General features: G+C 44.0%; 3 protein-coding genes across 3 annotated transcripts; 1 reads left to right on the forward strand and 2 right to left on the reverse strand.

The window, feature by feature from the left end:
• Positions 1-10,834: 10,834 nt before the first annotated feature.
• CSAD (cysteine sulfinic acid decarboxylase) lies at positions 10,835-22,810 on the forward strand. Its single transcript, XM_007949532.2, has 14 exons — positions 10,835-10,960; positions 11,256-11,382; positions 11,469-11,559; positions 12,292-12,398; positions 12,857-12,972; positions 13,481-13,560; positions 13,864-13,918; positions 19,836-19,952; positions 20,032-20,096; positions 20,391-20,472; positions 20,922-21,121; positions 21,350-21,401; positions 21,532-21,621; positions 22,637-22,810. The coding sequence occupies exons 1-14, from the start codon at positions 10,835-10,837 to the stop codon at positions 22,808-22,810; spliced, it is 1,482 nt and encodes a 493-aa protein (XP_007947723.1).
• Positions 22,811-43,117: 20,307 nt separating this feature from the next.
• On the reverse strand, positions 43,118-53,644 carry SOAT2 (sterol O-acyltransferase 2). The gene is made up of 15 exons (XM_007949533.1): positions 53,536-53,644; positions 52,901-52,956; positions 52,265-52,401; positions 51,884-51,943; positions 51,465-51,572; positions 48,143-48,419; positions 47,680-47,754; positions 47,092-47,171; positions 46,523-46,568; positions 46,181-46,310; positions 45,175-45,272; positions 44,668-44,766; positions 44,039-44,174; positions 43,387-43,532; positions 43,118-43,168 (listed from the first exon to the last, which is right to left on the reverse strand). Exons 1-15 carry the CDS (start codon positions 53,642-53,644, stop codon positions 43,118-43,120), a joined length of 1,608 nt encoding a protein of 535 aa, XP_007947724.1.
• A 1,467-nt stretch (positions 53,645-55,111) lies between these two features.
• IGFBP6 (insulin like growth factor binding protein 6) lies at positions 55,112-59,739 on the reverse strand. Its single transcript, XM_042782147.1, has 5 exons — positions 59,412-59,739; positions 57,578-57,583; positions 56,132-56,271; positions 55,784-55,903; positions 55,112-55,234 (listed from the first exon to the last, which is right to left on the reverse strand). The coding sequence occupies exons 1-5, from the start codon at positions 59,737-59,739 to the stop codon at positions 55,112-55,114; spliced, it is 717 nt and encodes a 238-aa protein (XP_042638081.1).
• Positions 59,740-70,791: the final 11,052 nt, after the last annotated feature.

Genomic DNA, 70,791 nt, shown 5'->3' on the forward strand with positions numbered 1-70,791 from the left:
CTTCCATTGATTCGATTCTACTCCTTTGCCTGTTCATTCATTATGTTATTTATTTCTGAAACTTTAGTATTAACCTTCTGGATTTCTATTTGTTGTTTTTGTGTGGTTTCTAATTTTTCATTTATTCTGTCAGTTTGTTCTTTATTGTTTTCCTAAATTGTCCTAGAGTTTTGTTTGTATTTTCCTTAATTTTGTCAGTATTTTCCTTGATCTCTCTCTCAATCTGTTGAGGATACCTAAATATATTCTTTTTAATTCCTTTTCAAGGAGTTCTAATGCTGCTTCTTCCTCAGGAAGTTTTTCTTGTTCTGTATCCTGGTTCCTTGTTTGTAGTATTTTATCTTGCTTCTTTGTATACTGGGATGGTCAGTTGTCTCAGAGCCATTGTGATGTAATTGTATTTATATTTAATTGGTAATTGTATATTGGTGTGATTCACCCAAGAGGTGTTTTTTTTTATTTTTCCCTCTTTATTTTGTTTTGATATGTCTGTGTGAGCAGGATACTGTGCTCCTCTGTTCACTAATTGACAGCACTTAGACACTCACCACCTATCTCCTGGTGAATGTGATAGAGAATGAGAGTATGTGAAGAGCATTTGAGGGTGAGTTGGGCTAGTATTGGCCGCTGTCTGTCATTGGTCAGTTGGTGCAGAAGCAAGTGGTGTCCCTCACTTGGTGGGGGTGCAGGAGGTACGGGAATGGTTTCATTGTATGGGCACAGTTGCTGTCTCCCACTCGGTTAGACAAAATAATAATAAAATAAAAAACTCCCCCCCCCCCAAAAAAAAAAAAAAAAAAAAAAAAAAAAAACCCCCCCCCCCCCAAAAAAAAAAAAAGGAAACAAGAGAATGAAAACCACAAAGTGCACAAACAGGATCAATGGCAAAACAAAAGGCGATCAATGAGAAGAAAAAAATTTAAAAAAAATATTTTAAAAAAGAGGAAAGATTAAGAGAAAAAAAAAAAAAATACCCACAATATCTGGGGGAGGCTGATAAGAGAAAAGAGGAAGAGTAAAAGAATAATAAGGAAAAAAATGAGAAAACTGCATAAAGGAAAACAAGGGATGGGAAGAACCAAAAGAAGAAAAGAAAAGACAAGGGAACCAGGAAGAGGGAAGAGAAAAATAAAACCAAAACAAGAACCAGTTTAGGGAAAGAGAAAAAAATAAAAAGGGAAAAAGGAAGAAAAAAATAATTTAAAAACAAAAACAAAACTGGGAGGGGCAGGGCAGGGCACTCAGGCTCTGTCGGGATACATAGACCGGGATGGCATTCCTGCTGGTCCAGAAGGAGGATGAAGGTGGGGGATGGTCACACCTTTGTTCACTACGAGGATGTGGGGTATAAGAGTAACAAGGGGAATAGTCATCAGCCTGCAGTGTGGTTACCCGTGCTTCCTCAGCAAGCAAAGGCTATTCTTAGGTTGCTGCTTAGATAACAAAGTTGCTTGCAAATATTCAAAATGGCCTCACTGCTTGCAAATATTCAAAATGACTGCACCCTCAGGACAGCTGACAGTCCACAGTTCAGTTTATTTCCTTGTTCACTGTTTTCATTCAGGTTCTTCTACTAGTTGGCATTTAATCCACTTCTTTATCCTTCCCTTCAAAGCTCAGGGTTCCAAGATTATCTTCTGTATCTCTTTGAATTGGTTTCTTGTTTTTTTGTTGAAGAGGGTCTGTGTAGTTTGTCTGCCTATTCTGCCATCTTTCTGGAAACCCCTTCCATCTTCTTTTGATGCTTCCTGTATCAGTCAACATTTTGCCCATAGAATCCTTCAGTATTTCAACATGAGGCTTAGATTTTTCTTCAGTTCCTTCAGCTTGAGAAATGTCATGCATGTTCACCTTGTAGGCCTGTCTGTTGTTTGGCTGGAAGCCATGGAAGTGAGTGCAGTTCCTGGCCCGAAGGGTAACTAGAGGCCATAGTCTTGGGGATTTCACCAGTCTCTATCAGACGAGAAGCCTGATCTTTTTTATGATTTTGAGTTTTGTTTCACATTTTTCTCCCACTCCATTCAGGAACTCCTATTTTGATCCCTTTTTCAAATGATTGACAGTGGTAGCCTGGCATCATCTGGTTCTGGTCTTCAGGTCATGTAAGCTGAGATTCATATGGTCCACTGTTGTTGTTGTTGTTGTTGTTATGTGCCGTTGAGTCAAACCCGACTCATAGCGACCCCTCCTTGGGTTTCCGAGGCAGTATCACTATGGAAGTAGGATTGCCCAACCTTCCTTCCGAGGAGTGGCTGGTGGGTTTGAACCGCCAGCTGTCTGGTTAGCAGGCAAGTGTCTTAGCCACTATGCTACCAGAGCTCCCTATGGTCCACTAGTCCTGACTAATTGTTCCCATGAGTGCTTAAATTTCTTTATTCTTCTTTCTGCCATAAGAGGAAAGACCAATTGTTGAATCTTATATGGCTGCTTATAAGATTTTAAGACCCAGTCAACACTCACCAAAAAAGGATGTAGAACAATGTTTTTGTGTAGTATGTTATGCCAGTTGGCAGCTCTGGTGGCATAGTGCCTAAGGCTTTGACTGCTAACCAGAAAGCTGGCGGTTCAAACCCACCAGCCATTCCTTGGAAGGAAGACTGGGCAATCTACTTCCGTGGAGATACCGCCTCGGAAACTCAAGGAGAGGTCACTATGAGTTGGAACTGACTCGATGGCAGTGAGTTTGTATGTTAGACTGGGTTCTCTAGAGAAACAAAACCAGTAAAGCTTATATATATAGAGAAAGAGAAATTTATCTTAGGAAAATGGCTCACACACTTATAGAAGCTGGCAAGTCCAAGTTCTTGGATCAAACGTCAAGCTGGAGGCTTTTCGTGACTCACGCAGTTGCAGGGGCTGAGGAGCTTAAGGTTGGCAGGCAGTATACTGGCTGTTGACTCCAACGAATGACGAATCCAAGATCACCAGGCTGAATGGTGGATTGTTCACTCACGGACAGTTGTAGGCAGCACAACAGAATCCCAATCCACAGAAGAGTGTCTTTTTTCCCAGGGTGTCCATAAATATACTAGAAGCAGGCCACACCCCTAGGGAAACTCCCTTTAAACAGATTGGCTGTTCAAAACATAGTCATCTGATCCCATCATGGGAATAACCACATCACAACTGCTCAAATCACACAGAATTGTGGTCCAGCCAAGGTGACACACAGCTCTATCAATCACAGTTTGGTTTTCAGTTTGGTTATGCCAGTTGAGCTCAATGTCCTCTGAGACCATGGTACTTAGCTTGTGGGCTCAGAGACTCACTCACTGCTTCAAGATGTTTGGCTATGGCTGAGAAGTTATCATAACTTTGGCCCTTGTTAGCTCTATTACATGTATGAACGTTGTTATAGCACATACAAATATGTATGTAGAAATACCATCTACCAAACTTATGTATGGTCATGGGTATATTCCGTTTTGCCTGCCTTTACCTGATCATTTTGCCTGTGTAGCCACCCATAGATTAATGCTTATTATAACTGATAATGTAGTATTGTGTGTGTGGAAGTATTTATCTTTGCTGTCTATACCTCTTGTGTGCCTCTCTGTGTCTTCTTTTTCCTTAGTGTTGTGCTGGTCACTTGAGTTTGGTATATTGCCTTTTCTTCACTCAGATTAATACTTGTCTCTTACCTATCTATCAATTTCCCCTCTCCTTCTCTTCCATCCCTGGCAATCAACAAAAATGTCTAAGTCTTTCCTTGACTTTTTACAGTTGTGGACTCGTGCAATATGTGTCTTCTGTGTTTGACTTATTTCACTAAGCATAATATCCTCCCATGTTGTGATGTGTTTCATGGATTCTGCATTTTTTTTTTTTTTTTATAATTTTTATTGTGATTTGGGTGAAAGTTTACAGAGCAAATTCATTTTCCATACAGCGGTTCATTCACATTTTGTTTCATGACATTGACGGTAATCCCTGCAATGTAATAGCTCTCTTCTCACTTCCTCCCTGTGGTTAGCTTTTTCCCTGTGTCCTTCTTTCCTATGCACTCCTGCTACCTGAGCTGTCTCCCTGTGCAAATACTGCCCATCTGTTCTCCCATGAGTGACTCTTCTAAGGAGTGTATCTACCTGGTGTAATGTTCACCCTTTATGCCTGTCTGTTTGGCTAGAAGCCACGGGATTGAGTTCAGTACCTGGCTGAAGGCTAACTAGGGGCCACAGCCTCAAGGGGTTTCATCAGGCTCTACCAGACCAGTAAGTTTGGTCTTTTTTTTTTTTAATGATTTTGAGTTTTGTTCCACATTGTTTTCCCACTCTGTCCAGGATCTCCTGCACTGATGTTTTTCTGAGTGGTTTACAGTGGTAGTAGGGTACCATCTGGTTCATCTGGTCTCATGGTCATATAGGTTGAGGTTCACATGGTCCACTAGTCCCTTGGACTAATTGTTTCCATGTTTGTGGTTTTCTTCATTCTTCTTGTTGGCAATTATTTTAAAAAGTTTTGAAGCATATTGTGTAAGCCAAACAAAACACTGACTGTGGGTGGGATTTGGCTCACTGTCTGCCAATTTGTAACTTTTGCTCTAGACTGTGAACTGCCTGAGGGTAGAGCTCTTCATATTACCTCCAGGAAACCAAAACCCACTGCCATCAAGTTGATTCTGACTCATAGTGATCTGTATTCCAAGGCTGTAAATATTTACGGAAGCAGATTGCCTCATCTTCCTCTCATGAAGCAACTGGTGGGTTTGAACTGCTTTTCTTTTGGTTAGCAGACCAATGCCTTAACCACAGCACCACCAGAGGTCATAGGACCCCCAGTGGCCACCAAATGACTTGTGTGTAGTGTTTATGGAGGCAGATCACCAGGTGTTTCTTCCATGGTACTTGAACAGCTGGGTGGTTTTAAACCACCAACTTTTACTTTAACCCCTTCGTGACTGAATTATTTTCTGCTTTGAATTTTTTGTTGATACTATGTGTTTTAAATCATGGAATGCATGCTGAAATCAAGGGAAAAAATTTTTTTTGAGGTAATAGGGATTTTGATAAGATTATGTGGGACACATATGTCTCAAATAGATTCTGGTGGTAGGACTGGTGGGATGAGGCCCATTTATTTAGATTCACATGGTTGTACATGTCTACCCCCCCCCCCTCAAGTGGTAGCATGTACTACAACTGGGATACAAGTATCTCAAGAAACTCAAAAGGCTGAGAATCCTGGTGGGTGCTTCATGTCCCATGAGTCACTAAAGGGTTAATGGTTGAGCGCAAACCATTTCTACCACCCAGGGAACTTACATACTAGGTACCCATCCAAACCTGTTGCCCTGGAGTCAATTCTGACTCATAGTGATTCTATAGGACAGAGTAGAACTGCCCCATAGGGTTTCCAATCTTTACAGAAGCAGACTGCCACATCATTGTCCTGTAGAGTGTCTGGTGGGTTCAAACCCCAACCTTTTGGTTAGCATCTGAGCACTTAATCACTATGCCACCAGGGCTTCTTACATACTAGGTACTGAATAAATATTTAATGACAAGATCCAGAGTGCAGGTAGCAAAATGTGAGTTTTGATGGCTTTTGTTTAAGAAATTTGAAATTGGAGATGGAAGGAGCAGGTAGATGGGTTAATAATTTGAGATGTATGGAAAATTTTTGAAATATGTAGTTGCTACAGAGAATTAGAGATAGAACAATGATTGAAAAATGGTCATGTTGCCAGGCAGGGTTGAGTGTCCAGTTTAGCATAGTCCCCACTTCTTTTTTCCTCTGAAAACTGATAGGCAGATTTTGTTCTGGTCCCACCTTCACTGCAGACTGAGAAATCCCTTCACTTCTCTCTCATCTTTGTTGCAGAAGCTCGATGTCATCTGGTTCCCTATCCTTGGTAAATGACCTAGTTTTGGTTTATGTGGTTGGTTGGTTTTCTCCCCGGAAGTGTTTGGATCTTCCATTGTTTTGAAATGATATTACAATTTGTCTTCCTATTGGGCTTTCAGTGAACCATTTGAATCTATTCTTCTGTTCTATAAAGGTTTGTTTGAGAATTTCTTTTCCTCCTTTTTATTCTTCTCTCATAATGAAACTTCTGTTTGTTGAATATTGGGCTGTTGGTTTGACCTAAAGTTCTTATATTTTCTCTTTTATTGTCCATCTCTTTATATTTTTGTCTTTCTGTGTGATTATCTTGACTTTATCTTTCAATCTTTTTATGTAATTTTTCATTTGATTTTTATACTGGGAAATTCTAGGGTTTTTCCTTATTCTCTGAGTATTCCTTTTTGAGAGTGGACTGTTTTTTTTTTTTTTTTTTCTCGTGGATACAATATTTTCTTATATTTTTGAGGCTTTCTTCTGCTTCTTGAGTTTCTCTGCTTCTACCAAATGCCTTTTCCGGTTTGCTTGTTCACGTGGTTCATGTTAGGGGCTTTCTTCAAGTGTCTGATGATTCTTGACTCTGTTCACAAGAGCAAGGCACTAAGGCATATTCTAAGGTATTGACTGAATTATACTGTATTAACTGATGATTGGGCAAGGGTAGAAATATAGAGCATCCATAGATTTTTTCTTCTGGATCTGTGGAGTTCAGTTTCTCCTGAAAGAAGTCCTCCAGTCTCCTGGCTCTGGAAGGTTTACCTCTGGCCAGCAGTTCTAGAGCTGATTGGAGGAAGGGGTTGATTTTATATGTAACTTTATTTTACTCCTCCTATATTAAGTACAGTGCCTTATCCCTACTTTCTGCTGCACTTGGCACCTGGTATCCCTAAGTCCTGGCTTCCCTATTTCATTTTCTTCCAGAGGGCAAAGTAGGGGGAATAGAGGGTTGCCTGGGTGATTTTTCTAGGGGAGGAGAATGAGGGTCTAATTGTGCCTTACACAGATTTTTATCTAATCTCCCTGTTTTCAGCTGTGCCTTTCCTTCCTGCCTTCCAAGATAGCTAGTGCTTTCAATTCGTGAGCCTTTCTGGGCTCTGCTCTGAGAACCAGCTTGTTTCCTGCTGGCATGTTGTTGTTGTTGGTATGTGTTGTCGAGTTGGATCTGACTCATAGCGACCCCTCCTTGGGTTTCCTAGGCAGTATTACTACAGAAGTAGGTTGCCCCATTTTCCTTCCGAGGAGTTGCTGGTGGATTTGAATCACCAGGCTTCTGGTTAGCAGTCAAGTGCCTTAGGTACTACGCTACCAGAGCTCCCTAGCCCTCTGCAAATGTACTGGTTTTGGCTTTCTGCCATTTGCTAAACCAGTTACCACTTTTCATCTGCTTTCTATCTTCTAAAATTATTGACATCTCTTACCCCTTGTCCCTTTTCTCATTTGCTTTACTCTTTTGGATTTAAAGTTCTACATATATAATTTTAGTGGAAAGGAATAATGATAAACACATGTGTTTAGTCCACTGTGTTTAATTGGAATGAGCAGATAGACCATGAATTTATAGTGCTATCAGTTGGAATGGCTATATGATTTTCAGTAGCAAAATTCAGCAGGCTTGGTGGATTTGGTGAAAGAATGATGGGCCTGTTTTGGATTGGGGTTTTGCTGGTGGGTATGGTAGAAGGACAGTAGGGCAGAAGAGTTGAGGATACTGGAAAGAGAGTGATGATGGACCATGCAGTCTAGGTTGCATAAGTGAAGGTAATAAAGATACGAGGGAATAGATTAGATGATCTTATGACTAGAGATCTCATGATTGTAAGAAAAGACTTGTGAAACTTATAACAAATGCTACTTGGTCCTGCCAGCATCTTCTCAACCAGGGGCTACAGTGCTACTCCTAACTCTCTTCATACTTCTTTGATTTTATCCTTCTGTCTTCTCACTTTTAAAAAGGAAAACTCTGAAGGCAGAGGCCCTTCCCTCTCTCAGATACTCAGGAGAGGATTCTGTATGGAAAATGAAGGTAGTGACATCTTACCTCCCTGCTTTTCCCCCTGGAGGGGCACCTGCGAGTATTCAGGGACCCCTGCCCCAAGTTCATTTCTGAGATGTGATTGAGGTAGAGTGGACGTAGGTGTTAGGTGGACTGACCCAAGATCTCCTCTGCAGACTCTCTCTTCAGAACTTTGGGGAAGCAAGGTGTCTCTCTTTGTTTACCCATCATCCCCTTCTTAACCCTTTGCAGCCTGTTTTCCACCTTTACTATGATAGGAAAGTCTTTCCTGGCCTGCTTGACAAATCCATCAACTCCATCAGTAGAGAATTTGACATCCTTGTTGCCTTGAAACTTTTTTTCTTTTTTTTTTAACTTTTTATTGTGATTTGGGTTCACCTTGAAACTTTTTATGAACACTGACAGATGCCTATCCTACAGAAACTAAAGTCCCGAGGTCTTCTCACTCCTGTCCTAGTGGTCTTTCCACTACAGCAAACCCAGTGCCTGAAAGAGCCATGTTTGAGGCTTTAGTAAAGTGTGATGGCTAGATGCAGAGCTTCAGAGTCTGACACACCTGGATTCAAACCCAGTTCAGCCACATGCTGGCTGTGGGACCTTGGACAACTTATATAAAACCCACTACTACTGAATTGATTCAGACTCATAGTGACTGCATAAGACAGAGTTGAACTGCTCCACAGGGTTTCCAAGGCTGTAAATCTTTACGGAAGTAGATTGCTTCATCTTCCTCCCATGGAGTGGCTGGTGGGTTTGAACCAGTGACCTGTTGGTTCACAGCTAAATGCCTTAAGCACTGTGCCACCAGAGCTCCTTGGACAACTTATGTAGTATCTCTGGAATCTCAATTTCTTCATCTTTAAATGCTGATAATAAGCTTACCCTAAATGGTTGTGAGGATTGTTGCTGTGTGCCATCAAGTTGATTCCAACTCCTACCGACCCCATGTGACAGAGTAGAACTGCCCCATAGGATTTTCTTGGCTATAATATTTAGTTCATAGAGCAGATCTGCGGGTCTTTTTCCCTATGAAGTGGCTTCTGGATTCGAACCACTGACCTTTTGATGAGCTACTGAGTGTTTAACTATTGTGTCATTAGAACTTCTTTGTTGAATATTAGAATAATGCGTATTAAATACAGAGTATGGTAAATACACCCAAAAAACCAAACCCACTGCCATCGAGTTGGGTCTATAAGACAGTAAATCTTTACAGAAGTAGATTGCCTCATCTTCCTACCATGGAGTGGCTAGTGGGTTTGAACCGCCCACCTTCTGATTAGCAGTCAAATGCCTTTAGCACTGTTCCACCAGAACTCCTTGAGCATGGTAGATAGTAAGTGCTTAAATGGTGCCTTTTTTATTAGCCTCTCTCTAGAGGCCTAAACACCCCACTGCTGCCACCTGTCAGATACGCTGGAGTGAGCACTGGTAAAGGATTGACTTCCTTATGTTTCAGGTCTGGGCTAGTTCTGTTTTCTCCAAACCCGATCCTTTGGGTCTACTGAAGGAAAAGTTAAGGACAGGACTACCATCTAGTGTTTCTAGCCATTGTGGGGTCATTGGATGTTGACAGTGGATTATATCAGAGCAGCCCACTTTGCAGGAGCTTCCTCTCTTACCAGATTTTTTTGATCCTCTTGCTCCCTCATTGAGTGCCCTTGGTGACCCCGAGGCCTTGGTGCTCCCTCTCCTTGGCCATCACTCTGCACATTCTCTTCTTTGAAGAATGGAGGCCATCATAATATTTTAACTATACCTTCGCTCTTTTTTTTTTTGTTTTTTACCATACTTTGTATTTGGTTTATTTACCATACTCTGTATTTAATATGCATTATTCTAATATTCAACAATTTCCCCTACCTACTTTCAAGATTCAGCTCCACTCCCACTGCAGATCTTGCCCAGTCTTTAGCCTCCATACTCTCCTCCTTTTCTGAGTCCTGACAGCACTTACATTCAGTATCCAGTCATGCTCTGATCCACAGCTACTGCACGTGCATCTCTGTCTTCCCAGTGGGACAGGGAGGCTTTTGCAGTCCCCAGCAGAGTGCCGTGTACAGTTTGGTGTTCGCTTCAAGCAATAGCTCCCGTTTGGTGAGCACTTTGAGTTTATAAGGCAGAGGGCTATGGTTGTGTAACAAAATGCTTCCTCATTATAACCTCCTTTTTTTCCTGGTTTGATACTGTGCTTTAGAAATCAGACTCATTCTGGAACAACCTCTGGGGGTTGGGATGCAAAACAGCCTGGCCTTTGAGGCCTGCCTGGCCACTTCACCTCTCTGCTGCTAGTCTCCCTTAGGCTCCCTACCCCCTTAGTCCCAGGGCCTGTCCCTACTGCCCTTGGCTCCTGGCCAGACATCCCCCAAGTCACCCACTCCAGGCCCTTTGATTCACAGTGGGAATCTTCTCTTTGCTGCTTGCTTTCCACACTTTTCAATCCTGAGGTGAATGTAATGTAGCATGTGTTTTTGTCTTTAACTTTATCTCTGTTCCCCTTCTTCCAATCAGCTAATGATTATTCAGGAGACTTATCTCAACCTGCTATCCCTATCCCAAATCTATCTAAGTTCTCTTTAGGGCAAGGGTCATGAGGTGATGTCACGGCCATGTGACTACTGCCTATACCCCCCTCCCTCTGCTGTTCTGGACCTACTCTTCTGAAAAGCTAACTTGTTCTGTCTCCAGCTTACCCGAACAGAGACCAGATCAGAAAGGTAAGCCTCTTGTCTTTGCATCAGGTGGCCAGTGGCCACTATAATTCACCTGCTTAGTGCTAACAATCCTCCTCTCTCCCACCTACTTCTACTGCCTTTTTTCCCTCTTAGTTGCCCTTTCTATGCAGTGAAAGTTGGGACTGAGTTGCCAGACTGGGGCCTTGGGCCTATCGAGGGGTTGGGGTTCTTGCTGGCTGTGTCCAGGTGGAGTATACAGGCTGAGGAGGGAATAATACTTGTTCTGCTCACAGATTTTATCCTGATGGCTGACTCAAAACCACTCTCCTCCCTTGATGGGGACCCCATGGCCACAGAAGCCCTGCTCTGGGATGTGTTTGGGATCGTTGTGGATGAGGCCATTCGGAAAGGGACCAGTGCCTCTGAGAAGGTGGATATTTTCTCCCTCCTCCTCCCCATTAGGCCTTCCCTCTCTCTTTGAAAACCTATTTCATACTTTCCTTCGAGAAGGCTTCTTCCCAGAATTCATCACTGGCTCCCAGTATGCCTTAGGGATTCAGATATCGCGTCTCACATGTATTTATTTACCCTTGCTCATGTGTTGCTTTGAAAATATTCCTAAGCTGATGTCTTCAGTGGAAGTGAGTGATGCATCGTGTCTGCTGAGACACACTCCATGTGTTCAGACCCTGGGTGCAAACCCCAGAGTCTCCCTCTTCTCCTAGGTCTGCGAGTGGAAGGAGCCAGAGGAGCTAAAGCAGCTGCTGGATTTGGAGCTGCGGAGCCAGGGGGAGTCACAGGAGCAGATCCTGGAGCGGTGCCGGGCTGTGATTCGCTACAGCGTGAAGACCTGTGGGTCTCAGGTTCTGGTGGGAGCGATCTCTGGGATTTTTACCCAGTTCAACTCTGAGCTCCTTGTCCTACCCTCCCTTCTCCAGGTCACCCTCGGTTCTTCAACCAGCTCTTTTCAGGGTTGGATCCCCACTCTCTGGCTGGACGCATTATCACTGAGAGCCTCAACACCAGCCAGTGAGCCATCCCACAGCTCCTCCCGACGGCTCCACAAAGGATTTGGGCTTGGGGGAGAGAGCTGCCTTCGTGGGTAGGGGAGGAGAACTTTTTTGCTTGGCTCTGTCTTCTGTACTGCTTCCTGAGAATCTCTGTTAGCAGACTTTACCCTCATATCGCTTGGACAGATCCCCATTCTACAAGTTTTCTCACGCTGTCAGTCACCTACTCAGTGCTGACTACATTCTTCTTTCCCATCTGTTTTGTCATTCTTTTTTTTCTTTGTAAGATTTTTTTGTGGTTTAGGTGAAAGTTTACAAAGCATATTAGTTTCCCATTCTGTGACATTGGTTGCAGTCCTCACAATGTATCGGCATTCTCCCCAAAGTCCCCTTGGGTTCCCTGTTTCCATGTGCCCAGTTTTCCTGCCCCTTCCTGCCTTCTTAACTTTGCTTTTGGGCAAATGCTGCCCTTTTAGTCTGGTGTCTCATGTAGTTAATTGTTCGGAGGAGCATGTCCCTCCCAGGTGTTACTGTTCATTTTATAGGCTTGTCTTTTAATGTGGCTGAAAGGTGGTGGTTTTCTCATTCTTGCTTCCCTGATTCTTTATCACCAACTTATTTCCTTCTCTGGACACTTCCCCGACTCGTTCTCCCCACCCTCTTTCTTTGGCTCCTCTCTAGTTTAAGGGCCTGACCCGCAGCACCACTCCGTCCACTTCTATCCCTTTCTTATCATTCCTTCTCCTGGCAGGTATACATATGAAATTGCCCCCGTGTTCATACTCATGGAAGAAGAAGTGCTGAAGAAACTCCGGGCCCTGGTGGGCTGGAGCTCTGGGGATGGGGTCTTCTGCCCTGGTATGTGAGAAGCAGGGGCCCCTCTCCTTGGCTTTTTAAAGGGCTTTTCCTCTCCTCCATTCTCTTGCTCTAACAAGTGGCAGGGCAGAGTGGTTCCTCTTTGTTTTCCTTCCAGCTGGGTCCTGGCCAGACCAGGGAGGAGACTGCCCAGTCCCTTTTATCTTCGTGTTTGCCCGTCGGTTCCTGAGATCAGTGCTCTAGTGCCTGCTACCTCTGGTAGGGGCTGTCTGCTGGCAGCAGCCCAAGATGTGGAGGGGGTAGTCAGGAGGATCCGTGGATCCTGGAGCTGTGCTTATTGTCCCCGTGCCATTCGTAGAGCCTAGGCATGGCCTGAGAGCCAGTTACCCCTCTTCTTTGGGCAGCTCTTCTGGGCAGAGGGGCAAGGAGAGGCAACCTCCAGCTTGCCTTGCAGCGGACTCACAATCCCTCCTTCTTGACACCACCTCTTTCTGTGACAGGTGGCTCCATCTCCAACATGTATGCTATGAACTTGGCCCGTTACCAGCGCTACCCAGATTGCAAGCAGAGAGGCCTCCGAGCACTGCCACCCCTGGCCCTCTTCACATCGAAGGAGGTGAGAAGGAGACATGGCTCCTGATTCCAACCTCTAGCCAGTTGCATCAGATGCCTCAGGTTCTCTGCCTGTTTTGACCCATCTCCTCTGAGATCAGCCTGCCCCTGCGCAGATAGATGTTCTTCCAATTAAGGAGGCTGATTAAACGTTAGCTTCTGTTCACTTTGCCTTGTTCAGGGGTGGGATGGGGAGAAACTGGTCCACTGAACACAGTTGACACCCTTCTACTCTAAGTGTGTTCCATGAGCCATAGCATTGGCATCATCTGGGAGCTGGTTAGAAATGCAGACTCTTGAAGCCTCACCCCAGACCTCCTGACTCTGAATCTACATTTTACTAAGACATCCAGGTGATCAGTATGCATATTAATATTTGAGAAGCCCAGGTGTACAGGGTCCCATCAATAGTAACTCACATTTGACTTTTCCGATTCTGTCTCCTCGCCATCTTCCCTCCCTCTGGCCCCTGGTGCACATTGTCCTAACCTGCCTTCTGCCTTCCTCCACAGTGTCACTACTCCATCAAGAAGGGAGCTGCTTTTCTGGGACTTGGCACTGACAGTGTCCGAGTGGTCAAGGCAGATGAGAGGTGAAGGTCGTTTTGTCCACATGACTCTGACTCAGCTTCCCACAGTGTACCTTCCTGCTGCCAGAACTCTCTGGCTTCAGGCCCATGACCTGGTGGACTTCTCTCCCCTATATTTTCCTGCAGAATTGCCACTCCTGCCCCCTGTATCTCACACCTTGTCTCCTGAGATCTGCTTTGCCCCTCTTAGAGAAAAGGCAGCATTTGGGCCTCTGCATGGTTAACTCCACCTTACCCTATTCAACAATTCCTCCTCCTGGCCTAGAGAACCTATTACTTCTCTATCCACCCAATTTTCTCTTCCAGAGGGAAAATGATCCCTGAGGATCTGGAGAGGCAGATCAGCCTGGCTGAGGCTGAGGTGAGTGAGCAAGGGGTGCTGGGCGGAGGGTAGGGGGCCCCACCGTCTTTGACTTCTCCCTACTCAGGGCATGTTGTCTTAGTTATCTAGGTGTTGCTGTAACAGAAATACCAAAAGTGGTGGCTTTAGTGAACAGTTTTTTTTTTTTTTTTTTTTCCTCATGTTTTAGGAGGCTAGAAGTCTGAATTCAGGGCACCTGCTCTAGGGGAAGCTTCTCTCTCTGTTCACTCTGGGGGAAGGTCCTTGGCAGTCATGCTGTCTTCCCCTCCATCTGGGCTGGCTTGTTTGCTTAATCTGTTGTTCTTTTATGTCACAAAAGAGATTGACCTAAAATACCCCTATACCAATACTGCCTCATTATCATAACAAAACACCATTCTCAAATGGGATATAACCACAGGTGTAGAGATTAGGATTTACAACACTTTTTTTTCCACCCAATTTTTATTGTGATTTGGGTGAAAGTTTACCAAATAAATTCATTTCTCATACAGCAGTTCACACACACTTTGTCTTATGACATTGACTGCAGTTTCCCACAGTGCAACAGCTCTCTTCCCACTTCTTCCCACAGTTACCTCTTCCCTGTGTCCTTCCCTCCCATGCACTATGGCCCCCTGACCTGTCTCCCTGTGCGTACATAGCCCTTCTATTTCCCATGATTGATTTCTCCAAGGAGTGTATCTACCTAATGTAAATGTTCAGCTCATATGCCTGCCTTTGGGTTGGCTGGAAGGCACAGGAGTGGGTTCATTTCCAGACCTGAAGGGCAGCTAGAGGCCGTAGTCTCAGGAGTTCCACCAGTCTCTATCAGACCAGCAAACCTGGTCCCTTTTTTTTTTTTTTAAATGATTTTGAATTTTGTTCCACATTGTTCTCCCACTCTATCCAGGATCTCCTACATAGATTTCCCTCCGAGTGGTTGACAGTGGTAGCTGGGGCACCATCTACTACTTCTGGTCTCATAGTTATATAGAATGAGGATCGCATGGTGCACCGGTCCCTTGGACTAATTGTTTCCACAAGTCTTTGGTTTTCTTCATTCTTTGCTCTGGATGAGGAGAGACCTATTGTACAACACATATTTTTAAGGGACACATTTCAATCTATAACAGAACACTTCATCCCTCTTCTTGGTCTCCATGCCCATTTTCCCTGTGGGCTGCAGTGCTCCCTAGGAACCTGAGAGATGAGGACTCTCTGGGCTGCTGTCAGGGACACTGAGATACACAGGCAGGATCAGAGTCTGCGAGGAAGACTGAGTCACTGAGTGGTGTCCCAGGCAGCAGCACAGGCAGGCATCGGGGGCCTGAACTACATACAGTGTGGAAGGTTTCCATGTGCAGGAAGATGCTGAGGAAGATGGCGGGGCAGTAGTAAAGAGTGCAGGCTTTGAGCAGTGGGAAATGTGGAGGCATTGGCACTCTCCTCCACTTTGGGAGGATGTAAAATACTGCATCCATCTTGGGGGGCAGTTGGCATAAACTTTTGTACTCGTCTATTAACCAAAAGGTTGGCAGTTCAAACCCATTTAGTGAAACATCTCAATTGATATTCTGTTAGTTCCTGGAGGCTTGCTTTTTGCCAATGCTTTCAGTGAAGCTTGGTGTTCTTCCTTCAGTACCATATGCCACCTCCTGAAATGATTGAACATCAACCAATTCTTTTTGGTACAGCGACTCTGTGTATTCCTTCCATCTTCTTCAGATGCTTCCAGCATCATTCAATATTTTGTCCATAGAATCCTTCAATATTGCAACTCGAGACTTGAAATTTTTCTTCAGTTCTTTCAGGGAGAAATGCTAAGTGTGTTCTTCCCTTTTCTAACCCCAGGTCTTTATGTATTTCATTATACTTCTTTATTTGTCTTCTTGAACTGGCCTTTAAAATCTTCTATGCAGCTCTTTTACTTCATCATTTCTTCCATTCACTTTAGCTACTGTACGTTCTAGAGCAGTTTCAGAGTCTTTTCTGATCATTTTGGTCTTTTCCTTCTTTCCTGTCTTTTTAATGACCTTTTGCTTTCTTCATGTATGATGTCCTTGATGTCATCCTGTAACACATCTGGTCTTCAGTCTTTAGTGTTAGTGTGTCAGACATCTTGAGATGGTCTTTAAGTTCAGGTGAGATACAGTCAAGGTTGCATTTTGGTTTTTGTGGAATTATTTTAATTTTCTTCAACTTAAACTTGCAGAGGAACAATTGATGGTCTCTTCTGCAGTTGGCCCCTGGCCTTGTTCTGACTGATGATATTGAGCTTTTCCATCATCTCTTCCCACAAGTGTAGTCGATTTGATTCCTATGTATTCCATCTGGTGAGGTCCACATGTAAAGTTGCCATTTATGTTGTTTAAAAAAGTATTTGCAATGAGTAAGTCATTGGTCTTGCAAAATTCTACCATGCAGTCTCTGGCATTGTTTCTGTCACCAAGACCATGTTTTCCAATTACTAGTCCTTTTTCTTTATTTCGGATTTTAAGTCATATTAACTGGTCTTCCTTGCAGGTGTGTGGATATTATCCTGTCACTGACAGTGTTGTACTTCAGGACAGATCTTGAAATGTTCTTTTTTGACAATGAATGCCATGCTTTTCCTCTTCAATTTGTCATTTTGGGCATAGTTGACCGTGTTGTTGTTGTTGTTATGTGCCATCGAGTCGGACCCAACTCATAGTGACCCCTCTTTGGGTTTCTGAGGCAGTATCACTATGGAAGTAGATCGCCCAACTTCCTTCCAAAGAGTGCCTGGTGCGTTTGAGCCACCAGCCTTCTGGTTAGTCAAGTGCCTGAGGCACTATGTAACCAGAGCTCCTAAGTAGACCATATGATTGTCTAATTCAAAATGGCCAGTACCAGTCCATTCTAGCTCACTAATGCCTAGGATATCAATCTTCAAGCATTCCCTTTCATTTTTGACAACTTCCAATTTTTCTAGATTCATACTTTGTACATTCCGATTACTAATGGATGTTTACAGCTGTTTCTTTTAATTTTGAGTCATGCCGCATTAGCAAATGAAGATCCCGAAAACTTTACTCTACCCACATTATTAAGGTCAGTGCCAGGTTGATTATATGGTACCTCCTGATCATATGCCTTTGAGGAGGCAGCTCTTCTCTGATTGTATTTTGAGTGCCTTCCAACCTGAGGAGCTAATCTGGTACTGTGTCAGACAGTGTTCCACTGATGGACATGAGATTTGTAAAATGCAGTCTCATTGTGGTTTTGATTTGCATTCTCTAGATGACTAATAGTATTGAACATCTTCTCGCGTAATATATCTATTTGTTTATCTTTTTTGGAGGGATTCCTTCAAGTCCTTTACCATTTTTATATTGACTTTCAAATTGTCTTTTTATTATTAAGTTGTCAGAATTCTTTATATATTCTAGTTATAAATCCCGTAGAAGGGATTATAATTATATAATTACTATATAATTATAATTATATAATTTGGAAATATCCCCTCCTATTCTGTGGGTTGTCTTTTCACCTTATTGATGGTATTCTTTGAAGCATAAATGTTTTTAATTTTGGTGAAGGCCAATTTATCTGTTTGTTCTTTGGCTTGTGATTTTGGTGTCATACCTAAGAAACCATTGCCCAATGCAAGAGCATGAAGATGTACCTTCATGTCGTCTTCTAAGAGTTTTATAGTTTTAACTCTTACATTTATATCTGTGATCCATTTTGAGTTCATTTTTGTATATGGTATGAGGAAGGAGTCCCGCTTCATTTTTGACATGTGGATATCCAGTTATCCCAGCACCATTTGTTGAAAAGCCTGTTCTGTTGATCTATATGTCTGTCTTATGCCAGTACCACACTGTTTTGATAATAAACTTTGTAATAAGTTTTGAAATTAGGAAGTGTGAGTCTTTTCATATTCTTTTTCAAGATTGGTGAATTCCTTTTGTTGTTGTTGTTGTTGTTATATGCCTAGTCGGACCCGACTCATAGCGACCTCTCCTTGGGTTTCCAAGGCAGTATCACTACGGAAGTAGATTGCCCAACCTTCCTTCCGAGGAGTGGCTGTTCTAAATACACGATCATGTCATCTGTAAGTAGAGATAGTTTTACTTCTTCCTTTCCAATCTGGATGCCTTTTCTTTTCTTATTTAATTTCTGTCACTAGAACATCCAGCACAATGTGGCAAGGGTGGACATCTTGTCTTTCAAAGCCAAACCCACTGCCATTGAGTGGATTCCGACTCATAGAAGCCTGGTAGGAGAGTAGCACTGCCCCGTAGAGCTTCCAAGGCTGTACATTTCTACAGAAACAGACTGCCTCATCTCTGTCCCATGGAGCAGGTGGTAGGTTCAAACCACCGTCCTTTGATTAGCAGCTCAGTGCCTTAACCACTGTGCCACCAGAGTTCCTTATTCTTGTTTTAGTCCCTGATAAAAAGCAGCCTTTCATTATGATGTTAGCTTTGGGCTTTTTATAGATGCCCATTATCAAATTGAAGAAGTTCTATTTCTAGTTTCTTGAGTGTCAGTTTCTCCACATCTTTGTCAATACTTGTTAATTTTTGTTTTTTTCATAATAGCTATCCTCGTGGGGGGTGAAGTGGTATCTTATTGTGCTTTTGATTTGTGTTTTCCTAGTGACTGATGACGTTAAACATCTTTTCATGTGCTTTGCTTATTGGCCTTTTGTATGTATTCTTTGGTGAAATGTCTATGCAGTGATTTGGCCTCTCTTTATTTTAAATCGTGGTACAAATATATACAACAAAACATACACCATCTCAGCAATTTCTATGTGTACGTCTCAATGATACTGATTATATTCTTCAAGTTGTGCCACTATTCTTACTATCCTTTTCCAAATTATTCCATCACCTTTAACATAAACTCAATGCCCTCTAAGCAAAAACTCCCCATTTTTCCTCTGGCCCTTGTTGTTGTTGTTATTTGCCATTGAGTCGGACGCGACTCATAGCGACCCCTCCTTGGGTTTCCGAGCAGTATCTCTACAGAAGTAGATTGCCCAACCTTCTGAGGAGTGGCTGGTGGGTTTGAACTGCTAGCCTTCTGGTTAGCAGTCAAGTGCCTTAGGCACTATGCTATCATAGCTCCTTCTCTGGCCCTGGTAACCACTAATAATCTTTGGCTTCTCTATAGTTGCTTTTTTCACATATGTGAGATCATACAGTATTTGTCATTTTATAACTGACTGGTTTTGCTCAGCATGATGTTTTTAAGATTCATCCATGTCGTGGCATGCATCAGGACTTCATTTCTCTTCAGGGCTAAGTAGTATTCCATTGTGTATATATATTACATTTTGTTTATCCATTCATCTGTTGATGGACATTTTGGTTATTTCCACCTTTTGGCCATTTTAAAATAGGATTTTTTTTGTTATTGTTGAGTTCTAGAAGTTCTTTGCACAGTCTGGATATTACAGTCTTACCAGATAAATAATCCCCAAATATTTTCTCCCAATTTGTAGGTTTTCTCATCACTTTGTAGGTAAAGTCCATTCATGTTAAAAAGTTTTTCATTTTGATGAAATTCAGTTTATCTATTTTGTCACTCAAGTTTTTAGTTTCATACCTAAGAATCTGTTGTTAAAAAGTATATCCCAAACCATTACTCCTATGTTTTGTTCTAATAATTTTATAGTTTCAGTTCTTATATTTAGGTCTTTGATCTATTTTAATTTTCATATATGGTGTCAAGTATGGATCCAACTTAATTCTTTTGTTTCTTAATGCTTAAGTTTCTTAATACTTCTGAATCTCTTTGTCCATAGAACAAATACTACATAGGACAATACCACATTATTGTGCCATTGAAAGGGGCTCAGGTCAGACATGCAAAGAGTTAAGAGCTGGACACAGCACTTGGCTTTGAGTAGCTTTTGAAAGGACCTCACAGCCTTTTTCTCCCTTCTGCATCTTTGCCACAGGGTGCTGTGCCATTCCTGGTCAGTGCCACCTCTGGCACCACTGTATTGGGGGCCTTTGACCCCCTGGAGGCAGTTGCTGATGTGTGCCAGCGTCATGGTCTGTGGCTGCATGTGGATGTGAGTAGGACTTGGACCTGTGAGTGGGATGGACTAAGACCAGGCCAAGGCCTATGTTGTTCTTCCTCTTGCTCCACAGGCTGCCTGGGGTGGGAGTGTCCTGCTGTCACAAACACACAGGCATCTCCTAGATGGGATCCATAGGTGGGTAGAGCCCCCTTCTCCCTGAATCCCATCTTCAAATCCTTGATCCAAAGGACAGTCATGGACTAGGGAGCTTAAGGATGGGGGTTGAGGAAAGGGACAGGTAGGAGTGAGGAGTGGAGACATGGTTGACTGGGGCTGGGATGTCAGAGGTCAGACATGGTAAGTCTTTGTGACTGGTAGGGTAGAGGTGAGACTAAAGCCCCACTGTAGAGATCTGGAAGAGGAGGGGGGCTCTGGTTGGGCAGCTTGAAGAGGGGCCAACTTACGCACCTTCGCTTTGCTCTACCTCAGGGCTGACTCAGTGGCCTGGAATCCCCACAAGCTTCTCACGGCAGGCCTACAGTGCTCAGCTCTTCTTCTCCGGGATACTTCGGTGGGACAGCTTCTACCCCAGCCCTGGTCTGGCCTTGACCCTGTCCCAGCCCTACCTGTCACTTTGTCTTTTTCCCCTACCTCACTTTAGACAGGGCCTAGGCCTTTCTGTGTTCTCTTCACCATCCCATCTGAAGCTGAATATCTCCTGTTACCCTAATCCCCCAGATTGGGCTCCCTCCTTCCTTCAGTGACCTTTCTTCATTCAAAGGAAAAAGTTTCCAGCTTGAAGTTGCAACAGGAGGGATTTAGGGTAGAGTTTAGGAAGAACTCTGGGTATTGGGAGAAAATCAGAGGATGGGGTCTAAGTCAACTGGCAGCCATCTCATCAGCACTGCCCAGCTCCAGGGAACAAACTGGGTAGACTGAGCGAAGAGATGCCCTGATACAGCCCTAGAGGAAAGCTCAGCGGGAAGGATGGGGTCTAACAGCCTCGCCACCCCTGCCTAGAACCTGCTCAAGCGCTGCCACGGCTCCCAGGCCAGCTACCTGTTCCAGCAGGACAAGTTCTATGATGTTGCTCTGGACACGGGAGACAAGGTGGTGCAGTGTGGCCGCCGTGTGGACTGTCTGAAGCTGTGGCTCATGTGGAAGGCACAGGGCGGGCAGGGGCTGGAGCAGCGTGTTGACCGGGCCTTTGTCCTTGCTCGGTAGGAGTGGGGAGGGGCCCCAGTCCTCATATCTTGAGGTCTGTCCCCTTCCTCCTTTTCCTGCTTTCAGGGTTACCCCTACGCTCCTCTCCCATCTCTTGGTGTTTTTGTAGCTCATTCTGCATTCTCTGTGGGTGTCTTTATCTATCCACCCAACTATTTTTTTCTATGTATCTTCCATTTCTGTCTTGTCTTCTCCACCTGTGACTTCTCCCTGTCTGTTTACAGGTACCTAGTGGAAGAAATAAAGAAGAGAGAAGGATTTGAGCTGGTCATGGAGGTATGTCATCATGCACCCCCCTCCCAGCCTGTCCCATTACACAAAGTCCCAAAGGGGGAAGTAAGGGCAGGCAGAGGGAAAAAGGTCCCCCTTCCTCAGCTGACATCTTCCCCTTGCTTATTCCACCCAGCCTGAATTTGTCAATGTGTGTTTCTGGTTCGTGCCCCCCAGTCTGCGGGGAAAACAGAATAGCCCAGATTACAGTGAAAGACTGGCTAAGGTAGGCTTTCTCTTCCCACATCTGGGTAAGCTACCCTGTTCAGGGAGAACTGATATGGCCGATGCTCTTCTGCCCCCTGCTGGTTGTGAATGGTATGGAAGGTCCCTTGCTTCTGAGGTGGGGCTATGGACTGGGAGAAAATATCAATTTATCCTCTTTTTTTTCACAATGATGGGAAGAGGGAACAAGGTATGTTTATGGAAAGTAAGAATAACAGAGGAGCATTATAGAAGAAGTCACTAATGTGTAGTACACAGACCTGTGTGCTGGACCTCTGCTGGGAGCTCAGGCCCCCAGGACAGAGATGTCAGGCAGATAGATCACAGAAGAGCTTTATTCACTGATGCTGGGGACCAAACAACCTGGTGAGGACAGTCCAGGCATGCTTTCCAGAGGTAGGGAGGTATGTCAAACCCTGGTCCCTAAGTACTAGGTGCTGCAAGATGATCCAAAACGACAAACATTTTCTTGCCCTTGGGAGATTTCAATGTTATTTCAGAAAACGAGGGGTACCTATTCTGAACTATTGTGCTCAAGGAAGTTTTGTAAATTACATGTTAGATCATAGGGTGCAGGTGAAAAATAGTACAGGAATTAAGAGAGGGGAGAAGGTGTTAAGGATGACAGAGGTTTGGAGCTAGACCCAAAGCAGTGTTGAGAATTAGGGAAAAGTCAGGATTTGGCAGAAAATGAGCTTTCTTGGGAGGTATGAGAGATGGGGCAAAAAGCAGAAGGTAGAACAGGCCATCTGCTTCTGAAAATCAGCCAGTGAAGCCCTGTGGATTCCAGTGGTCACATCCATAGTGAATTGGGGGCTGACTTGACATCCACTAACAACAACCACAGTGCAGCCCAGGCAGGTTGGATGTGGTCGGAAAGGTAAACTGTCAAGGTCTGAGCAATGAGAGCTTCCTCAGGAAGATGGTTGGATGGGGAAGGAAAACTTCTTGAGGTTTTGGGGCTAGCCAGGAAACCAGCCCACCTCCCACCTAACCCTCAGCCTGTGTTCCCACAGGTGGCCCCAGTTCTCAAGGAACGCATGGTGAAGGAGGGCTCCATGATGATTGGCTACCAGCCCCATGGTGCCCGGGGCAACTTCTTCCGCATGGTTGTGGCCAACCCCATGCTGACCCAGGACGATATAGACTTCCTCCTGGATGAGTTGGAAAGGCTAGGCCAGGACCTGTGAGCTCCCCTCTTCTGGCTGCTGACCTGGACACTACCCCTCTCCCTCACCTAGTCTCTTTCTCTGTATTCCCTTCCTGTGTTCTCAGAACAACTTTTCCTTTCTAGAAAACAAAGTGGCCTTAACAAAGTGTATATGCACTGACCTGCTAAATCTTCTAGTAAATATTTTATATTATTGTTAATTTGCTGACTTACGGAGACCCCAAGTGCACAGAATAGAGCTGCTCCATAGTTTCCAAGGTAACACAGAATGTTAAAAAGAAAAAAAAAAAACCACAGAGTATATCCATATGATGAAATGTTATTCTGCTCTAAAATTATGTTTACAGAGAGGATTTTTATTAACAGGAGAAAAAAATGCCTTTAATATTATATTGAAAAACTGGATATAAGATTTTATATACAATAATATCTGAACTATGTTAAAAAAACAGCTAGGAAAAGACTGATGAAATGAAATATGCCAAGATGTTACTATTTTTCTCTGGGATGGGATAATAGGCAATTTTTAAATCTACTTCTTTATGTCTTTTGTGCTCCCCTCTTTATTATATAATGGATATATAATACATTTATGATAGGAAAATAATAAAGTTAAAAGTTCAATTATATTCTCTTGGACTGTTTTGAGGTTTATTGTCTCTAAGCTCAATCAGACAATGGTGAATGCAACTTTTTCTTTATGGAAGAAAAGGTGAGGGGAAGTAAGTGTAAGAGAGGCTAAAGATGGGAAATTTTTTTTTTTTCTTTTGCAATAATCTTTAGTGGGATGGCAAAGACCAAAAGTGAAGTCACTCTAAAATTAATTGTACTTTAGTAATACTGAAAACAAAGTCGACACTGACTATCTTGAGAACATAGCCTTGTCCATTTTATCATTCTGAAAAAATCCTTACACATACACATGCACAAGGATTTTTTTTCTGTGATTAGAACAACAGAAACCAAATTAAAAACAGAAATAAAACCAGCAGGGAAAACCAAAATCATCTGTATGAGACCAAATGGTCAAAAACTAAAGCAAAGATAAGAAGGTAAGAGGGCAGGGACACTAGAGTACTGGAAATGGTATGACCAGAGTGGAATGAATGAGAATGATAGCACATTGTGAAAAATGTAACCAATATCACTGAATCATTTGTGTAGAAATGATTAAATGGAAACATAATTTGCTGTGTAAGCTTGCACCTTAAACACGATAAAATAATATTAAAAATAAAAATCAGTGAGTAAAATCATTTTTATGTCCTCTGGTCTCACTACTGTCTTACATAAAAACATCCACTCAATACTTAAAATCCTGGGCTGTATCCTTTCTTTGTCCCTTTTTGGGAAAGAGGCGTTTCATTACCTAAGGTATTAAGGATGGGTTACAAGTCTACCAGAACTTTTTGTTATTTCCAATTCCTAAAAATATCATTTATGAAAACAATAAAGTAGTCACGTAAAAGTCATCCAGACCTATTTGAAGAGGCAAATACAGACTGCACAAACCATAGAAAAGAACACACAAATCACAGACACAGTTCTCTTGACCATTGGGGGGAAAGAAGTCTTTCTATTCCTAAGTTACTAGTAATTCTCCTATAAATGTGGTATTCTTGTCACAAATTGTATTTTAATTTCTTCCAAATAATAAAATTATTTTGGGACTATTCATAACTGGAACTTCAAACCCTAATCTTAAATGATTCTGTGTGCCTATAAAATGTCTCAAATATAGCAGAAAAAAGCAAACAAAAAAAAATTCTTAATTTTTAATGCAAAGCAAAGCCAGCAAGGAAAAAGAAAAACAAACTTCAAATTCTTTGAACCACCTCCATTTGAGAAATATTTTTAAGACATGGCCAGAGACACAGGACATAACATCAGTTAATAACCAATTTTTTCCAAGTTCTTGCAACTGCTCTTGCTATTCTTCTGTTCTCACAATTCAACCTCAAAACCTCTGGCTTCAACTATCACAGTCTCTGTCTCCCTCCCTCTCTCCCATCAATATCGGTAAATACCGAACTCCTGCTATGTGTAATCCCTATCCTTGCCTTCAAAGAGTTTACACCAAGTCATTCTTCAACTAAGGAGCTCTGCTGGAACTGACTTGACAGCATGAGTTTGTATTTTGGTTTATCCTTCAACTGGGGCCCTGGTGACACAGTGGTTGAATGCTCGGCTGCTAACCTTAAAGTTGGTGGTTTAAACCCACAGCCACTCCATGGGAGAAAGATGTGGCAGTCTGCTTCTGTGAAGATTTACTGCCTTGGAAGCCCTGTGGCACAGTTCTTCTCTATCCTGTAGAGCCACTATCAACTGGACTGGTTTGGTTTTGGTTTTATCCTTCAACTGAGGCAAAGCCCTACTGTCTGTCCCCTTTTGCCTGAAATATTCATCCATCTCCACTGCTCGCTTCCTTGTTGCCTTCAGATCTTTGTCTTGATGTTACCTCCTCTGAAGCCTTCTTGCGTATTCTGTTTAAAATGTGCCTTTGCAGACATCACTCAAAAGGAAAACTACAGACCAATATCCCTCATGAATATAGATGCAGAAATCTTCAACAAAATCCTAGCCAATAGACTCCAACAACATATTAAGAAAATAATTCATTATGACCAAGTGGGGTTCATATCAGGTATGCAGGGATGGTTCAACATTAGAAAAACAATCAATGTCATCCACCACGTATATAAAATGTGCCTTTGCATTCTCCGTTCCTGTACTGCTATGCACTTAGCTGCCCTGTTCTTATCATACGAGCATCTGGCATATTCTATATTTTTGTTATTTTTAAATTTTTTGCCTCAGCTAACTAGAATGTGAGCTCTCTGAGAGCAGAGGTTTTGTATTGCTGCCTCTTAACGTGATGTCTGGTACTTAACTAACCAGTAATCAATTGCCTGTGAGGTAGTTATGACTCACAGCAACCCTATGTGTTTCAGAGTAGAACTGTATTCCCTCGGGTTTTTATGGCTTTGACCTTGCAGGAGCAAATTGCCAGACCTTTCTTCAGAGGCACCTCTGAGTGGGTTCAAAGCACCAATTTTCTGGTTAGCAGCCCAGTGTCTAACTGTAACCATTTGTGCCACTAAAGCTGTGTCATTTGCTGTGCTAAGGGAAACTGAAAGCCAGAGCTTTAAAGGCAGAAGTGGTGTTCCCTGGAAGCCAGCACAGTGGCGGCAGAAAGAATGGAAGATAACCTGATTTTATGCTTGCTTTTCTAGACTGGTATTTTGTCAGTTATTGGGGGTCCGTTTCTACATGCAAGAGGGATCCAGTCAGTCTGATGGCCTAATTTTGAAAATAGTCTTGGAGGTCATTTTTAGCAAATTCTCTGGTGCCAACATGATTGGCTTACATATTTCTTTAGTTTGTAGCATGTTATTTTTAACTTTTTGTTATAACCGCATACATCTTAATGTTAGCTCAGGTGTTGAGGTGCTTTCAATGTCAACTGAGGTGGAAAAAAAGAAGATACAAATCATCACTATCAGGACCGAGAGAGGTGACAACACTACCAACATGAAAAGGATAATAAGGAAACAACTTAGATGAAGTAGACACATTTTTTGAAAGATACATACAATCTACCAAGGCTTATTACTCAGGAAGAAATAGATAACCTGAAATAATAGCCCTTATTTATTAAACAAACTGAATTTGTAAGTCTCTCCCCTAAAGAAAAGCCCAGTGTCGCTATCTGGCATATATAACATTCAAGTCTAGTTTCACTGGCAGAGGGGAACAGCACCAACACGACCTCATTTCATGGCTAGAACATCCAATAGACTGTTTGGTTGATCTTTTCAAAGAGCCACCTGTTGGTGTCATTGATTTTTCTCTATTGTTTTTCTATTCTGTATTTCATTAATTTCTGCTTTAATATTTATTACTTCTTTCCTTCTGCTTGCTTTGCCCTACTCTTCTTTTACCAGTGTCTTAACTTCCATGAGTCAGAATTGACTCGACGGCAGCTAACAGCAACAAAGTGGAAGCTTACTTTATTGATTTGAGATTTTTCTTCTTTTTAAATATAGGCTATAGATTTTAGTGCCTAAGGCATTTGACTGCTAACCAGAAGGCTGGCGGTTCAAACCCACCAGCCACTCCTCGGAAGGAAGGTTGGGCACTCTACTTTTGTAGTGATACTGCCTCGGAAGCCCAAGGAGGGCTTGCTATGAGTCAGGTCTGACTTGATGGCACATAACATAGATTTTTAAATGTTTAAAGATTTTTTTAAATATATAGCATAAATTTTATGCTATATAAATTTTATAGATGCTCTTTTTCAGGTTGAGAAAGTTCCTGTCTATTCCTAGTCTGTTGAGAATTTTTATCAGGACTGGATTTTATCAAATGTCTTTTCTGCATATATTGAGATGATACTAAGGTTTTTCGTTTTTAGTCCATTAATATGGTGAATTAAATTGATTAATTTTTTAAAATTAAACCAACCTTGAATTCCTAGGGTAAACACCACTTAATCATGATATGTAATCATTTTCTATATTGTTAGATTCATTTTGCTACAATTGGTTAAGAATTTTTGCATCTATGTTATGAGAGATGATTGGTCTATAGTTTTCTTATGATGTGTCTATTTAGTTTTCATATCATATTCATATTTGGTACCATATTCTGGGCAATAAAACTAGTCTCAGTAAGTTTTTTAAAAATCAAATTATACAAAGTATTTTCTCTGACGAAAATGGTTTAAATTAGAAATTAGTGACAAGAATATTTTAGCAACCCCAAAATATATGGAATCTAAAGAAAAGCTTGTAATAACCCATGAGTCAAAGGAAAAATAAAAGGGAAAATAGTTAAGTATTTTAAACTAAATAAATAAAAACAACATCAAAATTTATGAGATGAAGCTGAAGCAGTACTTAGAGGAAAATTTATAGCACTGAACACCTACATTAGAAAGAAACAAAAAACAATGAAACCAAACAGTCATCAAGTCGGATCCAACTCATAGTGACCCCTCCTTGGGTTTCTGAGTCAGTATTTCTATGGAAGTAGACTGCCCAGTCTTCCTTCTGAGGAGTGGCTGGTGGGTTTGAACTGCCCGCTGGCCTTCTGGTTAGCAGTCAAATGCCCTAGGCACTATCAATGTCCTCAGATTCCACCTTAAGAAGGTAGAAAATGAAGAGCAAATTAAACCCAAAGTAAGCAGAATCCAGGAAATAATAAAGATTAAAGCATTACAAAACAAAATGTATATGAATTGTTGAAAACCACTCTTTGTAAATCTTCAAACAATAAGAATTTAAATAAATATACATATATATATATATATTTATAAATACATATATATAAATATATATATATAAATATATATAAAAGCTCGCCATTTGACTGCTAACTAGAAGGCTGGTGGTTCAAACCCCCCAGCCACTTCTCAGAAGGAAAACTGGGCAATCTACTTCCATAGAGATACCACCTTGGACACCCAAGGAGGGGTTGCTCAATGGCAGTTAAGTTTGATTTTTTTATATCATTTATATCTATCTATCTATATGTAATGAATACTCAAAACTTGTCACTTCAAAAAAAAAAAAAAAGATTAAAGCAAAAGTTAATCAAGTAGGAAAAAAAAAAAGAAAGCAGCTCAATGAAATAAAAGCTGGCCCTTTGAGAAGATCAGTAGCAATAAACTTCTAACTAGACTGAACAGGAAACTAACTGTTCTGGTTACCTAGTGCCACTCTAACAGAAAACACCACAAATGGGATGGCCTTAACAAACAGGAGGTTATTCTCTCACATTTTGGAGGCTTTAAGTCCAAATTCAAAGTGCCAGCTCTAGGGGCTGGGTGAAAGCCCCTCAACCTTGGGGTCCAGCTCTGTCTCCTGGTCCCGGCCCACTGGAGCTAGAGGTGTTTCTTCTCTCAGACAGCTGCTGGCTGCTGAGGTTGACAAACCCAAGGTTGACAAATAAAAAGGTACAGTCCCGATGTTACCAAACCATACAGCAGGCCAGTAATTCAAGTCCATTTCAAGTCCCAAGGTCGCCAGAGCATGGCAGGCTGCTGAGGAATGACACGGCTACATGCAGGGTTCAAGTGTGCCATAAACTAGAGACCATTCCCAAAGCCGCTGCTTATATATGGGAAGCAGACCACGTACCCAAAGCAGCTACTCAGCTGCTTGTGGTAGATCCCACCATGGAGTTGATTGCCAGTCTCATCATGGGGAATAACTACCACCAGCTGCCCAGCCACTCAACAGGCCCAGCCAAGCTGACACACAAGCATAACCACCACACTAACTTTGAAAAAAAATAAAAAGTTGGAGGACTTACACTACCTGATCTGAAGAGTTATTGTAAACCCACAATAATCAGGACAGTGTGGTATGGGGATAAAAATATGCAAATAGATCAATGGAACAAAAATGAGTACAGAAATAGATCCATACATATGTAATCAATGGATTTTTAACAAAGGAGTAAAGGCAATATACAGTGAGAAAGGATAGTCTTTTCAACAAATAATATTGAAATAACTGGCTATTTATATACAAAGTTGGCTAGATACCTGATGCTTCCAAGAATATGAGGAAACGGGAATCCCCATCTAACCCTTACATGGTGAGAGTGTTAAGGGGTCCAGGTGTAGCCATCTGGAGCACTTCTGGCAGTTCTTAGTGAAATATACCTTAAGAACCAGCCCCTGCCCCCTCAGTCCCTTGCTAGATGGCCACCATTAGGTGAAGGCATATATAAAATGTAGTGAGTGCATATAGGGAATACTATACAGATAGCAGGAGCTCTGGTAGCATAGTGGCTAAGTCACTTGCCTGCTAACCAGACGGCTGGTGGTTCAAACCCACCAGCCACTCCTCGGAAGGAAGGTTGGGCAATCCTACTTCCGTAGTGATACTGCCTTGAAAACCCAAGGAGGGGTCGCTATGAGTCAGGGCCGACTCGATGGCACATAACAACAACAACAACATACAGATAGCAGCATAAATGAATAAACTTTACCTATGCATGGTACCATGGACACATCTTTTAAAATAGTGATGAATGAAACAGAATGGGAAAGAAAAAATTAAAAAAAAAACAAAACTCACTGCCAATGAGTCAATTCTGACTCATAGCGACCTCCTTGGGTTTCCAAGGTGGTAAATCTTTATGGAAGTAGATTGCTCAGTCTTCCTTCCATGGAGTGGCTGGTAGGTTTGAAGCACCAACCTTCTGGTTAGCAGTCAAATACCTCGGGCACTACACCACCAGAGCTCCTTAGAATGGGAAATAGAAATGGTATAAATTAAAACTGCATGGTATGTTTTTCAAGAATACATACAGATTTGTCATATATTAGATTGGGTACCTGTGATGGGAAGGGAATGAAAGAAAGGGATGGAGACATTAAGAATCTTTACTAAAATATGGACAAAAGTGAGAAACCAGTGCAAGTGAATCCAGAAAACTCTTTAAATAAGTGTGATTGTGATAGGAAGCTGAGAAGTGGAACAGCATCTTGATGAGCATGTGGGATAGAGAGAGGGGAAGTCAAAGCTGGGAGATGGTAGAGGATACCTGGATGCTGATGGGAACCAATTAACAGAGAGGAGAAAGAAGGGGAGTGATGCATGCAGATCGCCAGAGGGGTAGAGTGTTCCAGAAGAGGAACAGATTTGATGTGAAGCAGACTAATTCTCCAAGTTAACAGGAGGGACTTGGAGTAAAGAGGGATGATCAGGTGGATCTCTAGACTTGGAGATGGATGATGGGAGGAGAGAGAAGGAATGAAATAATCCTGTTGGAGAATGGGGATTGGGAAGGATCACTGGGCATTGCTGAAATGCCTACTTGAGGTCTGTGTTACAGAAAAGTGGAGTGTGTACTATGGGAGGGGGGGCTCCAAACAGTGGAGCTGGGAGGGGAGGTGTCCTGGGAGAGAGGGAATTAGAATAGTGGAATATGGAGGTGTTATGGAAGTCACACAGAATAGTGGAGTGTGTGTTACATGAGGGATCCAGGACAGGCAGGAGATTTAGGGAAGAGAAGTCAAAGGAGGTGAAGGGAAGAGGCTGAAGCAAGTGGGTGGGTCCAGAGTTTGGGGGACTAAATGAGGCAACAGAGAGGAGAGAGGACAAGGCTTGCATGCACAGACAGAGCCAGACTGAAAGCCAGAGAAAACCCCGCTGGGTTGGGTGGCCATCCCCATTGCAGGTGCTTGTCGTCCCACATCCTTCCCAAAGAGCGCCCACAGACGGGCCGCCTTCTCTACTGACCACTGGGGTTCCTGTACAGGGAAGGTCAGGGTGGCTCCGCTGCGACCGTCTTGCTAATACGAGGGCACCCAAGTGTAAAAGCAGTTCTGAGGCTGTGCAAAAGTGGGGCCTTCTGGTAGGACCAGACTCTTCCCTTCAGCTTTATCTAATGGCATCCTGCCCTGAAGTTACTTTAGCCTTCTGCTGGGGTCTCTTTCTCAGAATGTGAGTCAGGGCTTGATTAGAAATTTTTTTTTTTTTTTTAGGAAGCACTTTTAAGGGCTTTGGTGGAGGAGGGGGTCCTGGGTGGAGCCTCAGTACTATGAACAAGTTGAAGGACCAGCCATAACGGGAGGAGAAAATATCTCCCTAATATACGATGACTTTCTTTATCATAAAAAAAAAAAAAAAAAAAGTTTAACTTAGAAGAAGAAGAGAAGGAGGAGAAGGAGGAAGAAGAAAACAGGAAGTAGGAATTAGAAAGCAGTGGTTCTCAAAGGGAGTTCCTGGATCAGTAGCATCAGCATTCTCAGTACCCACCCCAGAGCGAATGACTCATGAACTCCGGGGCGGGCTTCAGCAATCGACATGAACAAGTTCTTGAGGTGATTCTAATGCATGCTCAAGTTGGAGAACCACTATTCTGAAGGAATTTCCATACTTCCACATCACCTCTAAACAGGAGCCTCTCCTGAGCCATGAGGCTGCTGCAGCCAGTAGGCAAGGTGCTTCAAGTGAAAGATTAGACTGGGCATGAGCAGAAGGTCTGACGTGGAGACCTGATGAAGAGCTTTCCCACCGGCAGCAAGCAGGAGCATGGAGACCAGCTTGGAGAGCCCCTGAGCAGGGATCAGGACCATGGGAACACTGCAAGACTGTGACTCAGAAAGACTTGACCCTGCAGGGATGAGGTCATGACAGCTGGTTTCCGTGACCACCAGAAAGCAGAGGAAGACGTGTGTGACCACTTAAGAAAACATTAGGAGCACTGCAACAGATTCAGTTCCTCTACCAAAAAAATCACTTTCTGGAACTACAAAAACATTATTTGCACTAAAAAATATTCAGTATATATGTTGAAAGAGAGGGTGGTCACTGCTGAGACTCAAATTACTGGTTTGGAAAACCAAGTGGAAAAAGTATCTCAAAGCAGAAAGCAAAGAATACAAAGAGATGGAAATTATGAGGAAAATATGAGACTTGGAGAATAGATCTGGTAGCCCTAACATTCAAATATTAGTTCCAAAAGAAGGAAAGGAGTAGATGGAGGACAGGCAACAATTAAAGAACAAAATAATATTTTGCTGGCCTGAAGAAAGATCTGAGCTTGTAGACAGAAGAGCACAGAAAGATACAACAACAGCAACAACAAAAGACACACATCTAGGCATGAAAGCTCTGACTTCCAACGATAAAAACTTTTTCTTTTTTTTATGGTTTCTAGACAGAGTAGGTTACATACAAAGGGGAAAGAATTAGATTGCCTAGAACTTTTCATCTGCAACACTGGAAGTTAAAAGTGGTAAAACAGAAAAAAGGATGGCTAGCAGGACTTTCATACCGAGCTGAGAAAGCACTCACCTGAAAACAAGATATTTGGAGATACAAAGGATTTAGAGAGTATACCAATCCCACACTTCATTTCAGAAGAATACTCAAGAGAGATTTGGTTAGAGAAGAGAGAAGTCAAGATAGAAGAAAGTGAGGAGGAGTAAGAGCAATTAGTGAAGAACAAACCTGGCAAAGTATTGTACTGTTAAATCTTCATGGGAATCGATAGACATCTAGTTATAGCTAAAATCATAAATACTATACTATTTCAGCCAAACTTAGGAGGTGGAGGCAGAGTGAGAGAGGTAAGCAAAAGTATTCTAAAGTGGTCTCTTGTAGGGTGGAAGTGGCAGATGATAAAACATCTCAATTGAGGAAATAATTGGTATATTTTCAAATAATGGTAGAGAAATATGGGTTTGATTATGAATACTGGGAAGGAAAAGAAACTATTAAGGGAAAGAAAAAGTATAGAATTTCTAAAATAACTAGGGAGTATGGGAATGGAATGAGTAGCAACTTGATCAAAACAGAAAAAAAAATGAATATAATAAGATATAAGAAATGAAGTCAAAAGTATATGTGAAAGTGAATTTGCTCTGTAAATCTTCACCCAAATAAAAAAAAAAATGAAGTCAAGTGTGCCATTCATTCCATTTATGGAATCATAATTAATCAAAAAGGAAGCAGAAGAGAGAGAGAGAGAAAGGAACAAAGAATAGATGGGACAAATAAAAAACAATAGCAAGATGGTAGATTTAAACCAGATCAGTAATCATACTGTAAATGATCTAAAGATTCCTGGGTAGCACAAATGGTTTGTGCTTGTGTTCTGGTTACCTAGTGCCACTCTGACAGGAATACACCACAAATGGGATGCTTGAACAAACAGGACTTTATTCTCTTACAGTTTGGGAGGCTAGAAGTCTGAGTTCAAAGTGCCAGGCTCAAGGGGCTGGGTGAAAGCCCCTCGACCTTGGGCTTTAGCTCCGCCTCCTGCTTCCAGCCCACTGAAGCTAGAGGCTTTTCTTCACTCAGACAGCTGCTGGCTGCTGAGGCTGACAAGCTGAAAGTTAACAAGTAAAAAGGCACAATCGCAATGTTAACCAAACCACATGGCAGGCCATTCAAGTCCATTGAAAGTCCCAACATCGCCAGAGCATGGCAGGCTGCTGAACAACAACATGGCTACATGCAGTGTTCAAGTGTGCCATAAGCTAGAGACCATTCCCAAAGCCGTTTCTTATATATGGGAAGCAGACCACATCCCTAAAGCAGCTACTCAGCTGCTTGTGGTAGATCCCACTGTGGTTATGATTGTCAGTCTCATCATGGGGAATAACTACCAACAGCTGCCCAGCCACTGAAGCAGGCCCAACCAAGTTGACACACAAACTTGACCATCACGGCTTGGCTGGTAACCAAAATTGTTGGCAGTTCAAACATAGCTAGGAGCACTGCAGAAGAAAAAGGCCTGGTGATTTGCTTCCATAAAGATTACAGCCAAGAAAACTTGATGGAGTAGTTCTACTCTGTAACACATCGGGACTCCTAAGTCACACCTCTTAAAAAAATGTAAATGGTCTAAACACTCAAATCATTTTTAATTATAGACTGTCCAACAACGGAATATACATTCTTTTCAGTACACACTAAACATTTACCAAGACAGACGATATTCTGAGTCATAAAATAAGTCTACAAAAATTGAAAACAATTCAAACCAAAGTATATTCTCTAACCAAATTGTTTAAATTAGAAATAAATAACATAAAGATACTTGGAAAGTCACCAAATGTTTGGAAACTAGAGAACACTAAATAACCTATCAGCCAAAGTAGAAATCAAAAGTGAAAACAGTATTTTGAACTGAATGAAAATGCAAACACAACATATCAAAAGTCATGACAGGTCCTTAAGGGAGTGCTTCATAGTACTAAACATCTATATTATAAAATAAAAAAAGTCTCAAATCAATGACCTCCATGTCCACGTCAAGAATTTGAGAAAAGAAAAGAAAAATTAAAGCCAAAGTAAGAAGAAGAAGGGAAATAAAAAGATCAGGGCAAAAATCTTTGAAGTAGAAAACAGAAAAAATGATAGAGAGACTCAATGAAATCAAAAGGTAGTTCTTTGAAAAGATCAATAAGTTAATAAAAGGCTAGTCAGACTGGTCATGTAAAAAGGGAGAAGATACAATAATGATGAGAGAGTAGACATAACCACAGATGTTACAGATATGAAAAGGATATTAAGGGACTTTTGTCTATATATTTGACAACACAGATGAAATGGGAAATATCCTTGGAAATTGTAAGCTATCAGAGCTTATGCAAGAAGGACTAGGTAACTTGAACGACCCTATACATACTAAAGAAGTTGAATTTTTAAAAAAGGAAATTGATTTTTTTTTTTAAATTATTTTAACCATTTTTTATTATAGTAAATATACAGGTAATAAAACACTTGCCATTTTAACAATCTTCACATGGACAGTTCATTGGCATTAAATATGTTCATCATGTTGTTCAACCATCACCATTAACCATTCCTGAATTTTTCCATCACCCTTAACAAAAGCTCATGAGAAATTGATTTTTTAAATTGAAAACCTTCTCCAAAGAAAACTCTGGGCCAGATAGCTTTACTGGTGAATTCTACCATACATTTGAGGAAGAAGTAATGCCAATTCTACAACTCTTCCAGAAAATTGAAGAGAAGGGAATACTTTCCAACTTATGCTATGAACACAGAATTACTTTGATAACTGCAGTGCCATGGATTGCTTTTACATGGCCTTTCTCACCTTGGTCTTGTAGCTCCCACAAAATGATTAAATGAGGCAATGCAAATAAGATGCTTGTGGCCCACCAAGGGGATTGGACAACTTGCTAATAATGTTAATAAAGTGGATGGCACCCTTGTGGGGTGGACCATGCAAATAAGGTGTATGGGACCCTAACAAGGGGATTGGTCAGTTTTGTTATCTCACTAGGCTTCAAATGAGCCATCTCAGCCGTGGGAAGGAGGAACCTCACTACCTAGAAAAAAGAGCTAGGAGTGAAGCACATCTTTTGGACCTAGGATCCCTGCTGCATTGCAGTGAATTACTTCATGTGGCCCTCTAGCCATAGTCCTCCATTTTGTGATGTATTGTAAATCCTAGTCTCTATGCCTGTTTAGGGTGGGATGTATCTTGAGTCCTGCCTTGCAGGAGGGTGTGACTCAAGTCACCATCCTTAGTTTCTTTGAAGGTGCATATGTGAATATTCTGGGAAAGTTCTCTCTCTTGCTCCAGTCCTGCTTTTAGTTCATTACCATCTCACCCCTGGACCTGAGACAGCAGCCAGTCATCTGATCCTCTGATTTGAGTTTCTCCAGCCCCTGCAACCATTTGAGTGAGAAGGATCCTCTAGACTTACCCAAGGACTTGGGACTTGCCAGCCTCCCAACCTCCACCACCCCATGAGCCATTTCCTTGGAATCAGCCTTAGGTTGTTGATGCTGATAATGATTCTTCACCCCCTTGTGAACTTAGATGAGGAATTCTGATGCTGCTGCCTGTACATTTTTGCAATACCAAAACCAGATGAAGAATTGCAAGAAAATAAAATTATGGACCAATATCCCCCATGAACAAAGATGAAAAATTCTTAATAAAATATAGTAAATAGAAACTAATGATATATAAAAAGGATAATACATCATGACCAGGTGAGAACTATTCTAGGAATGAAAGATTGGTTTACATTTGAAAATAAATCAATGTAATCCATATATTAAACTAAAAAGAAAAACCATATAATCATCTCAAAAGATGCATAAGAAGCATTTGACAAATTAAAATCCTTTCCTGATAAAAACTAGAAATAGAAAGGAATTTTCTCAAGCTGAGAAACACATCCATGAAAAACCTACAGCTAACCTAATACTTAATGTAAAAATCTGAATACTTTCTTTCTAAGGTCAAGAATAAGCAAGGATGTCTGTTCTCACTACTTTTATCCAACATTGCATTGAAAGTTCTAGCTAGTGCAATAAGGCAAAAAAAAAAAAAAAAGAAAGAAAGAAAAAATCAAGACTGGAAAGGAAAAAATGAAACTGTCTTTATTCATTTAGACGTCATGAACTTCTATATAGAAAATCTTATGGAGTCTTCAAAAATAAATAAATGAATAACTCCTAAAACATATAAACAAATTAAAAAGTGTACTAAGTTGAATAATGTTCCTTCAAAATTCATGTCCACCTGAAACCTCTAAATGTGACCTTGCCTGGGAATAAAGTCTTTGTAGATGTAATTAAGATGAGGTTATAGTGGTTGTTATGGATTGAACATTGTTCCCCCAAGACATATGTCAACTTGGCTAGACCATGATTCTCAGTATTATGTAATTATCCTCCATTTTGTGATCTGATGTAATTATCCTATATGTTGTAAATCCTAACCTATATGATGATAATGAGGCAGGATTACAGGTAGTTATGTTAATGATGTAGGATACAATCTACAGGATTACTTTGTATCTTGAGTCAATCTCTTTTGAGATATAAAAGAGATTAAACAAGTGAGCAGACATCAGAAGGACCTGACTACCATCAAGAAATAGGAGGTAGGAGTGGAGCATGGCCTTTAGGATCCAGGGTCCCTGTGCTCAGAGCCTCCTAGACTCAGGGGAAGATTGATGCTAGGACACATGGAGACCTCCAAGAGATACTGAGTTCATACATGTTGAAAGGAACCAAGGACATGTCTCCAGAACTGACACAGAGAGAAAGGCCTCCCCTAGAGGTAGTGGTTTGAATTCAGACTTCTAGTCTCCTAAACACTAAGAGTATAAATTTCTGTTTGTTAAAGCCATCCACATGTGACATTTCTATTACAGCAGCACTAGATGACTAAGACAGTGGGTTAAGGTAGACCCTAAATGCAGTGACTGATGCTCTTATAAGAAATGGAGGGGATGGAGAGATTGGGACTCTCGTACACTGCTGGTGGGACTGTAAAGTTATATAACCACTGTGGAAAGCAGTATGGCAATTCCTTAAAAAGTTGGAATTAGAAACACCATTTGATCCAGCAATCCCATTACTAGGTATATATCCTAAAGAAGGGAGAGCCAGGACAAGAACAGATATATGCACACCCATGTTCATCGCAGCACTATTTACAATATCCAAAAGATGGAAACAACTTAGATGCCCGTCAACTGAGGAATGGATAACCAAACTATGGTACATCCACACAATGGAATACCATGCAACACTAAAGAATAATGTAGAATCTGCAAAACACTGCATAACATGGATAAACTTGGAGGACATTATGCTTAGTGAAATAAGTCAATCACAGAAAGACAAATATTATATTAGTTCATTATTGTAAAAAGTCAAGGAAAGGTTTGTATATGGAAGGAAACTTTTCTTTTGTTGGTTACCAGAGGTGGGAGGGGTGGGGGGGAAACCCTGCAAAAAGAAAAGAAGAAGAAAAAGAAGTAGAGAGGACACACAGAAACACACACACAGGGAAGAGGGCCATATAATGACAGAGGCAGAGATTGGAGTCATGCAACTACAAGCCAAGGAATGGCAAGGATTGCCAGGAGCCATCAGAAGCTAACAGGAGGCAAAGGAGAATTCTTCCCTACAGCCTTCAATTGCCAACATCTTGATTTTGGACTTCTGGCTGCCAGAACAAAGAGAGAATACATTTCTGTTGTTTTAAGCCACCCGGTACTTTGTTATGACAGCCCTAGGAAACTAAAACAACGAGGTTGCAGGATATAAGGTCAAAATACAAAAATCTGTTGTATTTCAATATACTAGCAATGAACAACTAGAAATTGAAATTTTAAAAAACAATACCATTTAAAATAGCATCAATACTTAGGGACAAATCTGACAAAAGATATGTAAATCCTGTGCACTGAAAACTATAAAATTGCTGCGATAAATTAAAGAAGACCTAAACAAATGGAGAGATATATTTTGTTTATACATGAGAAGACTCAATATTGTTGTCAATTCTACCCAAATGTCATCCAACTAAAATTCCAGAAGTTGTTTTTTGTTGTTTTACTAGAAATAGGCAAAGCTGGTCCTAAAATTCCTATAGAAATTCAAAGGACCTCAAATAGTCAAAATAGCTTTGAAAAAAACAGGACATGGTTAGATGACTTGAACTATTTGTTTTCAAGACTTATATACATATACAGTATTCAAGACAGTGTGGTATTGGTATAAAGAAAAACAAATCAGTGGAACAAAATAAAGTTTCTAGAAGTAGACCTACAATTACAAAGGCATTTTAGTAGAGAAAGGATGGTCTTTTCAACAAACAGTGCAGTAACTATTGGATATGCACACATACACACACAAAAACAGAACTTAACACATACTTCACAAGATGTATAAAACTTAAATTGTATACCTAAATGTAAAAGCAAAATCTGTAAAACTTCTTTGTGACCTTGAGTTAGGCAAAGATTTTTTTTAGATATGATACTAAAACCATGATCCATAAAAGAATAAAAAAATTATTAATTGGATTTAATAAAAATTAAAAACTGCTCTATGAAAGACACCCTTCACAGAAGTAGTTCACCCCATCTTCCTTCCACAGAGCAGCTGGTAGGTTATGAACTGCTGGCCTTCTTCTGCTTAGCAGCCAAATGCCTTATCCATTACACCATCAGAGCTCCTTTGAAAGACACTGCTAAGGAAATAAGAGTTCTGGTAGTGTAGTGCCTAAGGCACTTGACTAACTAGAAGGCTGGCAGTTCAAACCCACCAGCCAGTCCTCAGAAGAAAGGTTGGGCAATCTTGATACCTCCTCAGAAACCCAAGAAGGGGTTGCTATGAGTCAGATCTGACTTGATGACCATAACAACAATAACAACACCACTAAGGAAATAAAAAGACAAGCCACAGGCTGGTAGAAAATATTTGCAAATCACCTATCTGATAGACTTCTACTGAGAATGTATAGAGAACACTCAACATGCAAAAGTAAGAAAACAAACAACCCAATTTTAAAAGGAACAAAAGGTTTGAACAGATACTTTATCAAAGAAGATATATGATGATATATTAGTACATGGAAAGATGCTCAACCTCATTAGTCAATAGAATGCAAATGGAACTACAATGAAATACTACTACACACCTATTTGAATGGCTAAAATTAAAAAGATTGACCATACCAAGTGCTGGCAAGGATGAGGAGCAACTGGTTTATGAGCAACTGTTCATAAACTGCTGCATAGAGACTGCCAGTTGGTCCTGTTCCTTCAGGATTAACAAACACAGCCCCCCAGCCCCAGGATTTTAGCTGAGCTCACAGGCTCTCAGAACAAACACTGTGTTCCCCAGTCTTCCTTGCAGCTGGGTATTGCCATGCAACCAAGTTCCGGTCAATGGGATTAATAGAAAGTGGTGTTATCAATTTTCAGAAAAGTAGGCAAGCCCTTCTTTTTCTGCTTCCTCCTTCCTGCAACCTGGAAGGAAGGTGGAACAGTGGTTTGGACCACAATGAAGATTTTGGAATGTAGGTCATGCACAGTTAATCAACAAGATAGAAAGGGACTAGGTCCCTAGGTAGAGCTGAGACACTTTAGAAGCCCTGGACTGCCTCCATCTGGATTTTAGCCTGTCACTGAAGGACACTTCTCTTTTAGGTTTACCATTACTTGCAGATGCACTTAATCCTAACTAATAACAATGAACATAATGTAGATATGCCTAGAAGAATTAACACCAAAATATTAACAAAATGTTATCTCTAGTAGTGATATTTTCCCCCTTCTTTTCTTAATCTTTTTCTGTTGTTTATGTAAACACCTGCCATTTTTATATTAAGTAGAGATTAATCAAGTTGTTCTCACCTTGAGAAAATGATTCTCATTATGCTGAGTGAAATAAGTCAATCACAGAAGAATTTTTTTTTAATTTTTTATTGTGATTTGGGTGAAAGTTTACAGAGCAATTTCATTTTCCATACAGAAGCTCACATACACTTTGTCTCATGACATTGACTACAATTTCCCACAATGCAACAACTCCCCTCCCACTTCCTCCCCATAGTTACCTCTTCCCTGTGTCCTTCCCTCCAATGCACTCCAGCCCCGCAAGCTGTCTCCCTGTGCATACATAGCCCTTCTATAGTCCCATGATTGTTCTCTTCAAGGAGTATATCTACCTGCTGTAAATGCCCAGCTCATATGAGCTGGAAGCCACAGGAGTGGGTTCAATTCCAGACCTGTAGGGCAACTATGGGCCATAGTCTCAGGGGTTCCATCAGGCTCTATCAGAGCAGCAAACCCGTCCTTTTTTTTTTTTTTTAAATGATTTTCAGTTTTGTTCCACATTGTTCTTCCACTCTATCCAGGATCTCCTACATAGATCCCCCTCAGAGTGGTTGACAGTGGTAGTCAGACACCATCTAGTTCTTCTGGTCTCATAGTCATATAGGCTGAGGATCACATGGTGTACCAGTTGCTTGGACTGATTGTTTCCATGAGAGGACAAATAGCTCATTATTGAAAAAGTCAAGGAAAGGTTTATATATGGAAGGAAACTTTCTTTGTTGGTTACCAGGGGTGGGAGGGGATGGGAGGGAACACTGCAAACATTTAAAATAATAATAATAATAATAAATGAAAATAAACATTGAAAAAAAAAAGAAAAAATGATTTTTCATTTTCAGATAGTCACTTTTGTGTTCACATCGCACACCTCACCTCCCTGAGCAATCCTGAGCCCCCATTAGGGCCAAGAGCTGTTGGAACAGCTCAAACTCAATGTCCCTGCTCCTCCCCAGGGCACACGCCTCAGGCTGTCACACTGTAGCTCTGGGCACTCTACATTTGCCCTTCATTAACTTCTACAGATCCCCTGACCACTCACTTGGGGCTGGTCCAGTTTTTGGGGACATACCGTGGTGAAAGTGTGAGTGACCTCTGTTCTCCCAGAGGTAGAAGAGGGAACAGCTGGGAGAACCATAGAGCCTATGGGTTCAAGGTCCAGCAGAAACTGCCTCCAGAAGTGAACAGGAGTGAATGGATTGAGGCCTTGAATGAGGGCCCAGACCTGGAAGAATGGAAGGAGGGGGGATTATGGCTAAGGTTTTAGACCTTAGGATCAGTGGGTCCCAGGGAAACCTGGTACTTATCCTCAGGGTCCCCCTTCCTGCTCCTTCCCCTTGTCACATTTCACACTGGAGGTGTTTGCTGGTGAACTGTGTGATCTGGCAGCCTTCCCTCTAGGCAACATGCTGAGAGCAGGTGCTCCTCATTTCTTTCTTAGGGACTCTGATTCACTTGGTTAAATGTTCCCTTGGGGTTAGTGTTCTCCATTTCCTGACCCAGATATCCCCCCATCACCAGGTTAGAGGGTCAATTTGTGTGGAGAGGACAGAGATAACACTTTTCCTTACAGTGACTACACAGTGCAGTTTCTGGAATCATTCTGGATATAAATATTTTAACCTTTTGTCTTCATACAGGCAGGGCATTTCTGATTTTAATGTCCATTTTAAAGCTGTGGAAACTGAAGCTCAGGAGATTAAAAGATTTGCCTAAAGTCAGCTATAGGAAGTTCCTCTCATGGACCTGGTGAAGGAAAAATGGTCTGCTATGTGCCATCTCAAAATGTGTTGGAGGTTGCCAGGGGACTAGGACTAAAGGAATTTGGGATATGACCTAGAAAAGGAGTAGGGTGGAAGGAGTAGAAAACTAGGAAAGGAGTAGGTGGAAGAAGGAGCCCTGGTGGCACAGTGGGTAAGCACTCTGGTGCTAACGGAAAGGTTGGCAGTTTGAACCACCAGCTGCTCTGTGGGAGAAAGATGTGGCAATCTGCTTTCTTCAAGTTCACAACCTTGGAAACCCTATGGGATTGTTCTACTCTGTCCTTTGGGGTTGCTATGAGTTGGAATTGACAGCACATAACAACAGAGATGGGAGAGGGTGTGAGGCAAGGTTTCTAGGAGAAGGGGATGCATAGAAAAGGCAACGTAGGCTGTCACTCAAGACCCTTAAACCCTCTCACTACAAAATCTTGCCTCTGTAGACACAGCTCCTGAGTAGTGCCTATCACAAAGGGGCCATCAATAAATGATAAACAGTGAATGAATAAGGAAATTAATGAATAAAAAGGGAGACAAAGAATTTATTGTATTGAAGGAAGTACAAACTCAAGAACCAAACCTTTCCAGAAACTTGGTGGCCCAAATTCCTCTGAGTAACCCATATTTACCAAGTCTGTTGAGTCCCTCAAATTTCAAATCTCGATGCTGTGGGGTGGGAGGGCTCTGTGCTCAGTCCGTGAAGGTGAGGGCTCAAGATTTATCCTCATTCTGAATCTCCTCAGCTGCCTTCAGGTCCACAGACCTCAGCCCCTGAAATCCCTTGGTTGGGGCCATGCATTCCAGGCCCCCTTGACACAGAGCCAGGTCTGGAAGCGCAGACAGAGGAGTCCTGGTCCCAGACTTTGCAAACAGAGAAGGACTTGGTGGTGTCATCTGGGCAGTGAGGGTGCCCTGACCTCTAGGTATGGCAGGACCAAGATCGAGGTGTCACCAGCCCCCAGAAGGTTGTCTATGCCAGAAGAGAGTGAAGTGTGAATAAGGTCCCTGCTGGTACCACCCTATACATCCAAGATAAGACATGGTAGCCCATCACTCCCAATCTAGACCCTAGTGCCTGACCATGGCTGTTGAGTTTGGGAGAAGTAGGAAGCTGATGTTGGGAAGGGGAAGTATAGCTTCTTGGATGGGATACTGAGTGATGGGCCCACTGCCCTTGTGGTCTCTCACCTGGGTCAGGGGGCAGTGCCGCCGTGCATACCACTCCTGGCAATAAAGGCTGACCTGGATGCCCTGGCCCAAAAAGAGCAGGGTCCACATTAGCACATTCCATGCTGGGCCCGTGTGCTGGTCATGCATCGTGAAGTTCAGCAGCCCTGGTACAAGGGAATAAGTGGTCACCCCAGTTCCTGGCACTGTGAATTGTCTCCCTGGCTTCCCTCCCATACCAGAGCATTGGGAAGAGATGGAGCAGAAAGGCCCTGTAGGGGAATATCTTAAACCCAGATCCAAAAACCCATGGGGGTCTCAAGTGGCTTGTGTAAAATCAGGATTCTTCAGTTTATCCTTCAATGTCTGTATCTCATACTGTATCGCTCAATTTTCTCTCTTTCATCTCCCTCTATGAGTTCTCCTGCTGCAAACTCCACTCCAGTCAGAAAACCTTCTCCCACGTTCCTCAGGATGCCTTCTTGCTGCCGCCCAGTGCTGCCTCCTCATCTATTCACAAGTCCCTTCCCACTCCAACTCTCATACTCAGAAGCCTCCCCTCCTGTCCTGGGTGTGTGACCTCGCCCATCAGTCTGGAATCTCTTGGAATAGGGCCCAGGTCTCTTGCTTCTAGAAGGCTCCACCTCGAGTGCCACACAGAGGCCAAGCTCACCTCCAAAGACAAGGAAGAGCATCAGCATGACAGGGTAGAAGAATCCCAGGACGAAGCAGAAAATGTACTCGTGGACTATTGCAGAGACCAGGAACACACCCAACATGGCGGGTCCTCGTGCCTGGCTACCAACAAGCTGGCAGGAGCGAGAAGGGGAAGTAAGTCTGCCTGATGCCCCTCTTCAATGAGTCCCTTCCTTAAGGAAGCCAGGGAGGAGTGTGCCACAATGGAAAGAATATGGGATCTGGGGTTAGAAGGGCTGGAATCAGTCTTATGTAAGAGCATTTTATTAACCCATTGGGCTTCATTTGCAATTTTAAAATGGAGATGATTATAATACTTACTTCTCAGGGTTACTTTGCAGATTATTGTATGTGAAAATTGGTTATTAAAAATTGCTACATGCATGTTCCTTAGAAGTCTAAGGAGGGGAGAAATGCCTTGAGGAAGGAGTAGAATTAAGGATAAGGAAGGAAAGAAGTTAGATAATAAGAACTTTCTGCCCGTTAGGTTGGGCAGAACAGGGACAGATGGAAGTCAAGGGGGCCTTTAGTCTGGAAAAGGCAGGAAGGATGTCCTGGAGAAGCTCCATTAACTGTGGGAACTGAGGGAGTGTGAAGAACCCATACCCACAGTGCATCCTGATATATGTAGCTGTACAGCCAGTCGTGGACCACCACATTCCAAGTACGGTAGTAGTTGGAGAAGGATGTTGAGTTCCACCAGTCCTAGAGGAGTGGGGTGGGGTGGCCATGGGGGATGGGCTTCAGGACCTGTTTCTTTCCAGGCCCACCGTCTTGACCCTTCTCCCTCAGCCTGCACTCTGTCCCAGTATTCCCCCAGACAGTCCCATTCTGGGGAGAACAGAGAGCAGGCACCCTCCCAGCTCCCTCCTTAGGACCTGGGCTCCCTGCCCTCTCTCCTAGTCTACCTCTGGATTCCTAGTACCATCCAAAACAAAACCGGTTGACCTGGCTGCTCAGTAGATGTATACTATTACCACACCCAGAGGAGCAAAATTCTCATTGTGGGAGATTGATAGGTGAGGTGACACTCAACATAGCCACCATCCTCCCCAAATCCCTGTCAAGCCCTCCCTGTCTCCAGCACCCAACTGGCCCAGGTCCAGGCCCCACCCGGTAGAACATTCTGTCACCAAATCGCAGCATCTCTGCAAAGGCATTGAGCCAGCAGTGGAGGAAGGCAAAGAAGATGAGCAGCAGCATGAAGATGCCTGGCAGGTGGGAGCAAGGGGCTGCAGGTCAGATTGGCCCCCTAGGCCACCCAAGCACCTCTGATCGGGGTTCTGAGGAGCCCCCACCCAGAAACCAGGGCCCTATCTCATCTCCACCATTTATTATTCATTCTTTGATTCATACATTCATTTGTTCATCAATTTGCTCATGAATATTTATTTGGCAGATGTTGCAGGTGAAGCTCAAAGCCAATGGCTATTGGGAGTTCACAGAGCGGTGATGGGTGGGGGAGGAAGAAAGAAATGCCCAATCATACATCAAGCTCAAATGTAGTGGAGTTAAGCATGGTGGACATTGATGTACTTGAGAGGGCAGAGCAAGGAATGGGTCATGGTGGTTGAGGACTAAAGGAAGAAAGGCCTCCTAGAGGAGGGGTCATCTCAGCCATGATCATCCAAGTAGGAACTGGATTCCATGGGAGGAAAATAAGGAAAGAGCATTCCAAGCTGAGGGACCAGTGTGGGCAAAAACCTGGAGGCATGGAAGTGCATGTCTTTCAGGGAACAGATGGGCTTGTGGTGGAATGAGCTTATTAGGCTGAGATGACAGGCTTATTTCAAATCTTATTTGGAAGTGCCAACAGTGGAGAGTCACCGGGGTTTTTTAAAGCACACAGGAAATCATTGATTTGGAGTTGGGCAATTCACCTGGCAAGTGGGGTCAGGGAGGATGAGAGAGGAAAGATTTGGATGGTAAGGAGACAGGTTAGGAGGCTGATGTGGAGAGGGAGAGGGGATGGTGATCTGAACTGAGACCATGGCAGGCTGATAGCTGGAGGAAGAAGGTGTTGAAATTGACCGAAGGGTAAGAGTGAGGGAAGCAAAGAGTTCCCTAATGAGACTTCCCCAGGGTGAGGCTTCTCCAGCCCTGTCTTGAGTGGGCTTACCTGGCAATGTGGAATGCAGGACAGAGAGCACCAGGGTACGCGTGCTGAAAGGCTCCCGGCTCATGTTGGCAAAGACAGGAACACAGAATCGGCCCAGGATGAAGCACGCATAGAGTACGCAGCCCAGGGCCTGGGGAGGGCATGGTGGCACACACAACCTTGTGACGGGCACTGGCAGCTGCCTCTAACCCTATCAGACCTGTGGTCCAACCAACACCTGCCTCCTCTCCCTTAGCACCACCCTCCCTCCTCCTCCCCAGGTCTTCCCCACCTTACTCCCAGAAATGTCTCCTCAGCCCCCAAGAGTCACAGGTGGTCTACCCTTCTACCCCACCTTCTGACCTGGGCAAAGTTCTTGGCCACGTAATTCCACCTGACGTGGGGTGTCCTGCAGCAGCAATGGGGATAATAATGTTTCTCATCTTTTTATCTTGTCCCCTGTTCAGGCTTGGGCTCAGGTTCCGGGACCATCTCTCTGCAGCTCCCTCAATTGCTCAGGCCTGAGAGGATTATCTGGGGAGGTAGGAGTCTAGGACACTTTAGACCTTCCCTAACAGGATAACAAATCGATTTATACTTTGGATGTCAGCTAGGGTGACCAAACATCTCAGTTTTGCTCTGGAATGAGGGGCTTCCTGGGATATGGGATATTCAGTGCTTAAAATGGGACAGTCTTGGGCAAACCAGGACAGTTGGTCAAATGTAATGAAGTTAAGCATTGTCACTAAGAGCTGAGCAAGGAGAAAGGGTACTCTGCCGGCCACTTATTTCTCAGCCTTATTATGAGATGCTTCCTGAAAAAGTAACCAGTGCCTTGGATGAGACGGATGAGACTAAAGACCCAGGGAAGGAATGTAAAAGGACAAAGGCCCTGATGGGCCTGGGCATTTGGGGGAAGAAAAGAGTCTTACCTGGGGTAAGCCTCCCTGTAGATAAGTGTGGGGCAGAAGAGGAAGTAGAGGTAGCTGGAGAAACTGGGGCCCTGAATCCCCTCATCTGGAGATGGGGAGTGAGAGGGGTAGATTGGTGAAAGGAGCAGAGGGAGAGGGGAGGGGAATTTGGGGGAAGGGCAGTGGGATTGGTGAGTGGGGAGCTGTCTAGGACAGAGGTGCAGAGGGCCATGAGTGAAAGGCTGGACGGAGGGTCTGGGAGTGGGCAAGAGCTGAATCTGCTCTTTAACACCCCCTCTTTTGCTTCTATTTCAGGAACCCCATTTTCTGGTGTGGGACCCACTGTGGCTAGGCCTTCACTTCCACCCATTCTCATGTTGATTATTTCCAGGCTGGGCTAACAGAAAAGCATGAGAGTCCTGGGCAACATTCACAGGGTATGTCCTGGAAATGTCTAATGACTGAGGCCTACAGGGCTCACATGGAGACCAGAACTGTGTCCAGTGAGCGAGACAAACTTAGAAAGGCAGAGCTTTCATGGGGACTCCGAAACCACTGGCTTAATTCAACCAGCCAAGAGGACTGAGGACAGTAGGGCCAGCTGAAGGCTTCACCTCCTCTGGCACGAAGGGTTCCAGGCACAGTCTCTCTCAGGAAGGAGTAGGTTTTCATCAAGAGTCGTACCTGACATGGAGGGGGAGACCAAGTTGCTGTGTGACTTTGAGTGAATCACTTAACCTCTCTGTGCTCTCCTTTACAGGAGAAAGGCAATGCCCAGAGCTCATGATTCATATTTTTGTCAGATCACCTTACACCCCAAAACAGACAGCTGCTGGGATGAGTGGAGAGTAAAAGGAGCCAGAGGTATGCTCGGTTTATTTTGTTTGCACTTTTTTTGGAGCAAGGGAGTTTCCCTCAAATCCCTCCCAAAGGCCTCCATCCCTAGGAACTTGTTCTACCCCTGTCAGTACTGCTCAAAGTGACCTTCTTCTTCAAATGGACTCCACTCCCTCTTGGGGGCACACCCTCTGCAGAAATGACCCCGCCCATTCCCCTTCTCTCACTCTCTCACCTGTTCAAAGACTAGGACACAGCGCGAGGCAGGTGGGAGCTGATGCGTCACAGCCACGTGGATGGGGAGGACACCAAGTACTGCGATGTGGGCAGCCAGCAGAGCGCAGCCCAGGCCTGCCCCCAAGGTCCAGGCGCCCCCAGCTGGGGGCCTTGCCCACAGCCGAAGGGCCTGGTAGGGCACCAGCAGAGTGGAAAGGAACATGGGGACCCACGTCACCAGCGCCAAGGGCAGCTGTCCGAAACTGAAGATGAGTAGGTCAAACTCCAGCAGCAGCCTTGGAGTGGAGGAAGGTGAAGCAAAGAAAACAAAAATGTCCATCCTTGCCTCCATCCTCTTTAGTCAGAGCCCTTCAAGATAAGCTGAGGTATCTTGAGGTGTTTGTGAGCCCCTCATTCGTCATCCCTGAAGGTGTTGAAGAATGGCACCTCTGTACCTAGGACTTCTGGCATTGTCCAAGGAGTTTCAACCATGGAATGGGGTTTGATTCTAAATCTCTTTAGAGTTCTTTGTGAATTTGGTGGTGCTGCAGAAGGGCTCAGTACTCTAAATACCACAGCTGTTAGGATATGAGTTACTTAGCTTTTAACTTTGATTTTGTTAGTTTTATACCTTGGGAGTATCTGAAGTTGTAGACTAGACTTCATGGAATTCAGTTCTTTGTTTGCCTAGGTTAAGGGTATATGGTTTATAACACTGAGTAGTTGGGAACAGCCTAAATGTTCACTAATCAAGGAGGAGGTGAACAGAGGAGGCAGTGGTGGTTCAGTGGCAGAATTCCCCACTTCCCTGTGGAAGACTTGGATTTCATTCCTAGCCTGTATACCTCGTGCACAGTCACCACCCATCTGCCAGTGGAAGTTTGCATGTTGCTATGGTGATGCACAGGTTTCATAAGAATTTCAAGATTAAGACAAACGAGAAAGAAAGGCCTGACTATCTACCTGTAAAAATCATCCAATGAAAATGCTATGGATAAAACTGTCTGATCCACTACAATTAGGTTCACCATGAGTCAAGGCCAACTCCATGGCAGCCAACAACATAATGATGGCAAAATGTGCCTCCATACTCTGCAGCCATTAAAAATAATGGAAGTAGAGCTTTATGCGCTGACATGGAAAGGTCTCTGAAATAAATTGTTAGGGGGTAAAAACAAATTGCACAACAAGAGGTACCCTATCTTATTTATGTAAAAACCTCACAAAATACACATCTTTGGATCTTATATATGCATGAATGTGAATGCATGGGAAATGGTCCAGAGGGAAACTTTCAAAACTGTTAAAAGTGTCTACATCTGAGGCGTAGTAGTCTGCAAATGAGAAGAGTGATCAATAAGGAATGTTGCTTGTGTATACTTGAACTTTTATCTAAAGGAAGTGCTATTGCTGAACCTGTGGATCCTTGGTCCTCTTCCTTTTCCTGCTTCTTAAGTCCTACTATAAGGAGCTCTGGTGGCGTAGTGGATAAGGTTGGCAGTTCAAACCCACCAGCTGCTCTGTGGAAGATGAGGCAATCTACTTCCATAAAGAGTTTTAGCCTTGGAAACCCAATGGAGGTCACTATGAGTCAGAATTGACTCTTGATGGCAGCAGGTTTTTTTTTTTTTTTTTTTGGAGGCCCTACTGTAAGGAGCCCTGGTGGTGAAATGGTTAAAGCACTTAGCTGTTAACTGAAAGGTCAGCAGTTCAAACCCACCAGCTGCTCCACAGGAGCAAAGACCTGGTGATCTGCTCCCATAAAGATTTCAGCCTATGTAAGAATGTCCAGGTGTATAGTGGAGCTGACAAAGGACAAGGTTGTGGTGGCTTCTTGGCCACAGCCAGCTACCCTGAGGAACAAGTAATTGGACCTGGGGGCTCAGGAACATGGTTGAAGGGAACATCAAGCTCAATTGGCATAACCTACCACATGAAACGTTCTACATCCTACTTGGGTGAGTAGCATGACTGGAGTCTTAAAAGATTGAAAGCAGCCATCTGGATGCAACAATGGGTCTCTCCTCACCCAGAGCAAAGAATAATGAAAGAAACCAAAGATGCATGGAAACAATTAGTCCAAGGGACTAGTAGACCATGCAATCCTCAGCCTATATGACCATGAGACCAGAACTAGATGGTGCCTGGCTACCACTGTCAACCATTCGGAAGGGGATCAGTGCATGAGATTCTGGATAGAGTGGGAGAACAATGTGGAACAAACTCAAAATCATAAAAAAAAAAAAAAAAAAAGACCAGGTTTAGTGGTCTGGTAGAGTCTGGTGAGACCCCTGAGACTATGGAACTGAACTTAGTCCTGTGGCTTCCAGTCAAACAATAAACAGGCATATGGGGTGAACATTTACATCAGGTAGATACACTCATTGGAGCGATAATCCTGGGTGAACAGAAGGGCAGTATTTGCACAGGGAGATAGCTGGGGGTGGGTGATAGGAGTGCATGGGAGGGAAGAACACAGGGAAGAGGTAACTAGAGGGAGGAAGTGGGAAGACAGCTGTTACAGTGTGGGGAATTGCAGTCAATGTCATGACACAATGTGAATGAAATGCTGTATGGAAAATGAATTTTCTCTGTAAACTTTCACCCAAATCACAATAAAAATTAAAAAGGAAAAAAAAAGATTTCAGCCTAGGAAATCCTACAGAGCAGTTCTATTCTGGCCTATAAGGTCACTATGAGTTGGAATCCCAACTCATAATAACAAGCCCTACTATAGCATGAGGGGGGGACACGGAAATACCGGGCCTCCAGGGGTATACATCCTATTTACTGCTCCCATCTTAGTGATAGGCCCTCTGAGGCTCAGCCCTTGCGTAGGGGATGCTCTGTGGGGGAACCTACCCATCAAGGAACTTGTCTGCCTGTTGGTCTTCCCCACAAGACTGGGAGTGCTTCATAGACAGGGGTGAGGTCTGCCTGGATTGTCTTTCTGGACCACAGGAGTGGCACTTAGTACCACTTAGTGGTACTAAGTGCCACAATGGAGATTACTTGGATCAAATAGAACTGACTTGAAAAGGAGCTTGTGTGAGAGGTGGCAACAGGGCACAGCACTCAGGCACACACACTATGTGCAAATCAGGGCAAAGTCCCTGTTGAGAAGCATTTGAGAGGAGGCAGATTGTGCTCAGAACAGCTGGTCCAGGGAAGAACTCTAAGGTGGGTTTTAGGTAGGAATGCTGTTGGAAGATCTGAGTGGTGTTAACATGTGTCCCATAATCAAAGGTGGATCTGTACCCTCATGGGCCAGTGGCAAGTGGAACACTGGGGACCCAGGGGATCTGATCTATGAACCTCTCCTGGGAGGGAGGCGAACCTACCTGCCTTCATCAATGAAGTCGATGGCCAGGGTGCTGATGATGAAGACACACAGGCCGGCGATGAACATATGGTAGATAGTGCGGAAGTGCTGAACCTCCATCAGCTCACTGGAGGGAGAGGGCCCGAATGTCGGTGTGGGAAGGGTCCTCAAGGTTGTCTGGACTAGCTCAGGCACTGTACACATGGCCCTAGTGATTGGGAGCTTCTAGCCAAGGGCTAAGATGTGTTCTATCCAAAGTCCTTCCCAGCCCAGACACTTCTCTTTCTGGTAGCCTTTCTTCCATAGTGCAAATGGGGAAACTGAACCTTAGAGAACCCTCTCCAAGTCCTTTCCTAAACCACCTAGCACCTGCGGATGAGAAATGAGGTGTCCTGGACCCCTAGCCAAAGCGCTTCCTTTTCCTCATCCCTGACTTACTCAAGCAGGGACTTGCGGATGACGAAAACTTTCCGTTTCCCAAGTGCTGGCTCTCGGGTCCTAAATTGAGATTGTTGTTCCAGGTCAATACCCAAAGGAAGAAGGCAGTGGGCAGAGGGCTGGTCATGGGGATAGTCAATACTTGGGAGCCAAAGGCAGTAATAGGGGAAGGTCAGGGCCAGGGCAAGTGACCACTGATAGAGGTAGAGGTCAGGGTCAGGGCCAGGAAGATGGGGCAATAAGGGGAGAAGAGGTAAGGTTGAAGTCAGTCACTGCCAAGGCTGACAAAGGGCTTGTAAGATGATGTTTATGGTTCACGATCCTTACGATGGAGGGGTCATTCCAGCCATTTACCGGGTCCCAGTCTCCTCAGATTCTTACTTGCTCAAGGAATCTTGGGGAATGGAAAGCAGGGGTCCACCTTGTGGTGGATAGGACTGTACGGTCTCCCACACAGCCCGATCCAGCAGCTCCAGCAGCTGTCCCTGAGCTTGTTCCAGCAACTGTGTCTTCATAGCCTATGGGACAAAGCCAGGGAAGGGCCCACCACCCCCATTTCCCTGAACATTTATTGAGCTTTCTGAGCTGGGCACAGTGCTAAGTGCTATAGTATAAAGATGAACAAATCACAATTTCTGCTCTGAGGTTCCCCAAGAATTGTTCTCTTTCTGGACCCCAATGCAGCAACGAGGATCAAGAAATAACATGGGAGCACTGTTCTCACTCCTTGGGCCTGAAATCCAACCGACTTCACATCTCTAAGCTCTCATTTTCTTAGAAATGACCCACAGCCTTCTCTCTCCTGATCTCTAATCCCACTTACAGGAAAATTTTCTGTTCACCGGCTGACTTTTGGTCCCTGCCCTGAGGACTTGAGTTTCAAACCCCTCCATTTTAACCCTTAATGCTAATCTGAACTTTGAACAAATTGTCTTTATCTCCAAACTGGTCCTCACCCCTGCCTCTTGCCACTCCAAGACCTGTTCATCTTGACCTTTAAGCTGTGATGCCCCTCACCTCCATGTGTCGAGTCCATTGCACGAAGTCTGGGGCTCTGTGCGTCTCAGTGCTTCCTAGGAGGAGGGGTCAAAGGGCACACTCAGGGGAGAAGAGTTTGGGTTTGGCTGCTTTGTGCAGATTCAGAGGCATCTTTTATCCAGGAAATGCAATCTGTTTGCTCAGCAGCCTGTTGTTTTGTGCTGTCGAGTCGGACTCGACTCATAGCGACCCCTCCTTGGGTTGGGTTGCTGAGGCAGTATCACTACGGAAGTAGATTGCCCAACCTTCCTTCCGAGGAGTGGCTGGTGGATTTGAACTGCCAGCCAGAAGCCTGTACACCAGTTAATATCTAGTATCATGGGTGGGGCAATCAGAAAGGGAAGTTGTTTTTGCAGGGAATGAGAGGGCCGTTATTGAAAACAGGGCACCTAGGGAACAGGAAGCTACTCCATTCACCCTTTGGGGTTCAAGGGGCAGAAAGGTAAGGCAAAGCCACAACACTGAATATCCCTTTTTGGCTCCCTTTTTCCCAGCTGGGCGATTTGGGGTGGAGGCTAGGGTCTGCCTTCCTTAGTCTCCCAGGACAGCAGGAAGGATTGAAGCTAGACAGTAGGAGGTTCTTCTCAACAATACATCCTTACTTCCAGCCCCACCTGAGCATCCTGTACCCCCAGAGGGTGGCTCACCTTCTCTGGAGGGTCGATGTTCCTGCTCTCTTCCCAGCCCTTCTCTCTTCCGCAGATGGACCTCCTTTGGCTCCATGATATGAGTCTTGAGTGGGCAGCAGGCAGCCGTTGCCTGCGTTCCCTCCTCTTCACTGCCTCGCACCTGCCTCGCACAGCTCAGCTCAGCTAGCAGTTCCAAAGACTAAAGTCCTTGGAGGAGGAGGGTGCCTCCGGGGGAGCTCAACAGGTTATCTGATCCAGAGGGCAGTGCTCAGCTATAGGCTCTGTCTGATGGCTATCACAGAGACAGACACATCCCCTCAACACCCCACCACCTCCTAGAGGCCCAGCTCCAAGTGTGCTCTTCCTCCCACAGGAATGGTGGCTGTGCTCATGGGGGGGACTTTGCCTGAGACTTACCCCCTAGCACAACCCACCTTCTGGCCTTTCCGGATGCAGGCTAAAGGTTGGGGAGGAGTCAGAATCATCCTCAAGTATCAGTGCACGCAGCTCCCTTTGCTCATAAGATGAGTGTAAGAACTTTGACTGGTCGCAGGCATTAGATGCATGATTAATATCTGATGGGGTTGGCCCCCAGGATGACTGGGGTGCTACAGCCCCTCCAGGAAATATGGGGTGTCAGGGTCCCTGAATATTACCTTTCCCCTATACCTGCTTGGGTTAGCAAGTAGGCAGAAAGATGACAAAACAAACAGTTATTCAGCACCTAGGGCAGGCTAGATATTATCATGTGTGGAGAAAAACAGATTCAAATTCAAATTCTCCCTCTATCATTTACTAGTTGTGTTATTTTGGAAAGTGGCCCAAATTTTTTGAACCACAATTTCCTCCTCTGAAAAATGGGTACAAAAATCCCTACCTTAAAAGGTTATTGTGAGCATAAAATGAGGTAGTCCAGGTAAAAACACATGGTCCAGAGCCTGACCCATGGGAGGAGTTCAATTAATAATAATTTGCTTCCCTTTTTAAGTAGGAAATAGCAGAAGGGGAAGGGATATGAGAGTTCCTCTGTGCTGGGTTTGTGCTGGGGATTAACTATTAATCCTTCCCCTCCCTCTGTGTTCAAAGATCAATGTTACAGACAAGGTCACAACATCAGGCTGAGGCCATGACCTCAGGTCTCCCCTCCCTCCACCTTCTGCCCCCCATTCCCTGGTGGGTGGATGAGTGAGGTTCCATGGCTGTCTCCTGTGTTCAAGCTCAGCAGGGAGGACTGAAAGTGGTCCGCAGGAAAGGAAGGGTACTTTGGAGGGTGTGTGTCTAGAATGAGGGTAGAGGGAAGTCCAGGGGCTCTAGGAATGTGAGAGGTGGACACACAGACATATGTCAGAGACTCCCAACACAGCTTTATTAATGCCCAATCCAACACCAACAATCTTTCCATTAGAGGACTGTGTAAGGTCCCAGGGTAGCAGGGACAGTAGGATAGGGTCCGAAGGTGGAGTGTGGGGTGCAGGGCCCCTGAGTTACTCATCATTCAATAAATAACCCAAGATGACACCTCCATGATTCTGCCAGTGGCCCTGCAGCCCTCCACCCTGCCTCAGCCGCTGCTCCCAGTAGAACAGGGGGGGCTTCCGTCGCTGTCCTGTGGCCCTGGAAGGGGCTGGCCCATCCGATCCACACACCAGCAGGGGCCTCTGCGCTGGCCCTGGGAGGAGCGGCACTGGGGAGAAAAGCGTACAAATCAAGTGAGGCCTGAGGCTTCCAGCAGGAGATAAAAGAGAGCCCCTGAGCTGGGCACAAGCTGTGGACACTTGAGTCTGAGAAATATCTGAGCGTTCCCTCAGGATAGTGAAGCACAATGGTTTCTCTTCCCTTGGTTCCCCCTCTTTTCCACTAACTAAATTACACCTATTCTTCTAGGTCAGGACAATAGTTCTCAAAACGTGGTCCTCAAACCAACAGCCTCAGATTCTTAGGCTCCACTCCAGAGCTATAGAAACAGAGACTCCATAGTGGGGCCCAGCAGTCTGCGTGTTAAGCTTTCCAGGTGATTCTGATGTACCTCAAGATGAAGAACCACTGAGGTAGGCCGTTCCGTGGGCAGTTTAACCTCTCTACGGCAGTGTATGGGTGGTTATTTTTTAAGTGAGTGTCTATCTCAGAGTCGTAAGATCCTTAAAGGTGAGGGTAATGTCTTATTTAGGCAACTTTGTAACCCTCTTTCCTTCCTTGCAAGGGTGGAGCAAGGGCAGGAGAGGAATGGCCTCACCTGCCGCTTCCGGTAGAAACCTCGATGGTCACAATTAGGCACATAGAGGGTGTGAGCCCCGCGGAAGACTTCGGTCTGGAGTTGTTGTAGCACTGAGTCCAGATGTCTTCGGCACGGGCCCTGGGAAAGGGAGGGTGGGCAGCTCAGAACCAGCCAAGTTTAGCTTCCCTGCACAGCCAACTGGCCCCACGAGCCAAGCTGCCAGAATAGACACTGGACACACAGGACAGATGGCCATGCTCTGGGCAAGGTGTGCCAGCACTGTCTCTGCCCAAGGAAGCAGTCTTAGATGGGAGTTCCCAGGTGTCGTTCCCCCCTCCCCCCGCTCTCTGCCAGCCCCCAACGCACCATCTCTGTGTCTTGGACACCCCCAGGATTGTGCTGAGGCGGAGTGGTAGAGGTTCCTGGATTCTTCTCTTGGTCTCTGCGGTTCACATCCTGTGGGCGGGTGGCCCCTGCTTGGGGTTTACTCTCCTTAGGATTATCCCCTGCAGCCACATGAGGAATGAGGGAAGAAAAGGCTAGAAATCAGGCCAGATGCCAAGACCAGAGCCAAGTGGAAAAGAGTCTTGCCCACTCCTGCCTGCTGAAGGACGATAAAGCACCTTGTGAAATAGTAGAAAAAGGGAGAGGGTTAGCAGCCTGGCCTCAGTCTCATTCTCTGATAAATGGTGAGGTTACATTTTTTGAAAATACCCACAGAGTAGTTTTAAGGTACGTAAGGAAGAAACATTTTGGAAAGCAAAAACCAAAGAACAAATACAAAGCATAGTGCCTACGGCATTTAACTGCCAACCAGAAGGCTAGTGGTTCAAACCACCAACCACTCCTTGGAAGGAAGGTTGGGCAATCTATTTCTGTAGTGATTCTGCCTTGGAAACTCAAGGAGGGGTCACTACGAATTGGATCCAACTCCACGGCAGTGCATTGCATTTGCGTTATTCTTTAACTGGGAGCTGTGGTGGCATAATAGCTAAGGCATTTGACTGCTAACCAGAAGGCTGGCAGTTCAAACCCACCAGCCACTCCTCAGAAGGAAGATTGGGTGATCTACTTCCATAGAGATACTGCCTCAAAAATCCAAGGAGGGGTCACTATGAGTTGAATTCGACAACAGCAGTGTTTTGTTTTGTTTTGTTTTTTGTTATTAGTACTGGGTTGTTGTTGTTATGTGCCATGGAGTCGAACCCAACTCATAGTGACCCCTCCTTGGGTTTCCGAGGTGGTACTTGGAGGCCTTAAGTTTCTGGTGAGAAGTCCCGGTTGTTCCAAAAGGGGCCAGCAGGGGGTGTGCCAAGCCAGGGAGATGGGCAGAAGAGCAACAGACGTGGGAGGGGGTCAGCAGGGACCCAAGTGGAATGTGTGTCCCTGCTGTGACCCTGTTGTGACTCAGCCCACACCTCCCAGGCCTGAGATGTGGTTACTTTTGGGGCACTGCAGTGGGGCCTCTCCCTTCTGGTCTCCTGTGGCTCAAGCCGGCTCAAGCCCAGAAGCAAGTGGGATTCAGCCCTTAGCCACGGTAGGCTGAAGGGCTGGCTGTTCTGATACAAGGAGTGAGGGGCTTCTAACCTGAAGGCTGCTTCTGGCTCTGGAGAAAGCTTTAGACATGGGGTCTAGAGGGGCCTAGGAGAGCTCAGGACTGGGAGTGGGGTAGGGAAATAAGTCAGGACTGGGAAAGGCAGGGAAGGGAATACTTACTGTTTGGAATTTACCCCCACTGTAAAATTAGATAGAGGAACTTTGGTGGCATAGTGATTAAAGCATTCGGCTAAAATGTTGGTGGTTTGAACCCACCAACCACTCCGTGGGAGAAAGATGAGGCAGTTTGCTTTTGCGAAGATTTACAGCCTTGGAAACCCTATAGGGCAGTTCTACTCTGTCCTAAAGCATGACTATCAACTGGAATCAACTCAACTCAATAGCAGTTGGGGTTTTTCTGTTTTGTTTTGGTAAAATTAGATCCTTATGACTACTGGAGAGATCTCTCCTCCATGCCCAAAGACAAGCTCTGCCCAGTTCCCCAGCCCTCACAAAAACCCCAAAAATGCACTGCCTGTCGAGTTGGATCCAACTCATAGTGACCACTCCTTGGCTTTCCCAGGTGATATCACTACAGAAGTAGATTGCCTAACCTTCCTTCCAAGGAGTGGCTGGTGGGTTTGAACCACCAGCTTTCTGGTTAGCAGTTAAATGTCTTAGGCACTACACCACCAGAGCCCCTCAAACCTAGGCAGTTGTGTCCACCTGCTTCAGGCAGCCCAAGAGCCATTTCTTCTGCAATCCTGGTACTCCACAATCCTCAGACCTTGCCCCTCATTCTCTCCATCTGCCACCCAACCATTCCTCCCAACTGCCTCCTCTATCCCACCCAGTCCATGTCTTCTAGGAGGACCCACGGCAGCCTGTACCAGCCATTTGAGACTGAAAGAAACCCCAGGTGAATTTCCCATCCAACCCATTGAAGAAGCCAGGAGCTCAGATGCCTCTAGGGTGGGAGCAGTTTGGATTTCTTACCTTCCCTATCTCCCTGCTGCCCCCCATCTTGTGGATGCTGACTCACTTCTGTCCTATCCACCCAGTGACTCAGCCTTCTATTCTCCTCCCTGGGGTAGGGTGGGATGGGTGGGGTGGGTGGAGTAGAGGGTTCTGAGCAGAGGCATGGAAAATAGCGCCTAGGGCAATTAGTTTTAAATTGCCAAAGGATCTCTCATAGCTGGCAAGGGAAACTGCTATGGGTAACAGAAACTGCTTAGTGACCCCCTCCTCAAGTGGCTCAGGGCACAGTGCCATACCATACCTGCCATATCCTAGATATGCCTCTGTTCTAAGCAAGTTAACCCTTAACCCTGACTGGGCAGATTCCCACCTCCCCAGGCCTTCCAGGTCCTGCCCTTTGTCTCCAGTTCAGTTTGAAACAACCCTGGACTTGAGGCATCCTCCATTCTACACTGGATAGATGTTCAGGTACTTTGGACACTCTGGTATTAAGAGAGAGGAGACATTTCTCAAATGTGCTGGATTTGGGTTCTGGGGTCCTAGTCCTTTCTTTTGCAAGTAGAAGATGGGAACCACACCTGGGTGTTCTACACCTCTGGGAAGTCTAGGGCTGAAGGAGCTGGCTGGGCCTGCTGGAAGCAGCAGCATCTATGGAAAGCAGAGCCTATGGGTGATCAGTTTTAAACAGCTGAACAGTCTCTCGCAGTTGGCGATATAGAAGCTAATAGAAGCTGTTCATTTGCACCCCCGCCCCTCTCCCCCTCAAGTGGCGTCCAGGGCCCAAGCCACACCTGCCATGCCTGCTGGGGCCTCGGGGCCTCAACCCTGAAACCCTCCATCCCACCTGCCCTTTACAAACAAACAAACAAAAAAAACTCGAAAAGAACCCTGAGAGTGCAGACATCTCCCGGCTTTACCCCCAGCTCTCTTCCCCCTACTCTAGCCTTCAAGCTGCTCTCGGCACTTGGCTCCTTTGTTCCCCAAAAGCTCCCCATCCCAGGGTCGGTGACAAGGAAGTGTCAATGGCGAGGACCCAGAGGTCTCCAGCGCTGCCCGCCCCCATCTCTCGAGGACCTGACCGGAAGAGATGCGGGTCTCACGTGGGCGAGGCGGGGGCGGGACGCGGACTCACCCGGGGGTGCGCGGGCCCGGCGGCAGCGGCCACGGCCCACCAGCAGCGCCCGCAAAGGCGCTTTGTCTTCCTCGGGTGGCTGGCACTGTAGTCCTGGGGCGCAGTTAGGGGTGTAGACCCCGCACTGCTCCCCCTCCCTCCGGAGGCAGCCCCCAGCTTCCGCGCAGCCCTCCGCTGGCAGTCCCCCACCCTCCTCCACGCAGCCCCCTGGACAGCCCGCCTGCGCCCCCTGCCCGCAGCCTGGGCACCGTGCCAAGGCGCCTCCTGGGCGAGCAGCGAGCAGCAGAGTCAACAGTAGCAGTGGTGGCAGCAGCCTATGGGGGGTCATGGCCAGGTTTTTTGCCCAATCCACTCCTCCTAGAGCTTGCGAAGCGCAGCTGCTGCCCTGTGCCGCCCCTCTGCCTTAAGTAGCCGCCGGTCAGGGGCCGGGCCCTTTAAGAGCCAGGTGAAAGGGGGGGAGGGGGGAGGCAGGGGCATTCCCTAAACTGGGTGGGACTGGAGAGGCGCCCCCCACCTAGGTCCTCCCCACTCTTTTCTCCCCCCTCCCTTCCCAGTTTCTGTTTACTTCCCAAATTGCTCTGATTTTTCTTTGTTCCTGGGAATCTCTCCCGGAATTTGGGAGCTGGACAGTTGGCTGGAGAGACTGGGAGGTGGAGAGGGGTGTAGGAAGGGACTGGGAGTTGGATGAAGAGAAAAACCTGGAATCCAGTTAGCCTGTATGTGAAGGAAGGTGAAAGGAATGCAGCACTTGGGTGGGGAGGGAGGTGATGGGGGCTAAATGTGAATTGAGAAGGGATGGAGTGTGGGGATCATGAGAGGGAGTGGGCCAATAGGAAAGCGGAGAGAAGAGTCGGGTTGATGGATGATGGGGCTGGTGGTCTCGGGAGAACCTATTGCTGAAGGGAGAAAGGAGACCTAGGAGAGGAGAGGAGGGGCAAAATTGGGAAAGGGGCAACAGGAAGGATCCCTGAGAAAGAATTATGGGGAAACCGGTATGAGGGGAGGCGGACTGGGGTAAGATGATAGAAAGGGTTGGGGAACCAAGGGTTGAATGGAGAAGAGGCTGGGGAGGAATAAAACCTTGGATGAACTGTAGGAAACCCTGGCACTATGAGTCTGCAGGGATCGGAGGAGGGGAAGCAAGCAAGGTGAGGACTGGCTGAGCACCAGGGAGCAGAGAAAAGGGGGGTGCTGGCCAGCTGAAAGTATGGGGGAGGCACAAAAGTTCAGTTAGAGGAGCCCATATTTGGGGTACTTTGGGGAACAGTGGCCTGAGAACAGACCTAACCCCAGTCCTTCATTCAGGTCAGCCCTTCCCTCCATTTTTCTCCTCCACATCTGTCTTCCCTCCCTGAAATCATCTATTGGGTTTTCTGGATTCATCAGGCTGTGCCGCCCTTGAAGTAACCACTTTCCTCCTTCAGCCTTGGGGTAGGGGCAGGGAGGTGTCACAGGGGAGCATCCTTCAGAAGGGGAGCTGGCCCAGAAGGGGAGCTGGCCCGGGCATTTCTGTCAGCCTGCTTGCCCTCTTTGGCTCCACTGCTCTGCGTCCCCCTCTCCTGTTGGGTGGGCCCTTCTCCAGGCAGTGCCCCACCTATCCCCAGCACTCCTAGCCCAGCCTCCTCCGAAGAGGGACCATTTCCTTCAGCAACCCACACCCTCTCAGCTCCGGTTACGCAACAGCCATCTCATTCTTTCCTAAAACAAGGACTGTGGGCAGTGACTAAGTTTAAATTCTGGGCCCCCAAGCAAGAGTGTCAGCACTTTTAGGTAAATACAAAATAAAAAGAACTTCACTCCCAGCACTGCCCCTCCCTCTGGGGTGCTATCCTGGGACCCTAGGACCAGCATTTGGGGAGTAGTGTCTTCCCATAGCCCTGAAATACTGCCGCAGATTGGACCAGGCAGGAGGAGGCCAGGGTTGTGGGAGTGGAGGTGGGGAGTGTCCCTCTGCCAAGGCTCTGCAACCTCCTGCCCCAAGCTCTGACCCCAGGGTGGGGGGTCCAACTTCATTCCTTTCCCCGAATCGCCTATCACTATTTATTTTGCCCTGAGCATGGTTCTGGGTAGGACCTTTCTCAGAGCTCCAGCTTGTGGCTTCTAATGAGACTGACAGGCCTTTTGGAAGTTGAGATGGGAGAAGAGATGGCTGAGCTCCCTGCAGGATGCCAGTGGGGCGTTTTATTTGTTTGTGCTCTTCTTTTGTAGGCTACATTGCAGAGAAAGCTGACCACTCTTTTAGCCTCCAACATCCACCACTGCCTCCTCTCCCCTTATCCACACATCACTAGAGGCCATACACTTCCCCCTGCTCGCTGCTCCCACCTACGCAGCCCTGTTCCTCCCTGTAGTCTAAGCTGGGCTGCACAGTCCAGTCTACCACCAGCCCGGCACTGAACTTGCCTTTTTCTCACCCCTTAAGCATAGATGTCCAGAGTGGGTGTCCATCAGTGCTGGGGGTTGACCAGTCTCCTTCTTGTAGACTGAGTGAGACTCCTGAACTTTGTTTTTGCTCCTTTTGGGATACCTTCCATAAGTATTCAGGGCAGAGACCTGAAGCACACAGTGGGTGCTCAGGACAGAGTGTGGGTCAAGATGCATGCACCTCTGGGACTCTATCTGGCCTCTGTGTGAGAGCAGAGTTGTCTGAGAAGATTCTGCCATGGCTGAGAAAAGGTGCTTGGCTGGTGGGATTGTTATATATACTTTTCCATAAATAACCTCTGCTGGGACTTCTCCTCTTATAAATTACACTCTGTTCTCCTGAGCCTTGTGTTCTGCATTTATCACCCCTAGCCCATCCCTCCAAGTCCCTGACACCCCCAGATGCTGACTTCCTTTTGAGACCTAGCATGGAGGAGAGAGCCTTGCTCAGCCCTTTTGAGCTTTGTATCTGAAGAGAGACAAGTGGTAACACAGTTCACAGACAGAAAGACTGAGAGAGGAGGATGAATGACCACATCATAACGCATTCTAAGTCTGCTGTGGACTCAATGAGAACTGTTGTAATAATCTCAGCAGGTCTCTAGCCTCCAGTTTATGCAATCTGATAATAATAGTTTACATTATTGAATACTTTCTGTATGTCTGTATGTCAAGAACTGTGATAAGTGCTTTACATTCAATATTAGTTTATAAGGGGCTCTGGTGGTGCAGTGGTTAAGGAATTTTGTTGCTTACCAGAAGGTTGGTGGCTCAAACCCACCAGCTGCTCTGTGGGAGAAAGGTGAGATGGTCTGCTTCCGTAAAGATTTACAGACTTTGAAACCCTATGGGGCAGTTCGACTTACTTCTATAGGGTCGCAGTGAGTTGGAATAGACTGGATGGCAATTGGTTTTTGGGTTGTCAGTTTATAAAACTCATTGCTTTTGAGTCTATTCCAACTTATAGCAAACCCCATTGGGTGGGAAGGGAGGGTAGGAAACACTGCAAAAATAAAAACACCAAAATAAATAATTTAAAAAAAAATCAGAGGTCATATTGCACTGGGCATAAACCATTCCTCAGCTTTCCTGTTTTGGTGAGTGGTCTCATCAGTCTTCAACCACCCTCAACTCTTTCCTCACAAAATCACCTATTCTTTTTTTTTTTTGAGCCAAAAGGGGAACTTTATTTGAAGGATCTTTTTTTTAAATTGTGATTTGGGTGAAAGTTTACAGAGCAAATTCACTTTCCATACAGCAGTTCACATACAGTTTGTCTCATGACATTGACAATTTACCACAATGCAACAGCTCCCCTCCCACTTCCTCCTGATACTTAACTCTTCCCAGTGTCCATCCCTCCATGCCCTCCTGCCCCCTGAGCTGTCTCCCTGTGCAAGAACAGTCCTTCCTTCTCCCATGATTGTTCTCTCCAAGGAGTGTATCTACCTCAGGTGAATGTTCAACTCATATACTTGTCTTTTGTTTGGCTGGAAACCACAGATGTGGATTCAATTCCCGACCTGAAGAGCAGCTAGGGGCCATAGTCTCAGTGGTTCCACTAGGTTCTATCAGACCAGCAAACCTGGTCCCCCCCTTTTTTTTTCCCTCTACATGATTTTGAGTGTTGTTCCGCATTGTTCTCCCTCTCTATCCAGGATCTCCTACATAGATGCCTCTTTGAGTGGTTGACAGAAAATCACCTATTCTTATTGGTCAGTCTCTCTTAATGGTTCCCCTACCTGGCCCTTCAGTTTTTTCTTTTCATTTCTAAAGGCATCGTGATGGTTCCAGTTTTCATTGTCTTTCATCTGTATCATAATGATAGTTTCCTATAGACTGCCCAGTTTTCAGACACAACTCTGTACTCAAGGAGGTCTGGTGGCATAGTGATTAAGAACTTTGCTGCTAACTGAAGGTTGGCAATTTGAACCCACCAGCTGCTGTGCAGGAGAAAGACATGAGAGTCTGTTTCTGTAAAGATTTAGAGCTTGGGAAGCCCTACGGGACAGTTCTACTCTGCCCTATAGGGTTGCTATGAATTGGAACCAAATTGATGGCAGTGAGTTTGGTTTTAGTTTTTACTCTATACTCAGACTATTCTTTCTGAAATGAAATAAAAGCATATAACTCCCTTGCTCTAAAACCTTCAATGACTCCCTATTACTTCCAGTATCAAGTCCAAATCCTTAGCTTTAAATCTACTAGTTTTATAACCCCTATTATTACCTTAGAAGCTCTGGTAGCATAGTGCCTAAGGCACTTGACTGCTAACTAGAAGGCTGATGGTTCAAATCCACAAGCCACTCCTCGGAAGGAAGGTTGGGCAATCTACTTCCATACCGCCTCAGCAACCCAAGGAGGGGTCGCTATGAGTCGGTATGAGCACATAACAACAACAACATTATTACCTTTTATAAAATTTTGCTGAAGATAATTCAAAAGTGGTTGCACTTCCAGAAATTGAAGCTGAATACAAAAGATGATGTGGAATGAACAATATCATTGCTGATGTCAGATGGGTCTCAGCCGAAAGCAAAGAATACCAGAAAGATGTTTACCTGTGTTTTATTGACTATGCAAAGGCATTTGACTGTGTGGATCAGAACAAATTACGGATAACATTGAGAAGAATGGGAATTCCAGAACACTTAATTGTGCTCATGAGGAACCTATACAAAGAGGTTGTCATCCAAACAGAAGAAGGGGATAATGCATAGTTTAATATCAGGAAGGGTGTGTACCCGGGTTGTATCCCTTCACCATACTTGTTCAATTTGTATGCTGAGCAAATAATCTGAGAAGCTGGACTACATGAATAGGAATGTGGCATCAGGATTAGAGGAAGAATCATTAACAACCTGTGATATGCGGATGACACAATCTTGCTTGCTTAAAGTGAAGAGGACTTGAGGCACTTACTGATGAAGATCAAAGACTTTGGTCTGCAGTTTGGCTTACACCTCAACACAAAAAAAACCCAGAAATCCTCACATCTGGACCAATAAGCAACATCATGATAAATAGAGAAAAGATAGAAGTTGTCAGGGATTTAATTTTACTTGGATCCACAATCAACACCCATGGAAGCAGCAGTCAAGAAGTCAGATGTCAAAGGTGTATATATGGAAGGCAACTTTCTTTGTTGATTACCAGGGGTGGGAAGGGTGGGGAGGAAACACTGCAAAAATGAAAATAAATAAATAAATAATTAGGAAAAAAAAGAAATCAGACGTCATATTGCACAGGACAAATTTATTATAAACAACCTCTTTAAAGTGTTAAAGAGCAAAGATGTCACTTTGAAGACTAAAGGGGGACCAACCTAGGCCATGATATTTTCAGTCACCTCATATGCATGTGAAAGCTGAACAATGAATAAGGAAAAATGTACAAAAATTATTGAATTGTGGTGTTGTGGAAGAATACTGAAAATACCGTGGACTTCCAGAAAACAAACAAATCTATCCTTGAAGAAGTGCAGCTAGAATGGTCCTTAGAGGTGAGAATGGTCAGACTTCATCTCACCTACTTTGGTCACATAGTCAGAAGGGACTAGTGCCTGAAGGATATCATGCGTGGTAAAGTAGAAGGACAGAGAAAAAGGGTAAGGCCCTCACCGAGATGGATTGACACAGTGGCTGCAACAATGGGCTCAACAGTAGTATGGATTGTGGGGATGGCATGGGACTGGGCAGGTTTTGTTTTGTTGTACATAGGGTTGCTATGAGTCAGAATCAACTCAGTGGCCCCTAAAAACAACAACATTATTACCTTATAAAAACTACTCCCCTTGATGAAAAATGCTCTTGGATTCACACCTCTGAAATTTCTCATAAACACATACCTAGTCTTCACCTAGTTTTCCAGCCATTTAGTTTCAAATTTTTATTCAAAATATCAAGCTGTGAGTAAAACTGAATAAGGCTATTTATCTTGATCCCAAGAAGCTGACAGGCCATGAGGAAAGCACACAGATATTTAGACAGTGATACTCTGGTAGCATAGTGGCTAAAGCACTTGACTGCTAACCAGAAGGCTGGCGGTTCAAACCCACCAGCCACTCCTCGGAAGGAAGGTTGGGCAATCCTACTTCCGTAGTGATACTGCCTAGGAAACCCAAGGAGGGGTCGCTATGAGTCGGGGCCGACTCGATGGCACATAACAACAACAACAACACTATGTAAGGGTAAAAGGGATAAAGAGCCAAATGATCATAAACCAAAAATAAAAAATCCAAAAAAACCCCACAGACTCACTGCCATCGAGTCAATTCTGACTCTTAGTGATCTCCTTTGGGTTTCTGAGGGGGTAAATCTTTACAGAAGTAGATTGCCCAGTTTTCCTTACATGGAGTGGCTGGTGGTTTGAACCACCAACCTTCTGGTTAGTAGTCAAATGCATCAGGCACTACACCACCAAATCTCCTTCTAAATGATCATAGAGGAAGGAAAACTTAAATTTGCCTGGAAGAATCAGACAAGGTGTCAAAGAGGTGATGCTTTGGTTGATTCTTGGAGGAGTAGGGATTTTTGAGGGAAGAGAAGAGTTCTCTGACAATCATGTAATGCTGTTTGTCATACATCCTCTCTTAACATCTCATATATTTGTCTTGCCTTTCTAACAGCTCTTCACATACTACGTATGTCTTACCTATTTTTAACTGGTTTATGAAGTTCTTTAGGACTGGGGCCATGTTCTCTATTTCCTTTCTGCAAAATAGGGGTACAATACCTGCTTGCAGGATTTTTTGTGAGTATTAGGGATAATTCATGTGATGTACATGGTAGGCACTCAACGAATTTTTCTGTAATGAATGAATGAAATATCTAGCAAAGTTTCTGGCCCACACTGAGGTGTTAACGTCATTCTCATTATCTTCTATCTCAATATTTGTCAAATGAATTCTCTTCCTCTGGTTGAACTATGTCCACAGCTGGAACTCTGCTTCAGAAGCCATCATTGTATTGGAAAAGATCCAGAGAAAGTCAGTGTTTTAGTGGAGTGGGGATACCAGCCTGTGAGAACTAAGCAAACAGATGAGGGTGCTCTAATGTGAAGACAAGGCAGAGATACTCAGATTCAAGTCAACTTCACTGAATATTTATATTTTTTTTGCATAATTCTCACAATGTTCCATTACAATCCAGAATTTGCTGATAAGAAGACATACTCAGTGAGGTTAAAGACCTTACCAAAGGCCACAAAGCTTGATGGTGGGATTCACTGACTTCCAAGTTCAATGCTCTTTTTTACTACAACACAAAAACTTTCATGGTGTATAAAAGCATTAAGGGTTTGGATAAATTAAATACGGATTTGTTTACTAAATTCCCTAAGTGCTCAAACCAGCTGTTATTTCTAGAGCTAGAGGGAGGTTTTTTTTTTAAGGGAACAAAAGGAAGTGTTGCTTTATGTTGGGGGCAGGATAAGGAACAAAACACAAGACATATATTATTATGATAAATAGCAGAAACTGTAAAAGGAAAGAAGTTACAAAAGAGTTAATAAAATTACAGATAAAAAATCCCTTGCAACTCCTGGAAAGACTAGACTTCCACTTCTTCCTCTTCCTGAGCTATGAAAATACCTCGTCTTAAGTCCGAGCTCTTCCCAAAGGCAATCAGGGCTAGATCTGTATGCTTCTGGGCAGGCCAGCTTTGCCCTTCCATAGCCTGCCTCTGACAAAGCTTTTAAGGAAGCATCCTGGGCTGTGGCTATAATATCAGTTGATACAGTAAATACTACTTTTCTCCATAAATTATAGCCTAAAAGCCTAGAACTCAATGTTAAACAACCAGAGTAAGTTTAGGGAGATAGCAATGCAATCTAATACACCAAAATCAAATATATGCAAAATCAATATAAAAAATCTATTGTATTTCCGTATACAGGTATACCTTGGATATATTGTGGGTTCAGTTCCAAACCACCACCGCAATAAAGCGAATATCACAAAAAGTGAGTCACACGAATGTTTTTTGTTTCTCTGTGCATATAAAAGTTATCTTTACGCTGCATTGTAGTCTATTAAATGTGCAACAGCATTATGAGAAAGTTTGAGATCTGTGAGAATTACCAAAATGTGACACAGAGACACCATGTGAGCACATGCTGTTGGAAAAATGGTGCCAACAGACTTGAGCCATGCAGGGTTGCCATAAACCTTCCATTTGTAAAAACAAAACAAAACAAAACGCAGTATCTGCGAAGCGCAACAGCAATAAACAATTGGAAGTTGAAATTAAAAATAATGTTTACAATACCATTAAAAATAAGCATTTCTTAGGGATAAATCTGACATAAAATCTGCACACTGGAAACTACAAAATATTGCTGAGAGAAATTAAAGAAGACCTTAATAAAAAGAGATATGCACCATGTTAATGGACTGGAAGACTCTGTATTGTTAAAATGTGAGTTCTCCCTCAAATTAATCAATAGATTCAGTGTAATCCAAATTAAAATCCCAGCAGGTTTTTTTTTTTTTTTTGGTGAAATTGTCAAATTGATTATTTCATATATGGAATTGCAAAGGACCTGGAATAGCCTTAACCAACTTCAAAAAAGAACAAAGTTGGAGGATTTACATTACTGAATTTAAAACTTATTATAAAGCTACAGTAATCAAACTGCTATAATCAAAACATAAAGATAGACAATAGATCAATGGAACAGATTAGAGGCCAAAAGTAGGCCCATACATATGTGGTTAGTTGAGTTTTGACAAAGGTACAAAGGCAATTCAATGGAGAAAGGATAGTCTTTTCAACTAATGCTGCTGAAACTATTGGATATCCATATGCAAAAGAAAGAAAGAACGAAAGAACTTTGATCCATACCTTGTTGTTGTTGTTATGTGCTGTTGAGTCCTAGCACTATATAAAAAAAAAAATTAACTCAAAATGAATCATGTTGTTGTTGGGTGCCATTGAGCTGGCTCTGACTCATAGTGACCCTATTACAACAGAATGAAACACTGCCTAGTCACGTGCCATCCTCACAATCCTTACTATTCTTGAGCCCCTTGTTGCAGCCACTGTGTCAAACCATCTTATTGAGAGTCTTCCCCTTCCAGTTTATTAAGCATGATATCCTTCTCTGGGGAATGGTCTCTTCTGACAACATACCAAAGTAGGTGAGACAAAGTCTGGCCATTCTCACTTCCAAGGAGCATTCTGGCTCCACTTCCAGGACAGATCTGTTCCTTCCTCTGGCAGCCCATGGTATTTTCAATATTCTTTGCTAACATCATAATTCAAAGGCATCAACTCTTCTTCAGTCTTCCTTATTCACATATTTCATGTACATATGAGAAAAATGAAAATATTACAGTTTGAGTTAGGTACACCTTAGTCTTCAAAGTGACATCTTTGCTCTTCAACACTTGAAAGAGGTCCTTTGCAGCAGATTTGTACAGTGCCATATGACATCTGATTTCTTGACTGCTGCTTCCGTGGGTGTTGATTGTGGATTCAAGTAAAATGAAATTTTTGACAATTTCAATCTTTTCTCCATTTTTCGTAATACTGCTTATTGTCCCAGTCGTGAGGATTTCTGTTTTCTTTGTGTTGAGGTGTAATCCATACTAAAGACTGTAGTCTTTGATCTTCATCAGCACGTGCCTCAAGTCCTCTTCACTTTCAGCAAGCAAGGTTGTGTCATCTGCATATCACAGGTTGTTAATGATTCTTCCTTCAATCCTGATGCCACATTCTTCTTCATGTAGTCCAGCTTCTCAGATTATTTGCTCAGCATACAGATTGAACAAGTATGGTGAAGGGATACAACCCGGGCACACACCCTTCCTGATATTAAACTATGCAGTATCCCCTTCTTCTGTTTGATGACAACCTCTTTGTACAGGTTCCTCATGAGCACAATTAAGTGTTCTGGAATTCCCATTCTTCTCAATGTTATCCATAATTTGTTCTGATCCACACAGTCAAATGCGTTTGCATAGTCAATAAAACACAGGTAAACATCTTTTTGGCATTCTTTGCTTTCAGCCAAGATCCATCTGACGTCAGCAATGATATCCATCAGTTACATCCTCTACTGAGTTCAGCTTCAATTTCTGGTAGTTCCCTGTCAATATACTGCTGCAACCATTTTCAAATTATCTTCAGCAAAATCTTACTTGTGTCTGATATTAATGATATTTTTCCATAATTTCAACATTCTGTTGCATCACCTCTCTTTGGAATGGGCACAAATATCAATCTCTTCTAGCCAGATGACCAGGTAGCTGTCTTCCAAATTACTTATCATAAATGAGTAAGTGCCTCCAGCACCACATCCATTTGTTGAAATATCTTAATGGATATTCTGTCAATTCCTGGAGCCTTGTTTTTCACCAATTCTTTCAGTGCAGCGTCAACTTCTTCCTTCAATACCATTGGTTCTTGATCATTTGCCACTTCCTGAAATAATCATAGATCTCAATAAAGATATTTTAAAAATCATAAAACATCAATCTAATCATGACCAAATATCAGACAAACCAAAATTGGGGGATATTATACAAAATAACTGGCCTTCAAAAAAAAAAAAAGACTTAATTGAATCCAAGATTGAAAATTAAGAAGACATGACTAGTGAACGTAATGTGGGATCCTGGACAAAAGAAAAAAAATAAAAGAACATTACTGGAATAATTGGTGAAATTTTAATAAGGTCTGTAGATTACTTAACAGTTTCATACCAATGTTAAATTCCATGGTTTCAGTAATTGTGCTGATTATGTAAGAGGTTAACTGTTCTGTTCTGGTTCCCTAGTGCCACTCTGACAGGAATATACCACAAATGGGACGGCCTTAACAGACAGGAGTTTATTCTTACAATTTGGAGGCTTTAAGTCCAAGTTCAAAGTGCCAGGCTCTAGGGGCTGGGTGAAAGCCCCTCAACCTTGGGGTCTAGATCTGCCTCCTGCTCCTGGTCCACTGTAGCTAGAGGC

Source organism: Orycteropus afer, unplaced genomic scaffold (assembly GCF_000298275.1).
Source record: "Orycteropus afer afer isolate SDZICR_OR568_19922 unplaced genomic scaffold, OryAfe1.0 scaffold00247, whole genome shotgun sequence".
Lineage (NCBI taxonomy): Eukaryota > Metazoa > Chordata > Mammalia > Tubulidentata > Orycteropodidae > Orycteropus > Orycteropus afer.

Coding starts and splice junctions, on each gene's coding strand:
- IGFBP6 (XM_042782147.1), bottom strand. CDS start 59,739: ATGACCCCCCATAGGCTGCTGCCACCACTGCTACTGTTGACTCTGCTG. Junction 55,904..56,131: donor GTGTCCAAGACACAGAGATG/GTGCGTTGGGGG, acceptor TCCCTTTCCCAG/GGCCCGTGCCGAAGACATCT. Junction 55,235..55,783: donor GTTTCTACCGGAAGCGGCAG/GTGAGGCCATTC, acceptor TTTTCTCCCCAG/TGCCGCTCCTCCCAGGGCCA.
- CSAD (XM_007949532.2), top strand. CDS start 10,835: ATGGCTGACTCAAAACCACTCTCCTCCCTTGATGGGGACCCCATGGCC. Junction 19,953..20,031: donor GTCTGTGGCTGCATGTGGAT/GTGAGTAGGACT, acceptor CTTGCTCCACAG/GCTGCCTGGGGTGGGAGTGT. Junction 20,097..20,390: donor CTCCTAGATGGGATCCATAG/GTGGGTAGAGCC, acceptor GCTCTACCTCAG/GGCTGACTCAGTGGCCTGGA.
- SOAT2 (XM_007949533.1), bottom strand. CDS start 53,644: ATGGAGCCAAAGGAGGTCCATCTGCGGAAGAGAGAAGGGCTGGGAAGA. Junction 48,420..51,464: donor GACTTCATTGATGAAGGCAG/GTAGGTTCGCCT, acceptor CTCCACTCCAAG/GCTGCTGCTGGAGTTTGACC. Junction 47,755..48,142: donor GTGTCCTAGTCTTTGAACAG/GTGAGAGAGTGA, acceptor CCTCCATGTCAG/GTACGACTCTTGATGAAAAC.